The following is a 72,089-nucleotide window of genomic DNA, read 5'->3' as shown; positions in this document are numbered from 1 at the left end:
AGGGTTCTAACGTTTGGAACAATAGGCAGAAAAATTGAGATTGACCCTTGTTGGGGGAGTAGAACGAGACCAGGGAGTACAATTGGTCTTCTAGTATTCCTTTCACCAGGATAAATCTGCCCTCCGTATCTTTGTAAACCAGTGTGGTCTTAAAGTGGCAGGATTTTGCCAACAATATTGCCACCCCTTTTGTTTTATCCTGCCAAGAGAAAAAGGGGATAGTGAGCGTGGAGGAAGGAAGGGTTGTACTGTATTGGAAAATGTGTTTCCTGCAGCAACACCACACCCATTTTCTGGGAGCGGTATTCCTGCAGGATCTTCCTTCTCTTAACCGCCGAGTTTAATCCCTGTACGTTATGAGAGACGATTCTGAGCGATGGTGAGGTTACGGTATTAGGAGGCATGACCTGATGTCAAAAGTGATGTATCGATGTGTATAACACTTACCCCTGGAAGCCTGGATGTAATCAACCTGGGCGATGTTGCAGAAGAAAACCTGGGACCTGGAGCCTCCGGATGGAAGAGAATCAACCGAGTGCTGGCAATCAGAAAGAGGAGGTTAGTCAGGAAAAGAAAAGGAAAGTTAAGAAGAAAAGTAAGAAGGCCAAACAGAGGACTGTAACGAAGAAAGGGGGGGGAACCCCCTCCTACGTTAGTGGGTAACAACTTTGAACAACCCTCCGGAAGGGCTGACTTCCCACCACACAAATACAGAAAAGCCATATTAGGGAGATGGGAGGGTGCGCATGACTGCTGCCCGAGCCTCATTCGACTTTGGACTTTGATACTCAACAAAACTAGCATATATAAAACATAAAACATGTATCAAAATCCAACAGTATAAATGAAATACTATATATGAAACCGGTCCTTCAGGACCTTAAACGCCTAATTCTATGTAATTTATCCCGAAAAATCGGAAGGGGAGGGAGATTGAAAAAAGATAGACTGCAAGTCCAGGATTAAGGGGATGTCCCGGGGTGTGGGACAAAAGGGAGGGGGTGCTAGACTTAATAGACTGCAAGTTGCAAATGTAACATTCTATTCTGAAATGCGACCTCAAAAGAGAAGCCCATGGACATCCCCAGAAAGGATGCCCTGGGCAGATGATGTCCTTAGAGCTCAATCCCCTAGGATCCAATCCTGATCACTATTGTGAGGTGATCCCTTCATTTTCAATAGGATCCAAAGAAATTAAGGTAAACCAAATTCTGCGAATTGTAAACTGTCCAGAACAAAAAAGAGGCTGTAAATGGTATGTATACAGAACCAAACTTCTATCAAAAGAGGTGAAATATTAAAACTCTAGTAGAGATACGAGACTTCAAGGAATGCCATGAGGGTCTCGTAGAGGTCTCCTTTCAGGGTCGCGCCCCGAGGAAAAAGAAAATTAAGAAGAGCGTAAACAATCTTCAGGTGGGCATTTGATCCTTCACTCGCTTGGTCTTGGTCGACTTCCACAATGGGGAGAGAGGACTGGCGGGTGATGGTCTCTTGGAGGAGCCGGCCTGCAGGTTAGATGTATCCATGTCTGACTCCAGAGTAATGAGTTTCAGGGAGAGAAGAACTTGTTCTCCTTCTGTGAAGGTGGAGAAAGAGTGAGATTTACCATTAAAGGTGAATTTAAGGGCGAAAGGAAAGGACCACCAGTATTTTATTTCCTTCTGGGAAAGCACGTGTAGTAATGGTTTTAGTGCTCTGCGTCTTTGAATGGTCATCGGAGATATGTCCTCAAATATCTGAATGTCTTGACCTTGGAAAGAAATGCGAGACTGTTTCCTGGAAATCCTCATGATCTCTTCTTTTACACTGTATAAATCTCGTTTTACTACTATGTCCCTGGGGTTCCTGTCTCTCCTTGGGGGCCCTAGTGACCTGTGTGCCCTGTCCAGTTCCAGTTTGTGTGGCTGTATTGTAGGGATTAGAGAATGTATAAGGTTCTGTATGGCTTTAGGGGCATCTGTAACTGATTCAGGGATACCTCTAACCCTGAAATTGTCTCTCCTGGAGCGATTTTCTAGGTCATCAATACGGTTTAACGCCACATCCAATTGATCCTGTATTACGTGAATATGATCTGTATTTTGATTAGCCCTGGAGACCATGATATCTAGCTTATGTTCTATTGCTTCCATTCTAGAGCCCAAATTCTGGAAGTCTGCTCTGATATCTGTAGTGATCTTATTGGCTGTGATGGCAAGACCGTGTTCCAGCAGTTCAGAAAATTTAAGGAACAGATCCCCTGCGTTTTGGGGAATGTCCTGTATCTGGCTGAAGGCCTGCAACTGGTTACATGAAGGGGGGTTGTCAGCCCCTGGGCCTGGAGTATTATTCAAGGGAGACAGCATGTAATTATCAAATGTCCGTTCCAGCAGAAATTCAGTTGATGCAGGCGAGGAGGTTGTGATCTTATGGCTGCCTGAATTATCTTGGGGAGTGAAGGTTAGAGTGGCTGGGTTAATCACTTGCCTGTACTTCACATGTCCCCCTGCTTGTGAGTCCCGTGGCTGAGATGCGGATGCCATCTTGGAAGCGGACTGTACTCCTTCGGCCGTAAATTGAGGCCCCAGGTCGCGGCGGAACGAGCTGCTGGTCATCCCGGTGTGCTAGGACGGCTCCCCATGCTATCCCCGTTAATTACGGGCTTCCTCAGGTCCGGTTCCTGCGCTAGAGCGGCTTGTTGGCTCGGGCAGAGCGGAGCTCCTGACTTACGCGGCCGTGTTGGGAGACCCGTGCATGCGCACTTTGCAAACACAAATATTTTATGATGCATACATTTAATTTCAGGGGACATTTTTAAATGTTTAAATCTGTGCTAGGGATGAGGTTTGCATTTTCAGCTACCATGGATTGGTGGGAATTTCTGTAAGTTCCAGGTTCACAGACCTGGTGAAATAATGCAGGGATTTGTCAGACTAAATTTTTTGTAACCATAATGCGCTGCCTGGACTTTGAGCTTAGATCAGCTGGCTTAAAAATACCAGGGGTCTACCCCTCACTATAAAAGGGTGATGTCAAAGCAATCATATTGACAACATGCTTAGCTGTGATAGGGGCGAGCATAGGGAGTTACAATTTTAAATAGGGATTGATTACTTTAGTAGCCACTGGTAGGTCACTAGATGTAAACCCTTACTGAATGACTTGTAGGCAGCTAAATGCTGTGTATATTGGGTTAATCTTTGTTATATATCAGCGCTGATGATGTCCTGCAGCTTTTTTGCATCCTTTCCCTGTCCACATGCCTTATGCCCCGTACACACGGTCGGACATTAATCGGACATTCCGACAACAAAATCCTAGGATTTTTTCCGACAGATGTTGGCTCAAACTTGTCTTGCTTACACACGGTCACACAAAGTTGTCGGAAAATCCGATCATTCTGAACGCGGTGACGTAAAACACGTATATCTGGACTATAAATGGGGCAGTAGCCAATAGCTTTCATCTCTTTATTTATTCTGAGCATGCGTGGCACTTTGTGCGTCGGATTTGTGTACACACGATCGGAAATTCTGACAACGGATTTTGTTGTCGAAAATTTTATAGCCTGCTCTCAAACTTTGTGTGTCGGGAGAATCCAATGGAAAATGTGTGATGGAGCCTACACACGGTCGGAATTTCCGACAACAAGGTCCTACCACACATTTTCCGTCGGAAAATCTGACCGTGTGTGCGGGGCATTACAGTGATAACAATAGTTTTTTTTTCACAAGGCCTATTTTCTAATTGCTGTTGGTTGAAATTGTTTCTTACAGGCTTTTTTTGAAAGCAGACCATCCATGAAAATGTAAGGTGCGCTCTGTTAAATAACCTCCAAAGTCAAATCACCTGCAAAGGTGATTTAACTTGATACGAAAAGTCTTGTTTTTTTTAATTAAAAATAACAAACATGTTATATTTACCTCCTCTGTGCAGTTGGTTTTGCACAGGGCAGCCCAGATCCTCCTCTTCTCTGGTCCCTCTTGGGTGCTCCTGGCCCCTCTCTCCTGTTGAGTGCCCCCACAGCAAGCAGCTTGCTATGGGGGCACCCGAGCCAAGCTGCAGCTCCCTGTGTCCATTCAGATATGGAGCCGTGGCCCCGTCCCCTTTCTCTCATCAATGGCGCTTACTGCTGTCTAAGCCAATGAGGAGGGGAGTCCCAGGCAGCCGAGACACTCCTACAACATTGCTGGATATAGATGGGATCAGGTAAGTATTAGGTGCACTGCTGCACACAGAAGGCTTTAAAGTGCTTTAAAATGATACTAAAGTCTCTGGCTTTTTTTGCCTAAAATAAAAAACATGTTATACTTAACTGTTCTGTGCAGTAGTTTTGCACAGAGCAGCCCCGATCCTCCTCTTCTCAGGTCCCTCTTCAGCTCTCCCCTCCCCCCGACGAGTGCCCCCCACAGCAAGCAGCTTGCTATGGGGGCACCTGAGACGCAGCTCCATATGTCCATTCAGACACGGAGCCCTGGCTAGGCTCCACCCCCTATCTCTCCTCATTGGCTCAATGATTTTGATTGACAACAGTGGGAGCCAATGGTGCTCTGCTGCTGTCTCAGCCAATGAGGAGAGTCTCAGGCAGCCGAGTCTTTCCTGCCACATAGCTAGATAAAGATGTATTAAGTAAGTATTAGGGGGCTGAGGGGTCTGCTGTACACAGAAGGTTTTTTTTTTTATCTTAATGCATAGAAAAAACCTTCTGCCTTTACAATCACTTAAAAAAAAAATATTAATGTATACTTACTTCTGCCCCAGCTTTTGATGCTTCTGGGAGGCATGCATGACAAAGGAGTGCTGCATGGCTCTGAAATATTGCACTTTGTCCACTGTGATGTGATCATTCTTTGATAAAACTTTTGGATGGTACTTGATGATCCATGGTGTGTTGGTGAATATTAGGGATGAGCTTCATGTTCGAGTCGAACCCATGTTTGACTCGAACATCGGCTGTTCGATCGTTCGTCGAATTGCGAACAATATGGGCCATTCGCGTCAAATTCGTGTGGAGCGTCACGGCCCATAATTCACTGCGGCATCACAGTGCATTGCTGGCTGATGATTGGCCAAGCATGCACTATGACCCGCATGCTTGGCCAATCACAGCGCCGCCTGAACAGAGAGCCGTAATTGGCCAAAGCCAAGGAGGCTTTGGCCAATTATGGCTCAGGGGATTTAGTACACGCCCCACACTATATAAGGTCGCCTGCACGGCGGCCCTGTGTAGTGTGTGTTCCAGCGTTCATTGGGAGAGAGAGAGAGACAGACAGTGACATTTGATTTGAGTTAGATAGCTTAGGCAGAACAGTCAGTCAGTTAGCTGCACTTACAGTGTATTGTGTATATATATGCATCCCAGGTGTTGCATATATATATATATACACTGTATTCAGTTTAGCTAGATCCGTTCTTGTTATCTTCCTACTGACAGGCAGGCTTGTCTTGTTACAGTATTTACAGCTACCTGAAGAAAATTACTGGTGTTCCTTTGATCCTATTAGTACCACAGTCAGGCAGCTAGACTATTTACAGTTAGTGCAGGGCGTCCTGCTTACAGTGTTCAGCTAGATCCGTTCCTGTTTTCTTCTTACTGACAGGCAGGCTTGTCTTGTTACAGTATATACAGCTACCTGAAGAAAATTACTGGTGTTCTTTTGATCCTATTAGTACCACAGTCAGGCAGCTAGACTATTTACAGTTAGTGCAGTGCGTCCTGCTCACAGTGTTCAGCTAAACCTACAAGTTAGTGTGGTGCGTCCACCTCACAGTGTTCAGCTAGATCCGTTCCTGTTATCTTCTTACTGACAGGCAGGCTTGTCTTGTTACAGTATATACAGCTACCTGAAGAAAATTACTGGTGTTCTTTTGATCCTATTAGTACCACAGTCAGGCAGCTAGACTATTTACAGTTAGTGCAGTGCGTCCTGCTCACAGTGTTCAGCTAAACCTACAAGTTAGTGGGGTGCGTCCTGCTCACAGTGTTCAGCTAAACCTACAAGTTAGTGTGGTGCGTCCACCTCACAGTGTTCAGCTAAACCTACAAGTTAGTGCAGTGCGTCCTGCTCACAGTGTTCAGCTAGATCCGTTCCTGTTATCTTCCTACTGACAGGCAGGCTTGTCTTGTTACAGTATATAAAGCTACCTGAAGAAAATTACTGGTGTTCTTTTGATCCTATTAGTACCACAGTCATGCAGCTAGACTATTTACAGTTAGTGCAGTGCGTCCTGCTCACAGTGTTCAGCTAAACCTACAAAAGTTAGTGGGGTGCGTCCTGCTCAGTGTTCAGCTAAACCTTCAAGTTAGTGCGGTGCGTCCTGCTCACAGTGTTCAGCTAGATCCGTTCCTGTTATCTTCTTACTGACAGGCAGGCTTGTCTTGTTACAGTATATACAGCTACCTGAAGAAAATTACTGGTGTTCTTTTGATCCTATTAGTACCACAGTCAGGCAGCTAGACTATTTACAGTTAATGCAGTGCGTCCTGCTCACAGTGTTCAGCTAAACCTACAAAAGTTAGTGGGGTGCGTCCTGCTCAGTGTTCAGCTAAACCTTCAAGTTAGTGCGGTGCGTCCTGCTCACAGTGTTCAGCTAAACCTACAAGTTAGTGGGGTGTGTCCTGCTCACAGTGTTCAGCTAAACCTACAAGTTAGTGTGGTGCGTCCACCTCACATTGTTCAGCTAAACCTACAAGTTAGTGTAGTGCGTCCTGCTCACAGTGTTCAGCTAGATCCGTTCCTGTTATCTTCTTACTGACAGGCAGGCTTGTCTTGTTACAGTATATACAGCTACCTGAAGAAAATTACTGGTGTTCTTTTGATCCTATTAGTACCACAGTCAGGCAGCTAGACTATTTACAGTTAGTGCAGTGCATCCTGCTCACAGTGTTCAGCTAAACCTACAAGTTAGTGGGGTGCGTCCTGCTCACAGTGTTCAGCTAAACCTACAAGTTAGTGTGGTGCATCCACCTCATAGTGTTCTGCTAGATCCGTTCCTGTTATCTTCTTACTGACAGGCAGGCTTGTCTTGTTACAGTATATACAGCTACCTGAAGAAAATTACTGGTGTTCTTTTGATCCTATTAGTACCACAGTCAAGCAGCTAGACTATTTACAGTTAGTGCAGTGCGTCCTGCTCACAGTGTTCAGCTAAACCTACAAGTTAGTGTGGTGCGTCCACCTCACAGTGTTCAGCTAGATCCGTTCCTGTTATCTTCTTACTGACAGGCAGGCTTGTCTTGTTACAGTATATACAGCTACCTGAAGAAAATTACTGGTGTTCTTTTGATCCTATTAGTACCACAGTCAGGCAGCTAGACTATTTACAGTTAGTGCAGTGCATCCTGCTCACAGTGTTCAGCTAAACCTACAAGTTAGTGGGGTGCGTCCTGCTCACAGTGTTCAGCTAAACCTACAAGTTAGTGTGGTGCATCCACCTCACAGTGTTCAGCTAGATCCATTCCTGTTATCTTCTTACTGACAGGCAGGCTTGTCTTGTTACAGTATATACAGCTACCTGAAGAAAATTACTGGTGTTCTTTTGATCCTATTAGTACCACAGTCAGGCAGCTAGACTATTTACAGTTAGTGCAGTGCGTCCTGCTCACAGTGTTCAGCTAAACCTACAAGTTAGTGTGGTGCGTCCACCTCACAGTGTTCAGCTAGATCCGTTCCTGTTATCTTCTTACTGACAGGCAGGCTTGTCTTGTTACAGTATATACAGCTACCTGAAGAAAATTACTGGTGTTCTTTTGATCCTATTAGTACCACAGTCAGGCAGCTAGACTATTTACAGTTAGTGCAGTGCATCCTGCTCACAGTGTTCAGCTAAACCTACAAGTTAGTGGGGTGCGTCCTGTTCACAGTGTTCAGCTAAACCTACAAGTTAGTGTGGTGCGTCCACCTCACAGTGTTCAGCTAAACCTACAAGTTAGTGTAGTGCGTCCTGCTCACAGTGTTCAGCTAGATCCGTTCCTGTTATCTTCTTACTGACAGGCAGGCTTGTCTTGTTACAGTATATACAGCTACCTGAAGAAAATTACTGGTGTTCTTTTGATCCTATTAGTACCACAGTCAGGCAGCTAGACTATTTACAGTTAGTGCAGTGCGTCCTGCTCACAGTGTTCAGCTAAACCTACAAGTTAGTGTGGTGCGTCCACCTCACAGTGTTCAGCTAGATCCGTTCCTGTTATCTTCTTACTGACAGGCAGGCTTGTCTTGTTACAGTATATACAGCTACCTGAAGAAAATTACTGGTGTTCTTTTGATCCTATTAGTACCACAGTCAGGCAGCTAGACTATTTACAGTTAGTGCAGTGCATCCTGCTCACAGTGTTCAGCTAAACCTACAAGTTAGTGGGGTGCGTCCTGTTCACAGTGTTCAGCTAAACCTACAAGTTAGTGTGGTGCGTCCACCTCACAGTGTTCAGCTAAACCTACAAGTTAGTGTAGTGCGTCCTGCTCACAGTGTTCAGCTAGATCCGTTCCTGTTATCTTCTTACTGACAGGCAGGCTTGTCTTGTTACAGTATATACAGCTACCTGAAGAAAATTACTGGTGTTCTTTTGATCCTATTAGTACCACAGTCAGGCAGCTAGACTATTTACAGTTAGTGCAGTGCATCCTGCTCACAGTGTTCAGCTAAACCTACAAATTAGTGGGGTGCGTCCTGCTCACAGTGTTCAGCTAAACCTACAAGTTAGTGTGGTGCATCCACCTCACAGTGTTCAGCTAGATCCGTTCCTGTTATCTTCTTACTGACAGGCAGGCTTGTCTTGTTACAGTATATACAGCTACCTGAAGAAAATTACTGGTGTTCTTTTGATCCTATTAGTACCACAGTCAGGCAGCTAGACTATTTACAGTTAGTGCAGTGCGTCCTGCTCACAGTGTTCAGCTAAACCTACAAGTTAGTGTGGTGCGTCCACCTCACAGTGTTCAGCTAGATCCGTTCCTGTTATCTTCTTACTGACAGGCAGGCTTGTCTTGTTACAGTATATACAGCTACCTGAAGAAAATTACTGGTGTTCTTTTGATCCTATTAGTACCACAGTCAGGCAGCTAGACTATTTACAGTTAGTGCAGTGCATCCTGCTCACAGTGTTCAGCTAAACCTACAAGTTAGTGGGGTGCGTCCTGTTCACAGTGTTCAGCTAAACCTACAAGTTAGTGTGGTGCGTCCACCTCACAGTGTTCAGCTAAACCTACAAGTTAGTGCAGTGCGTCCTGCTCACAGTGTTCAGCTAGATCCGTTCCTGTTATCTTCCTACTGACAGGCAGGCTTGTCTTGTTACAGTATATACAGCTACCTGAAGAAAATTACTGGTGTTCTTTTGATCCTATTAGTACCACAGTCAGGCAGCTAGACTATTTACAGTTAGTGCAGTGCGTCCTGCTCACAGTGTTCAGCTAAACCTACAAGTTAGTGGGGTGCGTCCTGCTCACAGTGTTCAGCTAAACCTTCAAGTTAGTGTGGTGTGTCCACCTCACAGTGTTCAGCTAAACCTACAAGTTAGTGCAGTGCGTCCTGCTCACAGTGTTCAGCTAGATCCGTTCCTGTTATCTTCTTACTGACAGGCAGGCTTGTCTTGTTACAGTATATACAGCTACCTGAAGAAAATTACTGGTGTTCTTTTGATCCTATTAGTACCACAGTCAGGCAGCTAGACTATTTACAGTTAGTGCAGTGCGTCCTGCTCACAGTGTTCAGCTAAACCTACAAGTTAGTGGGGTGCGTCCTGCTCACAGTGTTCAGCTAAACCTATAAGTTAGTGTGGTGCGTCCACCTCACAGTGTTCAGCTAAACCTACAAGTTAGTGTGGTGCGTCCACCTCACAGTGTTCAGCTAAACCTACAAGTTAGTGGGGTGCGTCCTGCTCACAGTGTTCAGCTAAACCTACAAGTTAGTGGGGTGCGTCCACCTCACAGTGTTCAGCTAAAGCTACCTGTAGAAGGTTGGTGGTGTTCTCATACTACAGGCAGGCAGTTGATTTTGCTAGCTGCAGTATCAGTATATATATATATATATATATATATACATATCCCAGCTTAGTGCAGCTACAGGCCATTAGTATGTCTGGAAGGCCAAGAAGGAGAGGCAGACAGTCACAAGCCAATAAGAGAGGGCAAGCAGGCTCTGTGTCTAGTGCTGGTCATGGAGACGGTGCTTCCTCATCAGCATGTGGCCGTGGGACACGCTTGGGCTTTTTTTCGGCAGCTGGCCGTGTTGAGCCACAACATGCGGAAGACTTGGTCGAGTGGATGACCAAGCCGTCCTCATCCTCCTCATCCTCTTTCACCCATGCCCAGGGTACTTTGTCTGGCAAAGCAGCGGCCTCTTCCCTCGGCTCAATGTCATCAGTGACTCCTTCCCTAACCCCACCATGTCCTCCTGAGGAGTCCCTCGAACTGTTTGACCACAGTGTTGGGCACATGCTCCAGGAGGATGCCCAGCGTTTGGAAGGCTCTGATGATGATACTGAGCTCGATGAAGGCAGTAACATGAGCGCAGACAGAGGGGTGCCCAAGAAGGACAGCAATCTGGCAGTCATGCTCCCCCTGCTGCAGCATACTGCCAGGTTTGCTCCAGTGATGAGGAGGAAGGGGATGATGAGGTCACTGACTCAACATGAGTGCCTGATAGGAGAGAGGAGGAGGAGGAGGAGGCGGCACATCACCAACGAGGCAGGATGCCCTCCAGGGGCCAGCCTAAGGGCAGCACATTGACTGCATCACACCCCAAAGCTCCACATGTGCAGGGCGCTGCAGTCTCTGCGCGTTATTCAAAAAGTTCTTTGGTGTGGGCCTTTTTTGAGACGAGTGCATCAGATCGCACCGCTGCTATTTGCAACATATGTCTCAAGCGTATCTCGCGTGGCCAAAACATCTCCCGCTTGGGTACCACATGCTTGACCAGACATATGTTGACCTGCCATGCAGTTCGTTGGCAAGCGTATCTAAAAGACCCACACCAAAGAACAAAGAGGACCTCTCCTTGCTCCTCATCAGCTGAAATCTCCAACCCCACTATACCTTCAGTCCTCTCTGAGACCTGCACTGAGAGAAATGAAGGTGTAGAATTAGGTGTGTCACAGCCAAGTACTTGTGGGCAATCTGCTTTTGGTACACCGACGTCAGATTGTACCAGGCAAATTTCCCTGCCCCAGCTGCTGCACTGCCGAAAGAAGTTTTCTCCCAGCCATCCACATGCGCAGCGGTTGAATGCTAGCTTGGCAAAATTGCTAGCACTTCAACTGCTGCCTTTTCAGTTGGTAGACTCTGCCCCCTTCCGTGAGTTTGTGGAATGTGCGGGTTCTCAGTGGCAGGTACCTAAACGCCACTTTTTCTCACGGAAGGCGATTCCGGCTCTCTACCGGCATGTGGAAGGCAATGTCCATGCCTCGTTGGACAGGGCGGTCAGCGGTAAGGTGCATATTACCGCTGACTCATGGTCCAGCAGGCATGGACAGGGACGTTACTTAAGTTTCACGGCGCATTGGGTGACTCTGCTGGCAGCTGGGAAGGATGCAGGACAAAGTGCAGTAGTGTTGGAGGTTGTTCCGCCACCACGCCTCCAAAATGCTAATGATTGTGACACACCTCTCTCCTCCACCCCTTCCTCTTCTTCTTCCTCCATGGCCTCTTCCTGTGCTTTGTCCTCGGAACCAGCGGTGCTCCGTAGCCATTCAAGGGGCTACGCAAGTACGCAGGCCAAAAGATGCCATGCGGTGCTTGAGCTGGTGTGCTTGGGGGACCGGAGCCACACTGGGGCAGAGGTTCTGTCAGCTCTGCAGGGGCAGGTTCAGAGGTGGTTGACGCCACGCCAACTTAAGGCAGGAATGGTGGTTTGCGACAATGGCACCAACCTCCTCTCTGCCCTCCGACAGGGACAAATGACCCATGTGCCCTGTTTGGCTCACGTCCTTAACTTGGTGGTGCAGCGGTTCTTGGGCAGGTACCCAGGCTTACAGGATGTCCTGAGGCAGGCCAGGAAAGTCTGTGTACATTTCCGCCGATCATATAATGCCAGTGCTCGGCTGACGGACCTCCAAAAGGAGTTTAACCTGCCCAAGAACCGCCTAATCTGTGACATGCCCACCAGGTGGAACTCAACGTTGGCCATGCTGCAGCGGCTGGCCATCAATGAGTACCTGTGCGACTATGGCACCAGGACAGGGTCAGGGGAGCTTGTTTTTTTTTCCCCACGCCAGTGGGCCATGATCAGGGATGCATGCACTGTCCTGTCACCATTTGAGGAGGCCACGAGGATGGTGAGCAGTGACAGTGCATGCATCAGTAACACTGTCCCCCTTGTCCACCTGTTGGAGCACAAGCTGCGTGGAATAATGGACAGGGCACTTGAGGCAGAACAGAGGCAGGAAGAGGAGGACTTCCTTAGCGCTCAAGGCCCCCTTTATCCAGACATTGTTTCTGCATGCCCGCCGATCACACAGGAAGAGGACGAGGAGGAGGAAGAGGAGGAGGAAGATTGTGTCAGTATGGAGGTAGAGCCTGGCACTCAGCATCAGCAGCAGTCTTTAAGGGATCAGTCCCAAGAAACACATGGATTTGTACGTGGCTGGGAGGAGGTGGCTGCGGACCATGTCGTCCTTAGTGACCCAGAGGACTCCGGACCGAATGCCTCAGCAAACCTACGCTGCATGGCCTCCCTGATCCTGCAAAGCCTGCGTAAGGATCCTCGTATTCGTGGTATCAAGGAGAAGGACCAATACTGGCTGGCAACCCTCCTTGATCCACATTACAAGGGTAAGGTTGCGGACCTTATCTTGCCATCGCAGAGGGAGCAGAGGATGAAACATCTTCGGGAGGCCTTGCAGAAAGGTCTGTGCAACGCGTTCCCAGAGACTGGGAGGTTACAAACTCCTGTTTCTGGACAACGTGTTGCTGAGGCTTCGGTCAGTCAAAGAAGGAGCGGTGGAGAAGGTGGCCGTCTGACCGATGCGTTCAGACAATTTTTTGGTCCGCAGCCCCAAGGTATGATAGGTTCCAGCAACCATCGCCAGCGTCTGTTTTACATGGTGCAGGAATACCTACGGGCAAGATCAGACTTGGACACCTTTCCCACCGAAAATCCTCTGGGTTACTGGGTCTTGAGGATGGATCACTGGCCAGAGCTTGCACAGTATGCAATTGAGCTACTGGCCTGTCCTGCATCCAGCGTTCTTTCGGAACGCACATTCAGTGCTGCTGGAGGCTTTGTAACCGATCACAGGGTGCGTCTGTCCACCGACTCGGTCGATCGACTGACCTTCATAAAAATGAATCAGTCTTGGATCACCACCAGCTACCAAGCACCTGATGCTGATGTAACTGAATACATTTTTTTTTAAATCTCAGATCCCTTCAAAGACTGCCTATGCTGATGCTGAGTGACTATCCCTGAGTAATTATCCTCTTCCTCCTCAATCATCACGCTGATAGCTTGAAAGAACATTTTTGGTTCTGGGCGCCACCACCAATGCCTAAGGCACAATTTTTCAGCCCCTGTTTAACAGGAGCGTGTGATTACAATTTTTGATGCAATACTTTGCAGCAGGGCTTGTTCCTGCGTTCCAACTAGAGTGTCTGTGAGGGGTTGCAGTGTTGTGGCACCAGCACCAGTGCCTAAGGCCCAATTTTTCTGCCCCTGTTTAACAGGGGCGTGTAATTACAATTTTTGATGCAATACTTTGCAGCAGGGCTCGTTCCTGCGTTCCAACTAGAGTGTCTGTGAGGGGTTGCAGTGTTGTAGCACCAGCACCAGTGCCTAAGGCCCAATTTTTCTGCCCCTGTTTAACAGGGGCGTGTAATTACAATTTTTGATGCAATACTTTGCAGCAGGGCTCGTTCCTGCGTTCCAACTAGAGTGTCTGTGAGGGGTTGCAGTGTTGTAGCACCAGCACCAGTGCCTAAGGCCCAATTTTTCTGCCCCTGTTTAACAGGGGCGTGTAATTACAATTTTTGATGCAATACTTTGCAGCAGGGCTCGTTCCTGCGTTCCAACTAGAGTGTCTGTGAGGGGTTGCAGTGTTGTAGCACCAGCACCAGTGCCTAAGGCCCAATTTTTCTGCCCCTGTTCAACAGGGGCGTGTAATTACAATTTTTGATGCAATACTTTGCAGCAGGGCTCGTTCCATCGTTCCAACTAGAGTGTCTGTGAGGGGTCGCAGTGTTGTAGCACCAGCACCAGTGCCTAAGGCCCAATTTTTCTGCCCCTGTTTAACAGGGGCGTGTAATTACAATTTTTGATGCAATACTTTGCAGCAGGGCTCGTTCCTGCGTTCCAACTAGAGTGTCTGTGAGGGGTTGCAGTGTTGTGGCACCAGCACCACCACCACCACCACCACCACCAAAGGCCCAATTTTTCTGCCCCTGTTCAACAGGGGCATGTAATTACAATTCTTGATCTAATATTTCACAGCAGGGCCCATTTCTACACCCACCAAGAGCGAGTGAGGACTTACAGTGTTGTGGCACCAGCACCACCACCACCAAAGGCCCAGTTTTTCTGCCCCTGTTCAACAGGGGCATGTAATTACAATTCTTGATCTAATATTTCACAGCAGGGTCCTGTGAGGGCTTACGTTGTTGTGGCCACAACAACACCTAAGGGCCAAATTTATGCTGAGTATATAGGGCAGGCCCCTACTTTCAAACATCTAACTTACAAACGACTCCTACTTGCAAACGGAAGGAGACAACAGGAAGTGAGATGAAATCTACCCCTAGGAAGGGAAATTCTCTCCTGTAAGAGTTAATATGGGAAAAACATTTCTCCTTTCCACTGATGCTTTTCAATCCTTGTTCCACAAAAAAACCCAAATTTTCAAAAAACATTTGTCATTGGGACAAAAAGTTAGGTGAAATCTTCTAAAGAGGAGGAAAGACAGCAAAACAAATGTCACAGGGGTGATAACCCTTCCCTATGTTTTCCAAAAAGCTTAAAAAAGATTTTTTGGCTGGAGCTAAACATGTTAAAAATGTACCCGTTCAAAATGACAAACAGATTCTACTTAACAACAAACCTACAGTCCCTGTCTTGTTTGCACCGCCTGTATACTGCTGTTCAGAGTATATAGAGCCTTGTGGCCCCCCACCTTTCCTTATTTTAATTTGGGTGCGGGGTTCCCCTTAATATCCATACAAGACCCAAAGGGCCTGGTAATGGACTGGGGGGTACCCATGCCGTTTGTCTCACTGATTTTCATCCATATTGCCAGGACCCGACATTACATTAAACCCGCAAGCAGTTTTAAATGAGATTTTTTCCTTTAAAAATGACATTTGGTGCAGGGACTGTTCTAAACACGGGAAACACGCGCCACTTTACAGGCATACTATAGACACCCCCCAGGTACGATATTTAAAGGAATATTTCACTTTTTTTTTTTACTTTAAGCATCATTAAAATCACTGCTCCCGAAAAAACGGCCGTTTTTAAAAGTTTTTTTTGCATTGATACATGTCCCCTGGGGTAGGACCCGGGTCCCCAAATCCTTTTTAGGACAATACCATGCAAATTAGCCTTTAAAATTAGCACTTTTGATTTCGAACGTTCGAGTCCCATAGACGTCAATGGGGTTCTAACGTTCGTGCGAATTTTCGGTCCGTTCGCAGGTTCTGGTGCGAACCGAACCGGGGGGTGTTCGGCTCATCCCTAGTGAATATGTACACTGGGCTTTAACGTTTCCAGTCTCCATCTGGCTGTTGCTTCAGCACCTGCTACTGTTCAGCCAAAAAAAATAAACCTAAAAAATCTTTATACATGGATGTTAAAAGCATGGATGGGCTTGCATTGGTGTCTGCATTTTGCCCATAGTCATAAAATGTTGCCACTAAGTTAATGGGTATATTTGTATAGTCTGTGTAATATTTTTTTATGGGTCAGAGTTTTCTAAAAAAAAAAAAAAAAAATGGCAAATAAAAAATAACATGGCATATTCAATTGCTACACAAGCTGTGTTGTAATTTATTGTTAAAAATTATCTTTTTATTTCAGTCTGCAGCTGCTGTACTTTTCTGTAAAATTCAATGCAAAATGGCAACTTGGAAGCATGCTGTACACTATAGATGCACTGTCAGTGTCCAGAACACCCCCAGAAACGCAATTTCCTGCTTGTGTGATTGACTCCCTGATTTTCCCAAAAGTCTTCACCAAGGTACAAGGTAAATTTTAGGCACCCTCTGCAATAGAAATTTCAGTTTTGTTGTGATACTTCATAGGGGTTAAAGATTTCCAAAGCAATGTAGACCCTGCAGCATTTCTCTTTAGAACACTGAGAGTGCACCAGCTGATTACAATGAACTAGTCGCTCCCATTCAGAATTATTCTGAAAAAAAGGACATGGTGAATCAAAAAGCTATTACTGCAGAGAAACAAAAAGTAGGAATCTGGTTCAAAGTTTGTTAAGATCCCTGCAATGTACATTGATCACCCAGAGGGGATTGTTTTTTTTATTTTATTTACAAAAGTGAAGTCATTCTTTAAAGCATTATGTGATTTTAATGGAGCCATTTGCTGTGATATGTGATATATATACTGTGAATGAGTGCTCAATGATTTATTAATAAACTTATGATTGTGTCCAGTTTGTGATTCATTGCTCCTATAAATAGTGAATGATTTCAAAGTTCTTTCACATTACTTATCAGAAAAATCATCAATTCATACATAGTGGATATAGAAAAGAATCACCCCCCTTTAAAATAACATTTTGTTGCTTTGCAGCCTTAAATGAAAACAGACACAGTATTATGTTTTATCCAGCTGTATTTTCTCAGTGCAACTTAGAACTAAGGTTGGGCTGAAAACCCCCGGTTTGGTTTGCACCAGAACTTGCGAACAGGCAAAAAATTTGAATGAACCCTGTTAAAGTCTATGGGACACGAACATGAAAAATCAGAAGTGCTCATTTTAAAGGCTTATATGCAAGTTATTGTCAAAAAAAGTGTTTGGGGACCCCCACATGCCCCAGGGGACATGTATCAATGCAAATAAAAGTTTTAAAAACATAAATTTTTTTGGGAGCAGTTATTTTAATAATGCTTAAAGTGAAACAATAAAAATTAAATATTCCTTTAAATATCGTGCCTGGGGGTGTCTATAGTATATCATATAATATTTATCTATAACGTGTCTAATGCATGTGAATCACACGTGAAGAATAAAAAAGTGGCGCTTCCTAACAAATAAATTTCACCCTTAGAATGATTAATTACTCTACTAATAAACACCTATTAGAGTGTACATCATAACAAAAATCACATGTATATAATATATATATAAAAATATGGTGAACATCAAGTGAACAAAATTACAAATTATACCTCAGTGCCAATACTGCAAACAAAATATATAATATGTGTCAGAAAAATATGAAGAAATACAAAATATATATATATATATATATATATAAAAATAAAAATATATATATATATGGGGGATGAAGATGTACAGTTATTGTATATACTTGAGCATATATAACAATTGTGATCCAGTGAAAGTGACAACAGTTCATTAAAATCATGCCAAAAGGTCCTCAAAACACCATGTGCAGAATCTTCTTTCAAAACCTTCCACCACACCCGGGTGTTCTGTGAGCCCACTCCCAATGAAAGACTCACTCACCAGCTCCAATTGCCCCCACTTGTGTGCAAGGCTATAAAGCTTAATGGTTCCAAATCATCAGGAATCAACTAGCAATTTCTACATCCAAGAACACGTGCAAAATATGTTCCATATGTCAAATGAGAAAAAATGCTCCAAATGGTGTGATAACGTAAAACCAGTTTATTAACACACACTTCAAACAAATCTTCAATGGTTAAACTCACACTGTAAAAATATAACACTTGCACAGCAACCTCCACAGCACACTGTATAAGCAGTATACAATACAGCAACTTGTAAAACCTACTGAGGGTATGCGGTCACGGCGGACCCGAGATAAGCAGGCGTCTGTTATGATTCTCTCACCCACTCCTCGCTCGCCCAACTGCTAGACCCGATCACTTCCTAGATAGGTTACACCGCAACGCTCGTCCCTCTGCACGTCACTCATTAGCGATGTCCACCACTGCTCGGCCACACCCCTGTAAAGTCTGTAATGCCTGTAAAGTGGCGCAGTTTTCCCATGTTTAGAACAGTACCACAGGAAAATGACATTTCTAAAGGAAAAAAGTCATTTAAAACTGATTGTGGCTGTAATGAATTATTGGGTCTTGGCAATCTAGATAAAACTCATGGAAAAAATGGGTCCCCCCCAGTCCATTACCAGTCCATTACCAGGCCCTTTGGGTTTGATATGAATATTAAGGGAAACCCTGAACCAAAAATTTTTTAAAAAGTGAGTGAGGATCCCCCCAAAATCCATACCAGGCCCTTATCCGATCGCAACCTGGCAGGCAGAAGAAAAAGAGGGGGGCTAAAGAGCGCCCCCATCCTCCTGAACCATACCAGGCAACATGCCCTCAACATGGGGATGGTGCTTTGGAGTAGCCCCCAAAACACCTTGTCAACAAGGGTCTCATCCCCACAACCTTTGCCTGGTGCTTGTGGGGGTCTGTGGGCGGGGGGGCTTATTGGAATCTGGAAGCCCCCTTTAACAATGGGACCCCCAGATCCCAGCCTAACCCCCCTATGTGGATTGGTAATGGGTACATTGTACCCCTACCATTTCACAAAAAAAGTGTCAAAAATAGTAAAAAAGACAGGAGACTGGACACTTTTATTTTTTTTATAAAGGACTTGTCCCAAAGTGTCTCCTGTCTTTTTTACTATTTTTGACACTTTTTTGTCTTGCATTTAAGAAGGGCCCACAAGTTATCAATAGGGTTTAGGTCAGATGAGGAAGGGGGTTATGTTATTATTCTTTCATTGTTAAGGCCTTTACTGGCTAGCCACACAGTGGAGTACTTTGATGCATGCAATGGCCCATTGTCCTGCATTAATATCATGGTCTTTTTGAAAGATGCAGACTTTTTCCTGCACCACTGCTTGAAGAAAGTGTCTTCTAAAAACTGGCAGTAGGTTGCGGGCGTCTGAGTACAAGTGGAGCTCTGTGCCCGTTAATGGTCTAGCCACAGTCCCATCCATCTGGTCCGTCAAGAGTCAATCTCATCTCATCAGTCCATAAAATCTTTGAAAAATCTGCCCTCAAATATTTCTTGGCCCAGTCTTAACGTTTCACTTTATGTGTCTTGTTCAGTGGTGGTAGGGTTTCAGCCTTCCTCACCTTGGCCATGTCTCTGAGCACTGAACACCTTGTACTTCTGGCCACTCCAGGTAGTTTTCAGTTCTGGAATATGACTGCACTGGATAATAAGGGTTCCTGGTAACTTCACGTTTGATTCTTCTCAAATATTTGGCAGTTAATTTGCGTCTTTTTTTCTCAACACGTTTCTTGCAAACCTGTTAAGGGGATGTCAGAATCTATAAAAATATGGCCTAAATGTCTTCTTATATTTTATTAAGTCCCTAAGGGGATATTGGACTCTCTCCCTATGAGATTTTGTTTGGGAGTGTGTTGCTCACTTGATTATATTTTTTTTTTTTAGCAGCTGAAGGCCTCCACTTCTCACAGAGAATGTTGCTGATCTCTTAAAGTGGTAGTAAAGTCTTTTTAACTACTACTGTACCTACAGGTAAGCCTATGATAGTTTTAGTATAAATCACACAAATAGGAAAAAAAGGGGAATAAAAAGACACTGAATTCAAAAGAGCCAACTTCCCTAAACTACGAGCCCTGCTACAAGATATTGAATGAGATAAAATCCTAGGAACAAAGAACACAGAGGGAAGAAGGGTGTGTTTTAAGGGCATATTAAATAAGCGCATTAGCCAGTGTATCCCATTGGGAAATAAATTTAAAAGAGCTAATAACTGTCCTGGTTGGCTTAACTCCAACGTAAAAATGCACTTAAAAGCAAAGGAGATGGCCTTCAAAAAATACAAGGCTGAGGGATCATCAGCAGCATTCCAACTTTACAAAGAATGCAACAAGAAATGTAAGGGTGAAAGCTAAGATAGAACACGAAAGGCACATAGCGGAGGAGAGTAAAAAAATCCCAAGAAATTCTTTAAGTACATAAATAGTAAGAAAGGGAGGTCATATCATATTGGTCCCATAAAGAATGATGAAGGGAACCTGGTTACTAAGGATGGAGAGATGGCAAAGGTATTGGATTTATTCTTCTCCTCAGTCTTCACAAGGGAATCAGGGGGTTCAGTAACCAAAACTGCAAAGTTTATCCTCATGACATGTCACAGGAAGCACCCTCATGGCTTACAGAAGATAGATCTAGAAATATACTTGAAAATCTTAACATTAATAAGTCACCGGGACCAGATGGCTTGCACCCGAGGGTCCTTAAGGAACTCAGTCAAGTAACTGCCAGACCATTGTTCCTAATTCTTATGAACAGTCTACTTACTGGAATGGTACCAGCTGATTGGAGAAAAGCCATTGTAGCACCAATATTTAAAAGGGGCCAAGATACATCCCTTGGAATTACAGACCAATTAGCCTAACATCAATATGCAAGCTCTTGGAGGGGATGATAAGGGACTATATACAAGATTTTAGTAATGACAACAGTATTATTAGCAGTAACCAGCATGGATTCATGAAGAATCGTTTTTGTCAAACCAATTATTTAACCTTCCATGAGGAGGTGAACTGCCATCTAGCTAAAGGAAGGCCCGTAGACATGGTGTATCTGGATTTTGCAAAAGCATTTGATACAGTTCCCCCATAAACGTCTACTGTACAAAGTAAGCTCTGTTGGCATGGACCATAGGGTGAGTACATGGATTGATGAAAACTGGCTACAAGGGGCGAGTTCAGAGGGTAGTGATACATGGGGAGTACTCAAAATGGTCTGGGGTGGAAAGTGGGGTCCCCCGGGGTTCTGTCCTGGGACCTATCCTATTTAATTTATTCATAAACGACCTGGAGGATGGGATAAACACCTCAATCTCAGTATTTGCAGATGATACAAAGTTAAGCAGGGCAATAACTTCTCTGCAGGATGTGGAAACCTTGCAAGAAGATCTGAACAAATTAATAGGGTGGGCAACTACTGTATATGGCAAATTATGTTTAATGTTATTGGTGTTTTATCCTTATGTTAATTACTATATAGTGACTAAAAAGAAAAAAGGAAAAAAACAGTGGCGCTAAACTAAGACAGCATTGTCCGAATTGGACAACACTGAAAGGTTGAAGATTGGTAATGTTTACAATAAACTGGTTTATACTGTTTTACACTATTGGAGCACCTTTATTATTTTAATGTGGAACGATTTCTGCATACACTATTGAATATCGGTTCATCGATTTAACCCTTTCTGTGTGGTTATAAAAGCGTTTTAGCCTTGCACGCAAGTGTAGGCGTTTGGAGTGCATTTCTTAAGGGAGTGGGATCACTAAACACTTTTTTGTGGTGGAAGAAAATAAGAAGACACAACTAGTCAAGGACTTTGTACATCAATTTATGGACTTTGTTTGATTTATTCACATATGAATTTCACTTGTCACAGGGTGATTTAATTGTTTATTATAATATTCACACGTAATTTTTTTCAGTGTTGTCCAATTCGGACAATTCTGTCTTAGGTTAGCGCCACTGTTTTTTTTCCTTTTTTCTTTTTTAGTCACTAGATAGTTATTAACATAAGGATAAAACACCACTAACATTCCATAATCTCTAAAGTGGCAGCTTTATTTTTGCTAGCATTTTTTGTCCGAGGCGCAGTGGTGGGAATTTAAGTAGGGGCGGTTTGTTTTAACTTGAATACCAACAACTATAAATGATGTTTAATACAGAAAAATGTAAAATAATGCATTTGGGTGGCAAAAAAAATGCAATCTACTCACTAGGGGGAGAACCTCTGGGGGTATCTAAGATGGAAAAGGACTTGGGGGTCCTAGTAGATGACAGGCTCAGCAATGGCATGCAATGCCAAGCTGCTGCAAGCAAAGCAAAGAGAATATTGCCATGCATTAAAAAGGGGATTAACTCCAGAGATAAAACGATAATTCTCCCACACTTCAAGACTCTGATTTGGCCGCAACCTGGAGTATGCTATCCAGTTCTGGCCACCAGTCCTCAGAAGGGATGTGCTGAAACTGGAGAGGGTCCAGAGAAGGGCAACAAAGCTAATGAAGGGACTGGAGGACCTAGTTATGAGGAAAGGTTACGAGCACTGAACTTGTTCTCTCTGGAGAAGAGACGCTTGAGAGAGGATATGATTTCAATGTGCAAATACCGTACTGGTGACCCCACAATAGGGATAAAACATTTCTACAAAAGGGAATTTAGAAAGACATGCAGTCATTCACTAAAATTAGAAGAAAAGCAGTTTTACCTTAAACTGCGTAAAGGTTGGTTATTTACTGTAAGAGCGGTGAGGATGTGGAATTCTCTTCCACAAGCAGTGGTTTCAGCGGGGAGCATCGATAATTTAAAAAAACTATTAGATAGGCACCTGAATGACCACAACATACAGGGATATGCAATGTAATACCGACATAAAATCTCACACATAGGTTGGACTTAATGGACCTGTGTCTTTTTTCAGCCTTGCCTACTATGTAACTATGTAACTATAAGGCTTACCTGTAGGTACAGTGAATATCTCCTAAACTTGCACTGTTTAGGAGATATTCACACTGCATGCAGCCGGTGATGTCACTGGTGCATGCACTCTGAAGGGATGGCATACCTGTGCTGTCCTTTCAGAGCTCCATGCCACGACGGTGACAACCAGGAGTTACTCAAACCTGACTGGAGTACTTGACCCCGGAAGGAAGACCGGGTGAAGATGGAAGCCCTGTCAGCAGTCACAGCGCTCCGCTGGAGGGCTTCGTTCTAAGGTAAGTATTTCATAATGTGCCAGTATGCAATGTATATTACGTCCCTTGTTATAATTAAATTACAATTGTAATTTTAATGTGATACCTACGTAAGCATGTGTATAAATACTTCAATTTGCACCGCAAAAACAGAACAGTTATTTGGAAAGATGAGGAGTGTATCTTTTGTGTCTGTTCCCTACTGCAGTAGATATTATTCATTTGGAACCACTAATAAATATGAGGGTGGGATTTGCCTATCTATAACATTTCCAGAACAGTGGAAATGCTGTTAGGATTAGTTTGATTGGACATTAGTATTTTGATGGTGCCCATGTTATGATTATCAGGGTCTGTATGAATGGAGTGAGGTGTTGTTCAAGATGTGTGTTGTATGGTTTCAAATGTTGTTGGCTGGGTCATGTGAGATTCATGTGTTTTGGACTGTTTGTTGTTGGGGTGTGATGTGGTTTTTGTCATGTAACTTTTGGCCCATCCAGTTGCATGTATGGTTGGTATTAGGGCATGGTCCTGGCTAGTCTATATTCTACCCCCTTCCCTTTATCCACAGATGGTATGAGTACATCTAGTAGAATCAGTTACTCCTATTTCTTGTAGTTGTGGTTGTGTGGCTGGTCATGACCCTTGTTTCCCCTCTTACTGGTTCAGTGCCCGGCATCCCTCCCCCATGCTCTGTTTGGTGGGGGGTTGGTATTCAGGTATTCAGATCCTATGTATGACATCTTTCTCAGAGCTAGTGGTTGATAAACACTTGTCAATTGTTGTGGTAAGCCCAAATGCTCATAATACAATGTAATATGGATTCAAACTGTGGTAATATTTGTACTGTTAAAATGTTCCTTAACTTTCAGATAATCCCATAGTGTCTCTGATGAAGCAGTTGTGGACTGTGAAACACGTCAGCAATAATCAAAGGGATACCGCAGTAATTATTCCTTCTGTGTATTTGTATTGATTTTAATAATATTTTGTGAATTATAACATGTACAATTTATGTGGTAGTTAGGTGGTACTCAACCGCTTATTTTAAGTTTAAATGTTTTTTTATTGAAATTTTTCACAAATAAAGAATTAAGCGACAAGTAAACATAGTAAATAAATAAAAAAAAAACAAACATACATTTGCGAACTTCAGAATATCATGAAGTCCTGAAATAGTTACATGCTATTGTTGACAGAAACTTTTCGGTCAATCAAAACAGTAAGGATAAAACTGAGGATTCGGTGAGGATGAGTGACATTTACAAGCTGGAAACGGGCAAGAATCAACCGAAAAATATTATAAGAAAAAATATTAAAACGTTACCGAACAGTAATTCCAGATATCAGAAATCTGGATCTAGTGTACAGATCAGGATATTCAGAGAGACTTCCCACCGCTTAAGGCAAATGCTAGGTATGAGTAGATTTGTCTTGAAGGAGAACCTGCCAGGATTTGCCATGGCCCGCACACACTACCCCCATGGGATCACACTGTAGGTGTGATACGGGACTTCCCAGCGGTCCTTGCTGTCTCCAATAATGGGAAATCCTAGGGGAAGGACACAGTAGTGGTGTTCACTTCCTCCAGGTTCCTGAGTAGGAGAAATACCAAAGTAACTAGCGGTGGGAATATCCCCCCGACATCCCAAACCCTTTTATCCCATATCACCCATCCGGAGGGATGGAGAGGGATACGTTTTTCAGAAAGAACCTAGGAGGCTAAGAAAAGCCAGAGGGAAGACAGAAAGAGCGCAGGAAAGGAGGGAGCGGAGAAAAGAAGAGTGGAGAGATGAGAGTTGATCAGCTTAGAGTATGAACAGGTCCAACGGCCGTCTCCGTCCCCGGTAACAAGGCTATATTACAGAACTTAGCCCAAGGTTCCCATATTGCATAGAATTTTTCCATTTTGTCATTAAGCTTAGCTACTATTTTTTCCTGAGCCATTATCCAAGACACCTTCCTTTTACAAGGCTGGAGAACCACCTTAGGTTTTTTCCAGGCCTTTGCTATCGTTATTTTTGCTCCTAAAATTACAAAAAATACGAGGATCTGAAGATGTTTAGGTATATCTGGGATGGTGTGGTTGAATAAAGCTATAGAGGAACTGGGTCCAACTGGAATCTTAACTAATTTGCTAATTATATAAAAGATTTTCAGCCAGAAAGGTCTGATGCGAGGGCAGATCCACCAAGTATGTATCATAGAACCGACCAACCCGCAGCCTCTGAAACACAAAGGAGAGGTCCCAGGATATATCAAAGCTAATTTAGAGGGGACATAGTACGATCTGGATATAACCTTTATATTAGCTTCGATAAGGGAGATGTTACAGATACCTTTAAATGAACTAGTCCAGGACCTGAACCAAACCGTCGGCAGCCATGTTTCATCCAAATCCTCCTCCCAGGCTCTTGCGTAGCTCGGTTTCTCCAGTCTTGTTTGTAATGCATTATATATTAGGGAGATGCCCCATTCTGCTCAGCAATGTTGAATGCCCAGCACTCATAGAGGGTGAATGGGGGAGGTTCAGGTCTAGTGATCCAAATATTGTTGAGAAAGTGAGATAATTGTGTGAATCTATGTCTGAGTTGGGCATTTCAAGCTTGTGAATACAGTGTGATAAAGTGAGTGGACCAGTTTGGGAGAAGAAGTGGCCTATCCGGTAGAGGCCTTTATCTGTCCACCAACGGAAGGCCTGAATATTTAATCCTGGGGGAAACCTGGAGTTGTGGAAAATGTGTGATAAGGGCTTTAGGGGAGATATAAGAGAGGCGTTTTTGTATAGCTTAGTGCTTAGGGCGATGGAGTGTGATAGGGTAGGTGCCAGTATAGCCGGCCTTTGCTTGGGGTCACACCATAAAAGGAAATCGATGGTGTTAAGGGGTGTCGCCCACCTTTCCATAGAAAGCCATTCTGGTTTTGGGCCTCTAGAGAAGGCTATCGATATCTGGGATAACTGTGCTGCTTGGTAATATCCCCAGAGGTCCGGTAAACCCAGTCCTCCCTGAGACTTCAGATGTGTAAGTATTCTAGATGGACATCTATACCCCTTGTTACCCCAAACAAAGCGAATTATTTCAGATTGAAGTTTCCCTAAGAAACTCTTCGGGAGGGGGATTGGCAATGAACAAAATAAATATAAGAGACGAGGAAGTAGTGTCATCTTCACGGCATGCACCCTTCCCAGCCAGGACAGACCACATCTTGACCAATATTGAAGATCTCCCTTACACTTTGCGATCAGAGGGGGATAGTTGGCTTTAAATAGATCCTTAATATCCAGTGTTAGATGTATCCCCAAGTATGGTATAGCCCTCCTGGCCCAGGGAAATGTGAAGTTATTAGTGAGCTGTGCAAGTATTTCGGGCGGTAAGGAGACATTTAGGGCCGTGGATTTAGACATATTGACCTTCAATCCCGAAACACTACTAAAAGAGTTCAGCACGGCAAGTAAGACTGGAGTTGAGATTAGCGGGGATGTTATGTAGAGTAGCAGGTCATCCGCGTACAAAGCACATTTGTATATCTTGTCTCCGCAGGTGACCCCTTTAATATCTGGGTTAGATCTAATAGCGATAGCCAGGGTTTCAATGGCTATGGCAAAGAGAAGTGGGGAGAGGGGACAACCCTGTCTAGTCCCCCTACCTATTGTAAATGATTCTGAATATCTACCCAGTAATCTCACCTGAGCAGTGGGTGTGGAATACATGGCGTGAATTAAGTGCATAAAGTGAGGACCCAAGCCCCATCTTCTCAAAATCTCAGACAAATAACCCCAGTCTATAGAGTCAAAAGCCTTGGGTAGGTCAATTGACAGTAAGAATCCATTTTGTGACGGATTCCCATCCCATGTAGACTTAAGGAGGGAAATCACATCAATGGATCGTCTGATCTGGTCGGGACCTTGCCTCCCCGGAATGAATCCCACCTGATCATTGTTTATATAGGAGGGTATGAAATTCGCTAACCTATTCGCCAAGATCTTGGTCATAATTTTGATGTCGTTATTAATTAATGATATAGGTCGATAGTTCCCTACTTCACTTGTGTCCTTTCCCGGCTTAGGAATTACCGATATATACGCAGTGTTTAAATCTGTTCCCAACGGAGCACCTTTCCTGGGAGAGTTAAAGAACTTTGAGAGGTGGGGCGCTAAAGTAGTGCCAAATTTTTTATAATAACCAGTAGAGAACCCGTCCGGACCAGGAGAGGAGCCAGTTTTCAAAGATTTAATCGTGTCTAGGACCTCAGATGGTGAGAACGGGCAGTCCAAAAGGTCCTTATGCTCTGTAATCACTGATGGTAGCTTTAATGAATCAAGAAAACTATTTTTGGATTTCCCAGGTGGGGTGCTATGTGGCTGGTATAGATCCAAATAGAATCGGTAAAACTCCTCTATAATTTTCGTGGGGTTCTGAGATAGATCTCCATTATGCAATCTAAGTTTAGGGAAGGCCAATTGGCGTGGTTTAGGGTTAAGTTTAACCGCCAGTTTCGATCCTATCCTGTCTTTCTGGAGTAAAAACTCGCTTCGGTCCACCTGAGGTGTTTTTCTGCTGCTGTAGTGAGGGACAGATTGAGCTGGGCCCTAGCTTTGTCAAGGTTGGCTAGTGAGACCAGAGTGGGATGAAGTTTGTGTGCTTTCGACAGGGATTGAAAGTCTGCTGTTAGTTTTAGTAAGTCTGCTCTGTGTTCCGCCTTTAGTTGAGCTGCCAATTGAATTAGTTTACCTCTTATCACCGACTTATGCGCCGCCCAAACCATTGCAGGAGATATTTCCAGGGTAGAGTTTAGACTGAAGTATTCCTGAATTGCAACTTCTATATTAGAGGCCAGAATGGGGTCGCTAAAAATTGATTCCTGTAATCGCCAACGTGGTCTATCTCTATGTCCCGCTGCTCTCCGGGCCGACAGAGTGACCATAGAATGGTCCGATATAGGGGTATCCACTATCCGGGATTTTATAAGTAGAGGTATTACTGTGGCGCGCATGAAGATGTGGTCTATCCTGGCATAAGATCCATGGGGAGCCGAGAAGTGTGTGTAGTCTCTAACTCGAGGGTTCAATTCCCTCCAGGTGTCTATCAATCCCACCTTCTGAAGTACTTTCGCTATTCGGAGGCTCTGTTTGGAGGGACGTTTAGGTTTTGACCCCCCCGAACCGAATTTCTCCATAGAAAAGTCAAACGCTATGTTAGAGTCCCCTCCCATAAAGATTGTACCCTTTAGGTGTGGCCCAAGAGTATGGAGTAATGTGTCAAAAAACACCCTCTGTCCTTTGTTAGGCGTGTAGTATGATATAAAAGTGTATAGTTCCCCATCTATATTCCCAGAGACCAACAGAAAACGACCGTGGGGGTCAACTACCGTTGCTACCCCTTTTGTTTTATTGGGTGCCGAGGATAGAAAAAAATGGGGGAAACGTTGGTGAAGAAAAGTGATGTTATAGGAAGCAGGGAAGTGAGTCTCTTGCAAGAGGAGAATGTCCCCATGCATAGACTGGTAGAGTTGAAATAATTTTCTCCTCTTAGTGGGGGAATTCAGTCCCTGTGTGTTATGCGAAATAATTTTCAGGGTGGAGGAAGTTGTGGGTTGTTCAGGCATACCGTGTATAGGGTGTGATCCTATTTGTTAGAGTGTTCTTACCTGAACATTGATAAAGGGAGATTCGAGGGTCCCAGAGACTGGAGAATGCCGAGAGTGTGCGTCCTGGGAGTGGAAGCCATCGACGGAGGTTGTCACTGTACCAACTCATGTGAAGATAAGAAGGAAAGAGGAGAAAAAGAGAGAAAGAGAAAGAAGAAGAGATGTTATTTATTACATTATACAGAGACCTTAAGCATGTCTGCATATAAATAAAACATACGAGAACTACAATAACCCAGGGATCCCCAGATCCCCCCCATACCCCAGGGCCGGCTGGAGATGCCATGCCGTGCCCTAATCCTGAGAGTTTCGGCGTCCGAACAGTAGGACTGCCGATCCAGAAACCGAATGCACTAGTAGTGCACTAGGTTTCCACTTGAGGTGCATTGACAGCACCGCGGCCCCGCCACCTGAAGAAAATACAACTGGGGACTGTAAAGAGTCTAACTAAACAAACTAGAACCGAGCATTCCTGCTATTAGACATAGGCCGAATTAAACCGCCAATAGCTGGGCGCTATTTACTAAATCCTGCTTTCACTCTGGGAGCCCTTCCCCCCTGTAATGGAAATTTGTAAGTTCTGTATATAATTGTATTGTATTTTGTATGTATTGCACTCTGCCCTCACTGTGCACACGGCACTAATAATGTTTTCAGTAAATGTTTACATTCTTTTGAGTCCTGATTAGAATAAGCCTGGCTATGTAACGCCCCTTGTTACCATAAACGTACAATTGTAATATTAATGTGATACCTACGTAATCATGTGCATAAAAACCTTCAATTGCGTCATAATAAAGCAGAACAGTAATTTGGAAAGATGCTGAGGGTATCTTTTGTGTCTGTTCCCTACTGCAGTAGTTATTGTTAATTTGGAACCACTAATCAATATGAGGATAGGAGTTGCCTATCATCAATTCAACCGAGTCAGCATGGCGAGCTTTGCCTTAGGAGGGGATTCCAGGTGACCCTGAGTATCCGAAACGAGGAGCTTGAGACGATCCGGGAATTTCTGATAATCAGCCGGCTGAGGTAAGCCTTTTGCTTACATTTGAGTTATCAGACTTCCTTGATCGGTAAGGCATTTTCGGGACAAAGGGTACCTATTTTACTCCCCTTAATCGAACTGTATTGATTGGTGGTTATATGTTATGTTGTCCCTGTCTATTGTCCATCGGAGTGTTATAGATAAGAAAGGGAAGAATAGTGCTGTTCACAGGTATATGTAGTACATATGCTAGATAAAGTAGTTTAGAGGCAAGAGGGTATAGGCACACGTAGAGAAGAGAGAAGACTGGCCAGTCATTATGGGCATTGAATTAAGTAAGGGAATGAAGGGTAAGAGACCCTCAAAAATGCCCAGCGCAAGAGGAGCGCTACATATGAACCAAAGGTGCGGTTCCGCCTATACTGAGCCCCTAGGTTAATGGTTAGAGTGGACAGGGATCCACAATGGGTAACTGGGTTACCAAGGTCCACAGGGACTAAGAATCATGCAGAGTAAACAGCTAGAGAAACAGCTATCTATGTGAGCAAGATGGATCAAGGGTGACATTAACACTAGACAGAAAGGGACATTTTCATGTTAAGTTGTGGGATGAATTTGGGGTCAGGCACTACAACTAGTAAAAATCAGAAACAGAGAAATGAGAGGTAAAACAGAATACTTTATATGTTGTCAGAGAGGGAAGATGGGATGAGCACTGTGGCTCCCCATCTGATCATAGAATCATAGAAGCTAGATATAAAAGTTATTTAAACAAAATAAGGAAAGCAGAATTTAGGCAGGGAAATATTAAAGAGTTAAAAGAAAGTGAGAGAATGATATGCATGTGTTGTGTACAAATGGGAAAAATGTAAGCGATTTTAGAGAGATATTGGTGTGTGTGCGAATGCTGGGACCTTTAGTTCTATTGCTTGTGTGTGTCATGTACGCAGAAGTGACCCCCTCCTTTGTGCTCTCATGAAAAGAAATGTGGCTGGGATGAGAGGTCAGTGATAAGCTGGAAGGACACCATTGCCAATTTCTGTTTTTTAGACAAAACATTTATAACAAAATGTGCCGGGTTAACGAATCTAATGGTAAACAATGTGATCACAATTATTTTGAATCTGTTTTCCAAACATGGTAAAATGAAGGTTACATTTAACCGTGTATTACACAAATTGAATATCCTTTGATAGTGGAAACAGTGCATTTAAAAAAGGGAAATTAAGTAAAATTAAGTAATAATGAGTATTAATTTCTAATATGAGTTTAACAATTTTATTAATAATATAGATATATTGAAACTGGTTTAGACAACCTTTGGTTGGAAATGAAGTCGAGGTTAATGGGGAAATTTGTAATGAATGAGATTAGTTTAGATTAAGATAACAATTTTGTAATTTTACATTTATTCAATAAGCCCTTATTGAGAGAAAAAAAAGATTAAGATGAGGTTGTTATTTGGAATACAGCTGACATAATATTTAACAAAGCCAAGATGAATGGGATACATAAAAAGTTTTTCTACAAAAATGAAATTTCAAGGTTCTTGATAATAACTTGATGTGCGGTCCATGATGTGAGAGTTGTTATAAATAAAATTTAAATATAACAGACCCATCACATCAAGTCCACACACCCTGTTAGGATAGATGCCACCTGCAGCCAGTTGTTTTATAGTTTTTGATGCTTTCTGGTCCATCATACAGATTGTTGGTCCTTTTGTTTTATTTATTTTTATTTTTGAAATCCAAAGCAGAATGTGTGGATTGTGAAATGATGTGCCCCTTTTTCTTGTAAGTACTGTGGTATAAGCAGAAGAATATTTTGGATTTATGGGCATCTCTCCATGACCGCAGGGTATTGTTATCATTTATTATAATATTGCCAGGAAAAAGTTGTCTTTTGAAACATGAGACTGGAGTTCTTACACAAATAGCGTGATAGAAAACAAGACATTGTAATATATTTATGCAAGCTGGACCCAGTAATGAAGGGTTCACCCCGATATATCAGAGCTGTAGCTTTTATGCAAAGGTGCTATTAGACAAAGTTAGATATTGTTTTGGTCAAACATTTAATTTTTAATGGTCCGCCATTCTGTGCAGCAAATATACAGCTAACTAAATGTTTGTTTAATGAAAGGTTTAAAATATGAGTTTGTTTATGTACAAATCTAACAATGAAAAATGCGTACATTTATTCAAAAGAAAGGAAAAGACGCATGTTTTTAATTGATGACGTAGGAATCAGCTGCTGTGAGTCCAGTGCAGGACACACTCCCTGAAGACCCAGATATTACATTTTTTGTAGATTTGAGTATGCAGTTTATCACCCAGAAGGATACTCTGTATTCAAAGTCATTGGATCCTTTTTCCCCAGCTCAAGAAACAGAGCTCCATGTTTTAGCAAAGCCTGTGAGCTTTAAAAAGAGTGTATATTTATATAGATAGCCAAGATATAGAGAGCTTTTGGTTCCATTTAAAGGGCCAGAAGTTTGTTTTTACTTCGGCAGGTAAACCAACCAAGCATGCCAAGTTAATTTGATCGGCTGTTTTCAGCCTTCCAGCTTCTTGCTGAGGTAGCCATATTAACTTTCACACATGGAAGCAGACCAGGTGACTCTAAGGATGCTGCATTTACAGCCCCGGACACTTGATGGGTCTGTGCAACTCACAGATTCCACCCTAGTTCTGGCCCAGTATAGCTGGGATTAATAATTCAACTTTAAGGACCCCAGAACGAGAAGAACAAGTGGTCCACAGGGGGCAACTTCTTATGAAACAGGACTTTGGAAAAGGTGATCATTTATGTCTGCCAGCCACTCTTTTCCCTTCAGCTTGACACATGGACCGTGTCATGAGTCACAAGCAGTTATGGCTGCCTTAGTAAATGAGCATGGGATAGAGCCAGGGTTCTCCACAGTTGTTTTTATAACATACCACTTCTTGTTTTACCTGTTACCAAAGGTGTTACCAAAAGCTCAACATCCCTTCCAGAGATTACAAAAAGATATATCCAGATGCCCAAGTTAGGATCTTACGAGTATGCATTTTGTCTGTATGGACATGTTTTTTGGATGTCCAGTGGCAAATGCTACTGCAAAGGCCACAGTAAAAAGTGTTATCAGAAGTAGTTTGTAAGTACAGAGTGCAGAAAGTACAGAGAGTAACAGAGGAAATCATTTTTTATAGGAGAGTCCTTACTAGAAGTTTTGAGGTTTTATTTTTACACCCCTTACTGTCTACAATGTATCAGACAAAGTAGAGTAAGAAACTAGAAAACTTTTGCCTGAATGTTTTCTTAAATTTTATCAAGCCCCTAAGGGGATGTTGGACTCTCTCCCTATGAGATTTTGTTTGGGAGTGTGTTACTCACTTGCTTATATTTTGTCTCAGCAGCTGAAGTCCTCCATTCGGATCTCACGGAGAATGTTGATGATCTTTTAAGGTTTTTTACAAACTCATTTATGTGTTTTCTCCCTAATTCCAGATCCTAAAAGTTTGGAAGGATCTAAAACTAAAGCCAGGTGACTTTTGGATTGTTAAGAGACATTTATATATAAGGAAATGTTTGGAGACTCAATACAGCATCTATTTCATGTACAGTTTTTGCAAAACTTGAAGGAAAAGTCACCTGGATCCACACCAGACACTGCAAAAATGACTTAATTAAAGAAATCTCTGTGTTTGATTTGTTTCCCTCTTGTGATCACAGTCTAGGGTACTTTTTGATTCAATTACTTTAATTGTAAGGGATATATATATTTGAAAAATAGTTTAGCCATGTTGAAGTCATATTTGTCTTTTGTACGTCTTCCATTTTATGTAGAATTGTCTGTGTTTACATATGCTGATAAGTCAGCATGCCAACAATTAAGCTAGAAGGCCATTCTGGCCACAGGAGTGTACAGCCAGTACTCTGTAAATATGTCTTATCAATCATTTGTTTTTCACAATGAAAAGTCATTTGGTAATGAAAAAGTTGCTCAGCTATTATTTTCTCCACAATGGAGTTTTTTGCCTCTTTGGCCAGGACTACCTCCACCTAAGTGTGTGGAGGTTCCAGGTTAAAGGTGATAGCAGGTATGGTTAGTGATCAAAATATTGATCAAAAGAGGGGAGACTGTAATGGAAATTTGTAAGTTCTGTATATAATTGTATTGTATTTTGTATGTATTGCACTCTGCCCTCACTGTGCACACGGCACTAATAATGTTTTCAGTAAATGTTTACATTCTTTTGAGTCCTGATTAGAATAAGCCTGGCTATGTAACGCCCCTTGTTACCATAAACGTACAATTGTAATATTAATGTGATACCTACGTAATCATGTGCATAAAAACCTTCAATTGCGTCATAATAAAGCAGAACAGTAATTTGGAAAGATGCTGAGGGTATCTTTTGTGTCTGTTCCCTACTGCAGTAGTTATTATTAATTTGGAACCACTAATCAATATGAGGATAGGAGTTGCCTATCATCAATTCAACCGAGTCACCCCTTACCCCGAGGTCCAGGAATGCATATAAATACGTAACTTTGGGATGAGCCTAACTTAAAGGGTATAAATTCTGCCATCCTATATGAAAAAGTGGTAGGTTACGCTGCATCGCCCGAGCCAGGGTCCTGTAGGGCGGTTCAGTGTAAACCGTGAGCTGTGACAGTAATTTTATACCTTACTTGAAGCTGTTCGGGATAACAAAACATTATTCACATATCATAAGTGTAGGTGGGATTAAATTCAGAACCTTAAAAGCCCCTGGGATGAGAATAGTAGCTTAATCAGACTCTTCAACAAAACCCGGAGGAAACTAGGTTAGATAATCCCCTTCCCTCTACCACAGCTTAGAACAAGTGTGAGCCCTGTATTTCTGTGGCCTATGAGAGCCTGTATAATAACATTCAATTTTGAGGAGATCAAAACATTCAAACCCTTAATGTGGGAGAATTCCAAGATGGGACCAGTGGAGAGCCATGATAGACTCTGCGTTACCAAGAAGGATGAAAAATGAAAAATGTTTAAAACAAAAGTTAAAGAAAAAATTGAAAAGAGAAGTCCGGATCAGGGTCCTGATCCTTGGCTGATGCGAGATGTCATGGGGGAAGATTTTCTTTCGACCGCTTCGAGTTTTGCTTCAGCCAGGTAGGTTGTAACGGACTGGCAGGCGGAGGTTGTTTTGTGGATGAGGTGGTGCTCCTGCTGTTCTGCGAGGGCGATGGTTCGAGGGGGATCAGACCCAGACGTAGTAGGAGGTGTTCTCCCTCCACGAAGGAAGAGAAGCCATAGGATTTGTTTCTGTAGGAGAAATTCAGACGCAGAGGGAAAGACCATCGGTACGTTATTTCCTTCTCCATAAGCAGTTGTAGCAAGGGCTTTAGGGAGCGCCGCTTTTGAACTGTGTATGGTGACAAGTCCGCGAAGATCTGGATCTTATGCCCCAGCAAATTGAGGTTATCAGTTCCTCTGGATCTTCTCATCACTTCCTCTTTCACAGAGTAATAATGGGGTTTAACGATAATGTCTCTCGGGAGTCCATCCATGCGAGGGGGTTGTAGGGCCCTATGAGCTCTGTCTAGTTCCAGTTGGTTCTCTGAAATATCAGGGATGCGATTCCGCAGCAGGGTTTTCACGCAATTGTGTACTTCTTTTTCAGATTCAGGGAGCCCGCGTATGCAAAAGTTATAACGTCTCGACCTATTCTCGAGGTCATCGATTTTTGCAAATGCTGTTTCCAATTGATCCTGCATCTCCTGAATCCTTGCTGAGTTTTGATTTATGCGTGACACAGCCTGATCTGCTTTCTTTTCAATAGTGTCTATTCTTTGCCCTATTTGTTGTAGATCCGCATGGATTGACGCTGTTATTTGGGATGCGTTTAGGGCTAGACTTTTGGAGAGTAGCTGGGAGAATGCTTCCATCATTGAGGGAAAGTCTGTGGGAGCAGGGATGGCTGCTGCTGTCTCAGAGACAGATAATAGGAGTCCCTTGTGTGGGTCTGTCATAGGAGTGGATGGGAGGCCCGGGCCTATCCTGCCTAAGAGGGACTCTGTTGATGAAGGAGATGTGGCCTGAGGCAGGGGTGGAAAGTCCGTACCTGGTGACAGTGGAGGTTGATTGTCCTGGTCGGCAATGGAGACATCTGTGCTGTCTGTGCTGAGCGTGCCTCGTGGGACCGCCGCCATCTTGGCATAGCTGGCCTGGGTGCAGGAGGCCTTCATCTGACCCTCCAGGCAACGCCTAACGTGCGCCGTTATGGTATATGAATGCCTGAGGGTTTCCCCTGCTGATATATCCCATTTTTGCGGTTCCGGGAGTGCTCCGTTCGCTATGGTGTTTAATGCAGGGCCGCAGTGTGACGGAGCTCTAATAGCCGGCGGCCATCTTCGGAGCTGCCGCGCATGCGCCTCCCTCAACCGCTTATTTTAATGGGATTGAATGAACAATATTTTATCTGCTTGTGTTGTCAGTTGTGGTACAATGCCTTAAAAGTCCCTTCATTTTGGAAGGTATTCCTTCTTTTTATCTTCTGCTGCCTTGTTAATATCCAGGATGTGGCATCCTTTGCTCATTCCCTGAGATGTGGTAACTTACTTTGTATTGATGATTGAATAGGATTTGGGGGATAAAAGTGTTTCAAATATTGTTATTGATAATATGTTGCAACTGTTTAGAAGATACCACAAACATTCAGTAGTCAAAACAAAGGATAACCAAATGTGTCAAAATTAATCAACATATATTACATCTATGTGTAAGTGTAGCAACAACTAGTGAGGACTGAAACTAGGCTGCCTCCTCATATTAGGCTTGGGAAACCACAATCTGCAAAACATAATAATGGCAGAGGGGCAAAATGCAGCCACATAGTGGCTTGTATGCACTCGCAAGTAAAAGGGGAGTTCTAAGGCATGTCAAGTTTTCAGGTAGGGGGCGCACACGCCGATATGGTTGTGCTGTCACTGGCTCAGCATGTCCCCACCAATGATTCATAGCTGGGGCCCACCAATTGGTAGAGAAGATGACAAGAGAGAGATCTCTGTTGGTAAACAACACAGGTGTCTCTGCTGACAGCGGGGATGTGCCAGTTTATGTCTCCCTGCAAGGCAGGGAATAAAAACTGTCACATCCCTTAGTAAAAGCATCACATAGTAAACATTTTACACATTACTAAGCACACAGTTAACCCTTTGATTGCCCCAGATGTTAACACCTTCCTACCTAGTGTCATTAGTACAGTGACAGTGCACATTATTAGCACTGATCACTATATTAGTATCACTGGAGATGTCCATGGCAATTAGTCAGTTCCCACTCAGTGTCAGTTAAGCCTCGTACACACGTTCAGATTTTCCAATGGGAAATGTGTGATGACAGGCTGTTGGCGTCTGACCGTTTGTACGCTCCATTGGACAATTGTTGTTGGATTTTCCATGGACAAATGTCTGTTGTTGGATTTTCCTAGCATGTGTACACAAGTCCATCAGACAAAAGTCCAAAGTACAAACACGTATGCTCGGGAGCAAGGATGAGCTGGAAGCGGTCGGTCTTGTAAACTAGCGCTTCGTAATGGAGAAGTAACATTCATGACATGACAAATTATGAAATCTCAAAATGCAGTGCACATTCTCTTCTTCTTTAATGAGATAATAATGAAGCTGCTTTGCTGGTGATACTGATGGAGTTATGGCAAACTAATTTTCAAAGGCTTTTTTTTCTACTGATATCAATAATAATATTATTATCCTTGTTATTTTATTTTTTTTTGGTGCAAGTTACCACAACACCATTATCCCGTAGTTTCTAAGATCAAAGATACAGCTATGTTGGTGTCCCTTGTTAATTTTACATTGTATTTTTTAAAATGTAACTGCCTACTCCCAAACTGTTGTTTGACGTAAAACACATAGCCAAGTATTATTCGCCACAATTCTTTTATTGTGCATTAGAAAAAGAAAACAAATACAATTAGACATTCTATCTGCCAATAGAACTTAACCAAAAAGTGCATTCTATGCATCCAAAAAAATAGAAAATATACCAAATCAAATCATTATTCAACCAAAAAATAAAGTAAAAGCCTCATGCATGTGTCCTGCTTCTTAATATAGGGGATCAACAATGACAAGAGTTGGTGAAAGCAGGGGTCCGTCACCCGGAGATAATTCCGAAAATCATCTGGATTATTCTCATGGAGCTCCCGCAGCAAAGGAATATGACATAATTGATCATGATTAATAAAGCAACCAATTTTTGGTCCAAGAAATCCTCCTCCTCCTGTTCCTGGACTGGACTTGGGTCAAAGCAATAACTCCAAGGCCAATAATAAATAACACATTATCTTCTGTGATTCCGCAACATGGCTGGTTGATGACGTTCAGAAACGAACTGAAAAGCGCAAACTGAAAAGCGCAAACTGAAAAGCGCGACCTGCTGAGTGCCTCAGATCCTAATGCTGAAACGTCCACCACTGAACAGCCAGCATCTCTTTCCGCCACACTCCTTGTCAATGAAATAGAGCTGAGGTTATAGGGACACTACATGCTGGTATGTTGCAGGTTTTGTGACAAGATAAGTGAAGCTACGCAAAGAGAGTTGGAGTCTAAATTAAGTGAAAAAAGGCATGGAAAAAGGAAATGTTTTAAGCACATAAAACAAGTGAAAAACAACATAAACACAGAACACTATTACAAACACCTATGAACATAGTTGAAAAAGACCTAACTAATTAACAAGCTAGCTAAGCAATATAAAATTGCAAACTACCTAACTAACAAACTAAGCACTGTACAAAGCAGGAGGGGGATCAGGTAAAGCAGTGTCCCGCAGGATACAAGGAACTGTAAGTTGGGTTTAGAAATGGGGCCAGGATGAGGGTCAAGAACAGGCAGCAGAATCATACGAATGTAGATCAGGTACACAGGAAGCAGGTACAGGCAGAAGGGTCAGGGAAATGGAGGGGTCAGAAACAAGGAGTACTGGTACAAAGAGCAATGGAACAGTGAGTATGTGCACACAGATAAAATGCTAAAGCACTGTGAGACTCTTTAGGTGGAGCTAAATACCCTCCAAGCTGTCAGCATCAGGAGCAGACAAATTTCTGGGACCTGCTGGCTGCTGGGAGACACCAGCTGGTGTATACTGGAATTACACACTTCAGGTACACTAGGGTTTTTTGTTGTTGTTTAGTTTCAATACTGGATGTGGCACAAAAAAACACAGTAAGCGGCTGTTCTACAACAAATTCACTTCAGGTATGGGGTCCACAGTGCCACCAGCAGGTGCTCCAATTCCCTTCCTCTAAGGAGCAGCCTCAGGATGCTCCAACAAACTCCAGCTGACAAAATTCATATTCCTTCCTGGCACCGCAGCATAGCAAAATCTACATAATGGACAGTTCTTCAAATGTGATTCACAAAAGATGAGTAAATAGCCCATATGCATGTGGCACTAAACAAGTCCATATCTTCATAATAACAGAAGTTGAGAATTTTCACCATGGTCTTTGAACATTTTCACCAAAAGGGTTCCCTTCCTTCTGGGTCACTTACAAATTACCTACCCCACCGCTCGTGTCTGGCAACAAACAATGCCCTGTCTTTGGGGTCTGGTGACAAACAAGGTGCCCCACCTCTGGGGTTTAGAAACAAACAAGATGCCCCAACACCGGGGTCTGGTGACAAATGTTGTGCCTTCCTGCCATGGCCTGTTGATAAACAAGGTGTCCTGCCACCAGGGTCTGGTGAAAGGTTATGTGTCCCTTGACTGTAGACTAGTTACAGGAGTAGTGCAACTATTGTGACCTGTAACAGGAAGATGTGAAGCACTACTATGATATGTGGTTGGGAGTAGGGTGTACTGAATTGCAGCTGTGGTTGCAAATGCCAAATCTTTGAGAGACTGATATATGTGCACTGTGGAGTATGGCGTATCATTCATCTCTGTGGGGTGCCCAAAGGTGCTGAGGTCTAGTACAATCCTAGCAATGGCCCTGATACAAAGTATTTTAGTAAACTAATTGCGATTGATTTAGAGCTTATTTCTGTTTTGAATTGATCACCTTAATAAACAAGGACAATCTGACATTTGTTCTTCACACACTGCTAATATATAAATTATCTACGCCAATTTGTTGCATATACCATGTATGTCCTGAATAAATTACAAGAATATTTTATTAGTGTTAAGTACTGCTATTTTTCCACTTTCTTGATTTTCAATGAACAATATAAATGTCATTGTTTAAAGATCAACCACTCAGACTGGAAATGTCTCCATCCTAATCTTCGTCCACTTTACTGTTCAAACTTGTTACTCTGGCGGAAACTATAGTTGTTAAATTATCATATGAAAGCATATTTTCATTTTACTTGATTAAAACTTGCACTGTCCTCATATTTTCATTTACATATTCATATCTTTTCCCCAACATTTCACTGTAGGGAGTTATTCATTAGATTTTTTAATGTGTTTTCATTGATTAGGCAAAATTGTTAACACGAAGCTGTGCATTCATCCTTAAAATGTTAATTTCAGTATGGGGCTGTCAAAGTGTTTGGAAGGAATTGTAATTTGCATACTATACATAAAGCAATAAGCCCAAAATGTTGCCAAGTAAATGAAAATGGGTGTGAACCTAAATCTAAATATTATGGTGCTTCTGTTAGCCCTAATTATGATGTAAATGTACAAAAGGAAATAGCAATTATTGAACATAGTATATATTTAAAAACTTGGATTTGTCGAAACGCATTGTTTTGATAAGTAGTTCAATGCTGTAAATAAGGAGCAGCAGTATCAAAAGGATTTAACCTGACTGCTTGTCAACTTATCTGCCGAGGCTCAAAAAAAAGATTTCAATTAAGTTCCATGAAACTCAAAGTGGATGATGTGTGATTATGTAAATTAATGTGCCATGAGACAGATATTTCATTTAATATCCAACAAAATATCTTACAGGTTAACAGTTTGTTCAATTGGCAGACACTTAAAATGGAATAAACTGCTATGGCATGTTAAGTATTTAGAAAAAAAAATGGTAAAGGAATATTTTATGGACAATTTTGGTATTCTGTACTTATGTAAAAACTAGCTTTATCATATGTTTATGTGATTACTTTTTCCTGTTACAATGATCTAATAACACCAACTTTTAGAATGTTGTTGGGAAATGTATAATCCAAGCAAATGGAATTCTGAAAGACTGTAGGCATATGTAATTAGGATTTTTTAAGAAAACAAAAACAAAGAAAAGTGCATCGTTCTATACAATAGTAGCCAATTTGAGTTTGTTCTTTATTGACATCGCCATATCTTCTGGTCCATAATTTTTCTTTTACACTGAGAATCCTGGATTAGACTCTTGCTGCACTTTCTACATCTGAAACTATATACTACCATTTCCTCAGTAACATAAAGTAATTTTTTGCATTTTGGACATTTTTGGATTTGTCTAAACTTCTGACCAGACTTTAAGAACTGGTGTTTGCTGTGTCTATTCCTATTGCCCAATTTTTCTCCATTTTCAAGATGCTAGCTCTATGTATGTATCAGCAAGCCATACAAAGGAAATATCACTTATGATAGTTTTTCAAGTTCATCTTTCATTTTGATAACACTATAAGATACATGTAAGAGACATAATTATGTCCTAGGTACCAAATAGCCTGAAATTGAGATTTGTATCAGAGAGTTACCACAATTTATAATAGCACTTGTGTTTTCACTGTTTTACTAAGCTTGAGCAGGCTAATTAAGGTAAACTGTAGACAATGTAAATAGTGATGTGTTACATGTACCTGGGTTCTGTTTGGAGCAGCATCCGTGAACATGGCTTCTTTTTGAGGCCTTTTAATCAGGTGAGTACATACTGTTTACAGAATGTGAAGAAGCAAAGTGGTGGTTTCCAGCAACAACACATTCTGTTTTGACTGGTGCACCTTTACAACAATGCACCATTCTGCTCAAATTTGTTTCTTCTTTGAAATTTTTGAAACTTTATCAGAGGACTTTGTTTTTCACCGTTTCTATGTAATAAATTAGTTTTCATTTAATTATGTGATTGTTAATCAGAAATTTTGTACTCAATATTTTTAGCATATGTCTAAAGGCAATGGTCTACACTTAATGTACTTTGTTTGGTGATACACACATTTAGAAATACAATAAAATAAAAAGCAAATCTGAGGCGATGCAAGCAAAATCTCAGGTGGCAAAATAAATGACAAAACAGGACTAAGACAACAGACACGTCAGTTTGCGAAAATAGGATCTTCTCTTTTCTGTGAAATGTTTTAAATAAAATTAATATGACCTTCTACTTTCACAGAAGGTATTGACTTGACATTTAAGTCTTTAGCCACCAATAAACAGTTTGAAAATTAATCCTACAGTGCAGTGGTACAAACGTATTACAAAGCTTTGTGCATAATTGTTAAAAGCAAATTTCCTCTTAAAACTACAAATGAGTCCTTGTCTGGAATTTTCTGTATAGAAACACAGAGGAGCTCCCCCTTTAAAATACCTATGGTATGCAATATCTGGATCAATAGTTTTCAACAAAAAAAATGGGTGCAAATTTAAAAAAACAGCATGTTTGCTTACACATTATTGGATGATGGAAGCCTGTAAAACTTCCCCTTTTTCACTAAGCTTTGGAGAACATCCTCTTGCAAAAGGCAACTTTCCTTGCAAACTGAATTTATCTTTAGTAAATCAACCCCACTATCTTTCTGTCCCGTTGCCTCTCTCCTTCCCCCCTCCCTCTTCCCTTGCACTTTTCAGCAATTCCTAAAGGTCAAAATAACAGTTGTGTAAATCTGGAAGCTGCTGCTGTCAACAACCAGCTGTCTGACACAGTGTTTAGAGATAGAGAGATACAAAGTAACATTGTTATTTTTTTATGTACAGTACTCTGTTTCATTCATCTGCAGATCAAGGGGATAAACTTCAATACTTCAATCTGCATATGATGTTAATTAAAGCAACCTGACAAAAAAATAAAAATTATCCCATTTAACACCTTAAGGCGGAAGTAAACCACAGCTTTAATAAAAAAACAAAGGGAATGTCATAATGTGCTAGTATGCATAACATACTAGTTTATTATACAAGACTTACCTTAAAACAAAGCCCTCCAGCGGTGCGCTTTCACTGCTGATAGAGCTTCCATCTTTACCCGGTCTTCCTTCTGGGTTTGCGGCCTCCAGCTACATGAGTACCCAGAGCCACAAATCACTCCTGTGTATGCGTGTGGGAGCCCTTGTTTATGGCATGAGATCTGAAGGTCTGGCACAGTAGGCAGGACCTTCAGAGCGCATGTGCCGGTGACAAAACCAGCTGCATGCAGTGTGAGAATCTCCTAAACAGTGCTAATTTAGGAGATATTCACTGTACATACAGGTAAGCCTTATTATAGGCTTTCCTGTAGGTACAAGTCAAAAAAGTGAGTTCACTTCCCCTTAACTAATCTTCCCCTTAACTAACCTTAGTTCACCATAACTAGTTACAATTAACTTCTTCGTCCCCTTTTGATCTTAAGTAATATTTTCCTGCTGATTTTTTTGTTTTTCTTGTACAAAGGGTTTTATTAGACATATAAATCCACAGAATAATACATAAAGACAATGAAGGACACAACATGTTTACGTGTTTGCGTAGACTAGAAATTTCAAAAATAATAATCTAATGCTGCGTAAACACGGTTGGACTTTTCAGCTACAAAAGTCCAACAGCCCGTCCGACAGACTTTCGACAGACTTTCGACGGACTTTTGGCGGACTTTCAACGGACTTTCTAAAGACCGGACTTGCCTACACATGATCACACCAAAGTCTAATGGATTTGTACATGATGACGTACACCGGACTAAAATAAGGAAGTTGATAGCCAGTAGCCAATAGCTGCCCTAGCGTTGGTTTTTGTCCGTCGGACTAGCATACAGACGAGCGGATTTCTGGGTCCGGCGGAGTTACGACATAAAGATTTGAAGCATGTTCCACATCTAAAGTCCATCAGATTTGTGACTGGAAAAGTCAGCTGAAGGTCCAGTGAAGCCCACACACGATCGGATTGTTCGGCGGAGTTGGTCCATCGGCGTCCGTCAGACAAGTCCGGTCGCAAAGTCCGACCGTGTGTACACGGCATTAGACACTAGGATTTGCACAAGATCCTAAAAGTTCAGTGGCACTCTTATGAGATCAACAAATACTAATGATATGGTGAAACGCTAAGTTCAACTAGTTGCAAAACTTTATATAACATTTGCGGTGAGAAAAAAAAAGAAAAAGAACTTTTTGTTATGGAAATAAAGTACGGCAATATATGTTCGTATGCTGTTTCTCATTATGTGCCCGAGCACGGCAGGACCTAGCCTGGTAGGTGTGTGGGATAGAGAAGGAGAGGAATAAACAGGTAAAGAAGAGTGAGAAGAGAGGGGAGCCCACGGGTTGGGAGGGGTGGAGACTAGGGATGAGCTTCGAATTCGAGTCAAACTCATGTTCGACTCGAACATTGGCTGTTCACAAGTTCGCCGAACAGCGAACAATTTAAGAGAAGAAAAGAAGAAGAGAAGAAGATGAAGAAGATGAAGAGAAGAGCGGGAGCCTCCCCCCATGCCATGGGTGCGGAGCGGCCCGAGGAGAAGAAGATAGAAGACGCTGCGGAGGAGATGCTGGATGAGAACGCCGGAGGAAGAACCAGAAGAGCCAGAAGAACCAGAAGAACCAGAAGATGAAGGAAGATAGAAGAAAGAAGAAGTATTTAAATAAAGGAATTGTCAAAAACTGTCTCTTGTCATTTTTAACATTTTTGACAGTTTTTTAGTGAAATGGTAGGGGTACTTTTGTACCCCCTTACCATTTCACACGGGGGGGCGGGATCTGGGGGTCCCCTTGTTAAAGGGGGCTTCCAGATTCCGATAAGCCCCCCGCCCGCAGACCCCCACAACCACCGGCCAGGGTTGTGGGGATGAGGCCCTTGTCCTCATCAACATGGGGACAAGGTGTTTTGGGGGGCTACCCCAAAGCACCCTCCCAATGTTGAGGGCATGTGGCCTGGTACGGTTCAGGAGGGGGGGGCCGCACTCTCGTCCCCCCTCTTTTCCTGCGGCCTGCCAGGTTGCGTGCTCGGATAAGGGTCTGGTATGGATTTTTGGGGGGACCCCACGCCGTTTTTTTTTTTTTTTTGGCGCGGGGTTCCCCTTAAAATCCATACCAGACCTGAAGGGTCTGGTATGGAATTTAGGGGGAACCCCACGTCATTTTTTTTTTTTAATTTTGGCCGGGGTTCCCCTTAATATCCATACCAGACCTGAAGGGCCTGGTATGGAATTTAGGGGGACTCCCACGTCATTTTTTTTTTTTAATTTTGGTTCGGGGTTCCCCTTTGGGGAATTCCCATGCCATTTTTATCAATGAACTTCTATGTGTATTGTCGGCAATGCAATAGCCGCCGGTAGTTTTAAATGAGTTTTTTCCTTCAAAATGTCATTTTGCTGTCAGACTGTTCTAAACACAGGAAACATGCGCCCCTTTACAGGCATACTATAGACACCCCCCAGGTACGAAATTTAAAGGGATATTACACTTTAATTGTTTGACTTTAAGCATTATTAAAATCACTGCTCCTGAAAAAACGGCCGTTTTTAAAACTTTTTTTTGCATTGATCCATGTCCCCTGGGGCAGGACCCAGGTCCCCAAACACTTTTTATGACAATAACTTGCATATTAGCCTTTAAAATTAGCACTTTTGATTATTCGTGTTCGTGTCCCATAGACTTTAACGGTGTTCGCGTGTTCGAACAAACTTTTTTCCTGTTCGCATGTTCTGGTGCAAACCGAACAGGGGGGTGTTCGGCTCATCCCTAGTGGAGACATGCTAGAGAGAGAGTAGTGCTGAATCGAAACGGGAAGGGTGGGTGTATGCCACCCACGGTTGCCATGTCCAAAGACATTTATCATGCATATCTGATAACACGGCTGCCAGCTTCTCATTAACCATAATATCGCTTATGCAGTTTTTAACTGCTTCGAAAATGAGAGCCAGAGTTTTCCAAGCCTTTGCTATGGTTAATTTAGTTGCAGTAAATATAGGAGATGCCAATTGGTGTTTTGGTCTTAGTAATTCTGTGATCGGTTTCCCCAGAATAGCTTCAAAGGGGTCCCTCTTTATATTAGTGTTGAAGAGATTACGAAGAAGTGCGTAGACCAGTGGCGTCACTAGGGTTGGTGTCACCTGGTGCGGTAAAACATAGTGTCACCCCCCATCGTCTAAAGAACTAAAGGGGCAGAGTGCCCCTCACCCCCATATACCCCCTCCTGGCATAATTCCTCTTTTTCCTTCCCTCATCCCCCCTCTCATCACAAATCCCCCCCAATATTCCCCCCTTAACAAAAATCCTCATCCCCATATACCCCCATTCAGCACAAATCCCCCCTCTCAGCACAAGTCATCACCCTCATATACCCCCTTTCAGCACAAATCCCCCTTCTCAGCACAAAATTCCCCCCATATCACTCTTCCCAGTATAAATCCCCCCCAAACCCCTCCTTCTTATACAAATTCTTTTACCTCCCAAATCCCCCCCTCTCAGCACAAATCATACCCCCATCTCCCCCCTCCTTGCACAGATCCCCCCCTTCTCAGCACAAATCCCTCCTTTTAGCATAAATCCCCCCCAAACCCCTCCTTCTTACACAAATGATCTTATGAAACCCCCTCTGATCACAAATCCCCACCCCCATATACCCCTTTCAGTATTCGGTAAATCCCTCTTCTCGCACAAATTCTCTTATTCCCCCACCCAAGCCCCCCTCAGCACAAATCCTCTTATTTAATCCCTCCCTGCCAATCCCCCCTACAAGCACAACCCCACCCCAATACAAAGGCACTCCAGAATTTCCCATTAAAAAAAACTCTTAATCCCTCGCAGCATAAATTCTTCCTCTTATTGCACAAATCCTCAGATCCCTGCCCCCAGCACAGACTTACCGTTTATCAGTTACTGGGACCTCAGCACCGGGAGATCTCCTTCCCAGGCTCCTCCTCCTATCCTGTCAGAAAACACGCCAAAAGCAGAGGAGGAACCTGCAGGAAACTTCCCTCGGCGCTCTGACACTGCTAACATGCAGCTGGCTGGGACAGATACCAGCTGCTAAAGTGTCGGCAATCACTGCGCTGGAGACACGGGGACACCCCGCAGGAAATGTTGGCAAATGCTCCGTGCTAGTGATCTCCGACACTGTAGCAGCCCACTGGCACCCCCTTCGATGCTAGCACACTGCGCCCGAGACTGGAGACCCTCCCGCCCTCATCTAATTCCGGCCCCTGGTGTCACCCCTCTGGCGGGTATCACCCGGGTGCAGACAGCACCCCCCGCACCCCCATAGCAACGCCACTGGCGTAGACTCTGATCCACAGTCTGCATACCCTGGGGCACTGCCACCAAATGTGTGCCATTGTACCCTCCTGAGAACACCCATGAAAACATAGGGGAGAATATGTTGGGATAAAACTCGCTAATCTGGCCGGGGTGTAATACCATCTATAAAGCACTTTATAGGCATTTTCCAAGAAAAGAACATTCTTGGAGCACTTGGACAGTGCGATAGTCATGACCTGCCAATCCTCTGGGTCCAGTCGCTTCCCCAATTCAGCCTCCCACTGGAGATGGTATGGTCTCAAGGATGTTTTTTGGAGCTTATTATAGCTGTATATATTAAAGAAATCAAACCCGAGGATTGGGGTCGTGATTTACAAAGGCTTTCGAAGGGAGTTAAAGTATAGGGGGTTGGTTGAGATTTTGTAAGGGTTTGGAGGAAATGTGTTGTATATACCTATAGTGCTTCCTAAGGGGGATGTCATGAGAGTAACGTAAGGCTGCAAATGGGATGATCCTAGTGGGGGTAAACATAGAGTGAACATCCACAAAGCCATTTTCTGTCCACCACGCGAACTGCAGTGGGTTATCGCATCCAGGTGGGAATAGTGGACACTGAAGAAGGTGAAGTAGGGGGAGATGGGGAGAGATTAAGCCCGCCGAGTATTTGACCATGTCCCATAACCGGAGAGAGTGGGCCAAACATGGACCAATAGTGCTTGGGCGATGGGCTCGAGGGAGCCAAGGGAGGGAGGCTAATGGTATCGGGTGCGAGTCCATCAGATCAATAGTGGCACATAACGGCATTTGTTGTTTCTCATGGAGGTGAGATAGTGGGGCGATAGCTGCTGCAGTATAGTAAGCATGTAGGTTGGGAACCGAGAGGCCACCATTGATTCTGCCGCTTGATCCTGGGTCTTGTAGAGCCCCATATAAATTGCATAATTTTGCGTTGATGTATGCATAGAACATAGGAAGGGACCTGGACCGGTAAGACCCGAAAATAGTAGAGCAACTTTGGGAGATAGGTCATACGGACGGTTGCAATCCTTCTGAACCAGAACTATGGAAGGGTGGACCAGGAGGAGAGCATAGTCGCCAGCTTCTGAAACAGTAAGGGAAAGTTGGCTTGATATAGGCCTGTGTCTCTTGGGGTGAGCCGGATCCCAAGGTAGGGTAATGATTTTAGCCATTGGAAGGAGAATGCAGACTGCAGGGCTCCTAACTCAGAGGGTGAGAGGTTGATCGACATTGTTTTGGATTTGGCGGGGTTGACTGATAGGCCCGAGAAGGTGGTAAAGGTATCCAAAAGTGAAAGCAGATTCTGGAGGGAGATTCTAGGTTTGGTGATGGTCAGCAGGATGTCGTCCGCGAATAATGATAACTTATGTGGAGTACCCGCTATGTCTACCCCCGCTATATCCGGATGGCCTCCACCAAGGGTTCCAGTGCCAGGGTAAATAAAAGTGGAGAGAGTGGGCAACCTTGGCGGGTACCTCTTTTAATAGGGAAGGTAGTTGACTCAAACCCATAGTATTTCACTTTGGCCTGGGGGAATCATAGATCGCCGAAACCCAGCGCGTAAAGGAGGAGCCAGATCCATAGTGCTTAAGTACTTGTGTCAAGTAGGGCCATGACAATGTGTCAAAAGCCTTGTTGATATCTAATGACAAAAACATTGTTTCTAGGGACCTATTATGGACAATGTGCTGTATTTGAAGGAGACGTCTTATAGCGTCATCAGCCTGTTTTCTTGGGACAAAGCCCACCTGGTCCTTCTTTATCAAAGTGGAAGAAAGGAGTTGAGGCGATTGGCCAAGATCTTTGTTAAGATTTTCATGTCGATATTAATTAATGAGATCGGCCTGAAATTGGCCCAAGAGGAATGATCCCTGTCAGGTTTAGGGATCATAACGACTTTGGCAGTCAGCAGGTTGGTCGTAAAGAGGTGACCTTCCTTAACTGAATTAAACATATTTGTTAGGTGAGGAGCAATAACATCTGCTAATTTCCAATAGTAAAGTGCCGTGAAGCCATCTGGGCCGGGTCTTTTGCCCACCTTCAGCTCCTTAATACACTGGAGGACTTCCGAGACTTATATGTCTCGGTCCATCAGGGACGCAGGGAAATTTGTCAAAAAGGCATCAAGGCCGTGGGTGGAAGAGTGATCAGGTGCAGAATACAGTTTAGTGAGGCGATACCAGAATTCTTCCAGAACTCGCTGAGGATTGCCGGTAAGAGTATTGTGGCGGGTGCGTAGAGCAATGGGAGAAATTTTTGGGGCAAAGGTGCGCAGTCTGTTAGCTAGCATTGCGTTTGGTTTATTGGCTTTAACGTACCATTTTTTCCAGGCCCAGCATTGGGTGCGTTCCGCCTCGTCCGTCAAACATAAATCTACCTCTGTGCGGGCCTTATCTCGGAGTTTGCGGTTAGCGGGGATGAGGGATTGCTTGAAGGCCATTGATAAGACCTCCAATTTTGACTCCATATCGGGATGTGCCTGTGCTCTCTCCCTTTTGCGCTTGGATGGTAGGTGAATAATGTGGCCTCGAAGAACTGTTTTGTACGCTTCCCACAGTGTGACGGAAGACGAAACTGACCCTGAGTTAAAGCTAAAATATTCCACAGAAGCTTTGTGAATGTCATTAAGAATCGCTTTGTAAGACAAAAGAGAGTCGTTCATCACCCAGGGGGAGTGTTTCGGTTTGCTAAGCAAAGAGTGACAAACCGTCAGGATGGGGTCATGGCCTGACCATGGGGCAGCAAGGATAGAAGTTGATTCTATTAAGGGGAGGTGTTTGCGAAGAACAAACATATGATCAATCCTGCAGTGAGAGTGGTGAGTGTGGGAGTAATGGGTGTAGTCCCTACCCAGGGGATGAAGCTCCCGCCAAATGTCTATTAAGTTATGATTTTGCAGTGAATATGAAAATGTTTCAGCTGCAGGGGAAGGGAGTTTGTGATCCGATGGGTAATTGTCAAGGGAGGGGTTCAATGTCACGTTAGAGTCACCCTCCAAAAGGAGGGTAATAAGTCATAATCGTCACCTCGGTATCTTGAATAGTACCTTGTAAAATTAGGTACCTGCCATTTGGATCTGCTATTTGTTTACTGCAAATAAATGGGACCGATTTGCATATGGCGATCAGGACACCCCTCTATTTAGTGGGGGCGTTAGCCAAGAAAACATGGGGGTAATCTGCCGCAAAATATTTGGGAGAGGAGAAGGAAGAGAAATGGGTTTCCTGCAGGCATGCAATATCTATTTTTTGTTGTTTGATGTATTTAAAAACCTTGACCCGCTTCTGAGGGGAGTTCATGCCCTGAACATTCAGGGACAACCAATTGAGGGTCATAGAAGCGGAGGGGTACTCCTATGCAGTATTCCAGCCGGACACCCGTGGACTGGGAGGGAGGGACAAGAGGATGGGGAGGAAAAGAGACAAGAAGAGGGAAGGAGAGAAAGGACAAGACATAAAAGATAAGTAAATTGAGGAGAACTCGGAGTAGAGTAAGCCTTGAGAATTTGTATGCATCTTTTTGTGGGTTGTAGGACCCACAGTAGGGTGGGACGTTAGTCAAGACAGCCATCTTAGCCAAGTGCCAACTCATGAGGGGGAGCAGTGGTCCGCCAGAACCACAGCCTATTGCATAATAATACAGTCAACTGAAATATATTTAACACAGAGTGTAAGACGTTTCTAATGAGACAATTATCTAGAACCAGCTAAAACAGTGAAAATTAAGTGCATATAAAACATATGAATCGGGATCGGAGGCTTGATGAAATGGAGGCTAAACTAATTAATAGACGATATCCTGAAGCATTAGTTAAAAAAGAACGGTCCAATATGAATCTAGTTAGGACCTCTAAAAAGATATAAAGATAATTCCTTTTATTATGCAATATCACCCCTTTTCTTATAAAATTTCCAAGATTATTAAAAAACATTGGAATCTTTTGAGAACTAGTTACCCTATGGTACAAGAATTTTGGAGTCCTCCTATGCCATCTTATAGGAAAGGTAGAACAATACGCGACCGATTGATAAAATCAGATCAGTTCTCAGCAGTAGCACCTAAACTAACATTTCTGGGGCCAAAAAATCTGGGTTCATACCCCTGTTTGTCATGCATACAGTGTAATTCTATGATTAAAGGCAAATACTTTACACATCCCCATAGGGGTTTCAATTTCCCTATACGGGGATATTATACCTGTCAGTCATCATATGTTATATATGCCATTAAGTGCCCATGCGGGTTGGTTTATATTGGAGAAAGTACACAAAAAGTGAAAGACAGGATAGCAAGACATAAGTACTCCATCAGAGACAAATTAACACAATTACCACTTGTCCGACACTTTTTTGAATTTGGACACAATGTATCACAATTAAAGTATATGGTCCTGGAGGGAATTGATAAAAATAGGAGAGGAGGGGATCGGGAAATGACCCTCAGAAAAAGAGAGGTATATTGGATACATTTTCTAAATACTATTGCTCCGTATGGTTTAAATGTAGACTTGGATTTGTATTTATTTGTCTGAGCATGTGGATATGCATATAGGTATTCATCTGCTCAGGCAGTTTATTACATTTATTTACTGGAGATTAACATGTGTATGTGTGCTTATTATATACATATGCATATATCTCTTTCAGATTTCTGGATATATTTGAAGAAGATAAGTGAGAGGATGAATTTATCAGCTGCTACTAGCCATGTTCTGTGTTTATGGCAGATTATTTGTGTATACAAACATCAATTGAATTAAGGCTATAACTAATTAACCATATTGCTTCCACGTGTGAGGATACCTGTGAATACTTATTTAAACAAATATGTGCGGGGAAAACCTCAGATGTGCTTTGATGGATCTTAGGAAGGGCATAAGCTAAGTAGCCCCAAAATGTAAGCCATACATATCTGTATTACTTTGTCTGGAATGATTATGCCTGCTTTGTAATCCTCCTTCAAGATTTGATGAAATAAAGCAACAAAGATTTTTTAAGTGCAGCAACCTTTCGGATTTTCTTCTTTATAAAACATATGAAGGTATAACTATTCGGGGCCCCCGGGCACCTGGAGACGATGGCCAGATGGCCCCCACTTCCAGGCAACCAGGGGGACCGGCCCAACCTCACCACACCACCAACTCCGCCAAACCCTCAAACAGAGGTGGAGAACTGTTGTGCGGAAACAGCCACAACCAGGTTAATAAACCGATAAAAGTTACCCCTGCAAGGAATACATTACCCCCCACACCATAACAGTCCTAAAAAAAAAAAAAAAGAGTCAGTATTCAGACATAGGTTGTCATTTGTGTGGAGAGGGGTCAAGAAGTCCTACCAGTGTCCATGCCTCTGCACTGATCATAAGGGTAATGGTCAACACCCTCCACCACCATCTCACAGGTGAGGCAGCCTATAGTAGGGTGCTTACTTGTATCTCCAGGACAGAGGACCTAGGACAAAGCAGGGTGCAAATAAGTCAGGGGGGTGTTCCAAAATGCTCCCGGTTGTTCTGGGTATTAAGCTAACGGGTAAACAGAAATCCTTGATTGTGGCAGATGGTCAGGTAGCAAAAGAGATTGGGTTTCACATAGGTGTAAACAGAGTACCTTCAACCATTGTTGGACTTATAGAAACGTTAAGCCTGTAGGTCCCGCAGCGCTTGGGATCTGGGTTGAGAATGTTGAGAGGATTGCCGAGGTGGCCTGGAGGGTCCTGGCCTGGAAGAGGAGGACGATGCGTCCATTGGAGATGAGGGGAGGTCCAGCTTCAGATCTTGGAAATAACGTTTCAAATCAGATGGGGAAGTAGCATGGAACTGACGGCCCAGGTGGGAGAAAGATAGGGGAACCCCCATCTATATTTGATCCCCTGGGTTTGTAGAACTTGGAGGTAGGGTTTGAGGCCTCGCTGTCTGGCTATGGTGACCGTTGATAGGTCAGCAAACAGCTGGAGAGAATTACCTTGAAAAGAGAGGTTTTGCTGGTCTCTTGCCACCTGCAAAAGTTTCTCTTTGGTACGGTAATAGTGAAATTTAATAATGACATCCCTTGGGGGGTCATCTGAGGGTTTAGGTGACAGGGACCTGTGGATATGGTAGAACTCGAGCCTCTCCACTGGGATATCGGGGGCCAGTTCCTGGAGAAAGCGGTGACTGTACCCTGTAGGTCAGTAATAACCTCTGGGATACCGCGTATGCATAGATTGTCCCTGCGGGCCCTGTTCTCTGCGTCCTCCAATTTATCTTTTAGGGTCTCAAGCTCGGCTGTCATTTTATCAACCTCCTCCTTGTGGCCCTCCAGCACCGTGATAGCCAGATCCATGCATTGCTCTAATTGATTGGTGCGGTGGCCTCTTTAAGGCCTAGCATCAGGTCTGAAGAGAGCTTGCGGGAGGCTGTGGTAATTTCATCCCTCATCATGCTGCAGAACTTATCCAGCAAGTTATCAGGGTCCATAGGGAGAGGGCTCACCAGGTTCGTGGGGAATTGGTGCAGGCTGTCTGCAGGAGACACTGGATCCTCAGCAGAGAGCTGGGTGGCGTCATCTGACTCCGGAGGCTCAGGCGACATCTTGGTTTTCCCTTTGCTAGGGGCTGAGGAGAGTTTATGGGGCTGCCGGTTTTTTGGCTTTGTTTTAACTGAGCGGTACATTACCAGCCACTTCCAGAGGTGATCCGGAGCCCGGGGAGGTATGTGAGCTGCGTCCCCACTCACTCTGTGTGCTGTAAGGCCGCTTCATTGGTTCTGTCGGCGTGGAGCGGAGGAATCAAGCGGCCATCTCAGTCGCTCGTGCTCATGCGCCCCTCGATTTTTTTGTTTTTTGAACCCTTAATATTTCAACTTTTAATTTTTTTTTAGTTGTATTCGTAATTTTTTAGTGCCTAAAAAAGGCTTTTTTTATTTGTAAAAAATATTTGCATCTCTGTGTACCAGAATCATACCTTTAGTGTCATTTTAAGTGGAAGATAGACTGGAATAAAATGTATACTGTTTTATAGAGTAAGACCTTTTTTTTCAAAGTATTTTTTTTTTGTTACACATTTGTTATTTGTTACCATTTGTATTACTTTGTTCTCTTAAGTAATTAGAATGTTATTGCCAGATCAAGGCCAATAGCAGAAATGTAAAAATGTCTGGTCCATTAAGGTGTGTGCAAGTGTGAGAGCTGAAGTAGTTAATTTTATGTGAATCTTAAATAACATTTGAGTGAGTCTTAGGTAAAACCATTTATAAATAGACCCAAGTGAGTAGCTACAAGTGTAGCATGTGTAGTACACCCAGTGTCCACAGTTGGTAAAATTAAAATAGGGGTTAATTTTGAGTAAAAGTTGAGTAAATGGGGGAGATTTACTAAAACTGGAGCACTCATAATCTGGTGTAGCTGTGCATGGCAGCCAAGCAACTTCTAACTTCAGCTTGTTCAATTAAGCTTTAAAATAAGACCTGGTTCACACTGATGCAACAATTGTTCTGACTTTGGAGCACTTGTAGAATCAACAATCGGACCCCAGTCAGACCCCATTCTATGCAATGGAACCATTCTAATCATTGCGACTTGAGTCGCTCTGACTTAGAAAAGAGTTCCTGCACTACTTTTGGTCCGACTTGCACTGACTTCTGTTAAAAAAGTTGCATTACAGTACTCTGTTTCATTCATCTGCAGATCAAGGCGATAAACTTCAATACTTCAATCTGCATATGATATTAATTAAATCAACCTGACAAAAAAATAAAAATGATCCCATTTAACACCTTAAGGCGGAAGTAAACCACAGCTTAAATAAAAAAAAAACAAAGGGAATGTCATAATATGCTAGTATGCATTACATACCGAAGTCACGCTGGGGTCTGATTTCAGAATTGCGCAGAAGTCACGTGACTTTGAAAACACAGGCAGTGTGAACCCGGGCTACAACTTGGAAGCTGATTGGTTCCTACACACAACTGCACCAGATTTTGCACGCTTCAGTTTTTGTAAATCTCCCCTTATATAATTATTAGCAGTAATAGTAATAGTACAATCTTTGCTATGCTCTTTTGTAGGGTCTTGTTATAGTCACATGACTGATGGCTTCAGCATAATTAAAAGAGAAAAACTGCTTAGAATAGCAATAAGCCAGTCACATGACCAGGATATCATGTTTCTGGGAGAGTTCTGTATAACAAGAATATATATAATACAACCTTTCACGCCCTACCCCAAAGAAATCGATGTTTGAATAATTTGCCAGTTCTAGAAAATCAGAGATTTCTTCAGATTGAACCAGAAAGGTAATTGTATAGCAAATTAAATGTAAACCATAATGGTTTATCATAATAATATTTTACTTACCTTTTTTCATCCTTTGGTTCACCTTAATGTTGTTTATCTCCTGCAGCCACTTGCTGTCTACATGTACTTTCTGCAGCAATAGCAACATGTAATTTCTCAGGGAGGGTTTCTAGATAGTGACAACAGTGGAAAGTGATCATACCAGCATGGTGAACCATGCCTACTTAATGGGTGTTGTAATAACCACTTGTAGTCTTCTTTGGAAGCCCGTGTGACAGTGTGTTAATGCAGGAGCAAAATTGGCAAATAGGCACAGGGCATTGTCACCCTATTGCAGGAAGTGTCTGAACAAGGACCTTCATAATGGAATTGCCAGGTATTATTACAATGAAAGGTGCAGATTTAAAAATATTGAAAACCATTTTTGAAACTACATTAAGCCCTGGTTCACACCAGTGCAACTAGTCATGCGATTTGACAGTTCCAAACAAGTTGCACCCCATTGCCGGCAATGGAACCATTCACATTGCCGCGACTCATGTCACAGCGATTAAGAAAAAGGTTTCTGCACTACTTTTTGCCAATTTCATTGCGACTTGCATAGACTTATGTTAAATAAAGTCGTAATCCGCAATGAAATTGGCAGTGCAAATCCCACTGGAATGCAGCTTTGAAACCACGCTGAAGTAGCCGCATCTGCGTGAACCAGGGCTAACATGTTAATGGAGTGTACACCCACTTTAACACTAAATAACAAAAATATTTTTGTGGCAAATGCATACATATTTATAGTTTAACAAATAAAAAGTCACTGTTAACAGGCAATTGCTTAATATATTTAGCTTGCTTATTTTGCTTCTATTGGTCTTATTGCATATGTTTGATCTTTGCATGTTCTGCTGTTTTTTTTGTTTGTTTTTAAATAAAGAATGGCCTCTAGAGAAATGCATCTATCTGAGTCTAGTTGTGTGACTGAATCAAACTGCAACTTCTGACAAAGTAAACACAAATACAGATGGCAATAGGAAAATGATGCCAGGAATACCCAGGGGAAGAGAAGAGGCAACACAAAAAAGCAAGTATAAAAGAATTGCAAGTATAGACCAAAAACATAGCTGAGTTCTATGGACAAACTGTAAAAGCGTTGGGAGAAGCAGCTCGCGAAACAACTAAAATTTGAAAGAATAGTCATTATTAATACTAAAGACAGCATAAATTCAAATGATTGAATGAAAGGCAGCAGGGCCATCTTGGAGATACTTTAACCGCTTGCCGACCATATAACTTAGATATATATGGCAGCAAGGTGGCTCTCCTGTGCAGGATCACGTACCTAGTATGTGATCCTTCTCTTACGGGTCTGGAGCGCACATGCACACTGGTGGCGACCCGTTCCCGCTGTGATTATACATAGTGGGAGCTGATCTGTGGGTACCACTGACTCTATGTCCACCAGCACCCACTGATCATTAGGCAGAGAGCCAGAACGGCAGTCTGCCTATGTAAGCAAGGCAGATCACTGTTCTGTGAGGAGGGAAGGCATGGGTTCTGTATTCCTGCAAAGTAGGAACATGGATACATGCCTTCTTCTACTAAAAGCACCTCCCACACAGTACACAAGCACTGGTTAGGCACACAGTTACCCCTTTGATCGCTCCTGATGTTAACCCCTTCCCAGCCAGTGTCATTAGTACAGTGACAGTGTATATTTTTATCACTGACCACTGTATTAGTGTCACTGGTCCCCAAAAAGTGTCAGTTAGTGTCCGATTTGTCTGTTGTAACATCACAGTCCCAGGAAGTTAAGCCATTACATGTTGATTTGAATAAAGTGTTTAAAGTTGGGCCTGTGGTGTCAGGTGACAGAAGAGAGAGGCCTGACATAAAGAGGGTCCGTCCTCTGCTCTCCTCCTGCCTGGACTCATAGAGCCGACCTGGGTAAAGGTAACCAATCTGATACAGATTGCCATATTGTGATTTATTGTTATTGAAGTGTTTGCCTCTGCTCTTGAGGTTATTCTCTGGTTTTGAATCCCCTGAAAGCAGCCTGAATATGGTATTGAGCTACTGTATATCGCTCTTAATCTCAGTTATTGCTCCCCAATTGTATTACTTGAATATATATGGTTACTGTTTGTTACTCTTTTTCACAGAAATATTGCAGTAAAGACAATTTCAGTGTTTTATCATAACGTGTGTGTTTCTCATTGGTCCTTGCACCTACACTATTACCAGGTGTGCCAGAGGGGCTGAGACTGTTCTTAGGGTTGAGAGGCAGAGTACGGAACCAAACATACTTAAGCGGCTCCTGCAGGGGTAGCGTTACATATGTTTTATAGCAGGAAGTAAAAAAAAAATGTTTTTCAAAATTGTTTATAGCACAAAATATAAAAAATGCAGAGGTGATTATGGTGATTAAATACCACTAAAACAAATCTCTATTTGTGGGAAAAAAAAGAACATACATTTTATTTGGGTACAGTGTCGCATAGTCGATGAACAAGACAATGCCTGTAAGTTTACCCAACCCAGCCCCTGTTGTCTCCTGTCACACAGTCATTATGTCAAGACTAAAAAAGACTTTTCCCTGAGTGCTGTTAATTCCAGTTTTCTATCTGCAACTGACAAATGTCTTCAAGCAGTTTTACATGAAGGCAGCAATTGCTATAGACAAGAAAACTATGAGGTGACAGTGGCACACTTTGCAATAGTGGTTGAGCTGTAATATTTAACATTCACTTTCGGAGATGCAGAAGTGATCTCTAGGAATATGCACTCTACTAATCATCTCCTTTATTCCACACAGTAGCATGCCAGTGACTAATACTTCAGTTTTAGGTTGATGCCAGCTGCTAGAAACACTAGCAATTCATTAAATCTGTCAACCAGTTTGGTGACAGGAGGAGAAAGGGTGACGGGCTCATCAGTCTGTTGCTTCTTCTAAACTGTCCCAATAAAGCGGTATTAAACCCAAAACCAAAAATGGAATATATTGCAGCTTACCAATCCCTAGATGTGGTGGCTGCACCAGTTTTCTTTTCTTAAGCTTTTTCCACTGTTTTCACTTGGTGATCTGGCCAGTAACACACCTCCTGTATTAGAGTGCCCCCACTCTGGATGAAGGAGAACTGGGGTACCTTTGGACAGGAGCGTTGACAGTCTGGGGGGATGGGGAGTATTAGGGAGTATTAGATGTAACCAATTCCCACCCAGCTATAGTCAAATGACGGCTGGGCGGGACATTTGTCGATCCAGGTGGACGTCCTGGATCGGGCCGTTATTATGGTAACACTGTATTGCTCTGGTCACAGTGTGAAAAAAAATCATATATATATATATATATATATATATATATATATATATATATATATATATATTTTTTTTTTAATGCAATAAAAAAGAAAAAAAAAGAAAAAAAATGATTACATTTGTTTTTTGTTTTATTACATACTGTCACCAGTCGGTGTCACTGATCACTGCCACACCCATTATATGATAACAGCATACTGCACTGGTGACAGTATGTAAAAAAAAATGATTTTTTCTTTTTTGTGACAAAGTGAAAAAAAATTGCAACTTCAAAAAACTTGCCATGCCTCTTACGAAATACCTTGGACTGCCTACTTTCCAAAAAGGGATGTTTGGGGGTTATTTTTATTGTCCTGGTGTTTTCAGGCCTCCTCAAGAAATGAGATCGGCCATCAGAACATCAGGATTGATTTTCAGATATATACTATAGTCTGTGGACTCTATAACTTTCCTACAGACTAAATAATATACTCTGGTTTGGAGGGGCTTACCAAAAAAATGTAGCAGAATTCATTTTTTGCCTACATTTTTAAAGAAATATTATTTATTTGCAAAATGTTTATAACAGAATATATATATATATATATATATATATATATATATATATATATATATATATATATATATATATATATATATATATATATTAAAAAAACCCAGTGGTGATTAAATACCACCAAAAGAAAGCTATATTTGTGTGAAAAAAAAGATAATGACATGAAGTGTCGATCAAAGTGTGATAGGCTGAAAGTTGAAAATTGGCCTGTGCAGGAAAAGGGTAAAAGTGCCTGATATTGAAGTAGTTAAATAACTAACAAATTGAAGCCAAGCTGCAGCTCACACTTTAAAAGCAGTTACAGCAAACAGGTTTTTCCTTTTGGGATAAAGGTTTTACATAAATAAATAAAAGCTAATAATCATAAGCACCCGTGTTAATGTTAAATGATTTGTCTCATCTCTGTAAATTATATATTCTGCTGGAGAGCTTGTTCTTTTGAAAAACAACAGACGTGTTGGCCAGATACCCATGTGAAAATAGCAGAAAGAAAGCCTTAAAAAGAAAATGAATGCAGCCATCATGTTTAAGAATTGTTAAGCAGCAAAATAATACATGTTTGCTTTTGGGTTTAATACCACTTTAAGGTTGAGACAGTGACAAGACCTAGCTGCAGTCCAGTCTTCAGGTTAGCAGGGCTGTGTAAATCTCAGATGTCCATGTGAATAGGACCTTAGAGATGTAATAAGCTGCTGGTGACAGTGATGCAGTAAATTTTTAATACATAGGCCACCAGAAAGTGTGTGCAGGTGTTTCTAGTGTCAGTGCTTGGTAAATTGAAAATTGATCAAAAATGTCCCTCTGTGAGATTCTCTTTGAGAGTTCTGGGTCTCATAGTGGCCTTCTTTAAGGCTGTTCCATTAACCCAGTTTCATCCAAGATTTCTCCAACACAACATCTTGTTGCCATGGAATCAGCATGCTCCTTCTCTCAACCTACCCATTCTCTTCTCCAGCCACGTAGGGAGTTTCCTAGCCTGGCGGATCAGATTCAGAGACCGGTGTAAAAATTTGGTCCTTCTTTGAGGCAAGGAAGCCTCATCAGTATGAGAATGAGTGTTGTGAAAATGTTTGCCTGAGATTTTGCCATGGCTCTCTTTTGCCTGGTTACCTGCCATTGGTAAAAGTGAGGGTAATTAGGGTGCATAAATGGAGTAAGTGTGTCTAAGGAGTGCATGGTAACTCAAGTACAGACTGTCCTGTAGCAAAGTCCTCATGGCAAATGGATGGGAAGAAGAGCCTGAGTACTACAGTTAAAGTGGTTGGAAACGTAAACCCAGTGAAGTGAATAGCCTCAGATGATACACAGAGATTAAACAAATCCTCCTACATAAGTTTTACTAGTATATCTGCTATCTTCCCGTTTCTACACTCTTTGGAAAGTGCACATCCTGTTAGAAAATTTTCTTCCTCTTTCAGCAGGGAGTGGGGAGTCTGGGTGTACACTGCGTGAGAGCTGAGTGGAGGAAAGACACACAACCCCCTACACTCAGGCAGAGGAACGAAGGAACATGCAGAGCTGCATTCTGAATAGACCAGCTCCCTGCTAATCTCCCTCTAAGCTCCCTCCCCAACACAAATTTTCAGCTGCTGTTATCTCATGTGTCAGAGAACTTGTCAGCAGTGACTCTGCTGATAACAGAGGAACAGAGCACCAGAGAGAAACGGCACTTAGAGCTTTGGAGAGCGATAAGTAAACACTACACTACCTAAGCACTACATGTGCTTAGGTCAAATTTAATAAATGGGGTTTATAACTACTTTAAGTAAAAAAGTATTTGCCCCTTCCATATTTCTTTTTTATATTTGTCACACTTAAATGATTCAGATAATCAAACAAATTTCAATATTACACAAAGATTACTGTGTAAATACAAAAGCAGTTTGTAAATGATAATTTCATTTATTAAGGGAAAAAAAGCTCTCCAAGTTATAGATCAAGGCTTACATCAAAAGAGGGGAATGGCTTGTTTGGGCATACTTCTCTTCTGAATCACAGGAGTGCACTTATTTTTGCACTCCTGTGACCCCGAGTTGGCTGACGTCACAAAATCACTCCAGTTCCTAAGAGGATCCAAACAATAATCTAAAGATCAACCCAGATAGCTTCTCAGTGTGCTGCTGAGAGCCTGAGCCAGCTGATCTCATTCCCTCAACAGCCTGGTGCTCCAGTGAGCTCTGGAGGGATATAGCAAAGAGCAGTTATTGACTGTCACTGCTCCCTGCTTAAAGTGGACTGAGAACTGAGTGATCAAAGGTCACATGATTGCTTAGTTCTCAGGCTTAGAGGCAGCGGGGGACAGCTACAATATTGCGTAATGATGCTGCAGCAGGTAGGTAAATATGTATGTTTATTTTTTTCAATCCTGGATTTCACTTTTGAAGTCAAGGTTTTTATGGACAGGACCAGTATACGTTGACTTATTTTCTGTAATGAATTATACAGTAACTGTTACTGACGAATTGTTTTGTTTCTTGGAATAAATCGAATAAACGTACTAATTGCAGAAGGTTATGAGGTGTTTTTGGAGTTGAGGAACTTACAGTAAAATAGGGGATCTGCAGATGAATGCACTCTGTATTGCCACTATATATACAGTGGATGGAAAGTATTCAGACCCCCTTAAATTTTTCACCCTTTGTTATATTTCAGCCATTTTTTTCCTCATTAATGTACACGCAGCACCCCATATTGACAGAAAAACACAGAATTGTTGACATTTTTTCAGATTTATTAAAAAAGAAAAACTGAACTATCACATGGTCCTAAGTATTCAGACCCTTTGCTCAGTATTTAGTAGAAGCACCATTTTGATTCAATACAGCCATTAATCTTTTTGGGAAAGATTCAACAAGTTTTTTACACCTGGATTTGGGGATCCTCTGCCATTCCTCCTTGCAGATCCTCTCCAGTTCTGTCAGGTTGGATGGTAAACGTTGGTGGACAGCTATTTTTAGGTCTCTCCAGAGATGCTCAACTGGGTTTAAGTCAGGGTGTGGTGTCAGCAGTTTCACTTGTAGCACCCTCTACCAAAAGGTAGGTGCCACTAAGGTATTTTTACTAGGTTATTCCAGCACAGGCAAATTTAGGCAGGCCTATGTTGCATGCTAGGCCTGTATGTTTTGATCTGGGGGCTGGGAGTGGTCAGAGTAGCTGTGGGCATTACCACCTGTGCTCTGGCTCTCAGGCGCCTCCCCCTGTTCCAGGGAGAAGGTTCTGGAAAGGGGACTGGGCCTGGAACTGGAGTGGCAGGCAGCTTGTGTGTGAGCCCTGACCAATCCCCATCGAGATTGGCAGGGGCCAGGCCTCATATAAAAGCTGAGGTGATTCTCCACAGGGGAGAAGAGTTGGCTGAGTGAAGTGAGGAATGGCATGTTAGTCAGTCACAGGAGGCATCCCCATCTGGGGGGGTGCACCGATCGCAGGACAGGCCCGGGGAGAGCAGTGAGGGAACATTGCCTCTACACGGTCATTGGCAATGTCTCTGCCACCACACGGTCAGATGGCAGGGAACTCCTGGAGTGGAGGGGCAGGTGAAACTGGCAGTACGCATGGTCCAGTCAAAGTTCCTCATCAAGGACTCAGCACTGTTGGAAGGTCGGTGAGTGTTACCACAGTGGGGCTGGAGGTGCCAAGGGCTGAAGTGCCAAGGAGTCTGTGAGGGAACTTTGCTAGTACACGGTCACTAGTGGAGTCTTCATCAATACACACGGTGGATGATGGGGAGTCCTGGATCAGAAAAGAAACTGTGGGGATCTGTGTCATGTCGATGTTGCCTGCGGCCACATGATTTGCAAGTTGGGCTTATAAAATATATAATAATAAATACTAATAAAAATATATATACTTACATCATATAATATATACGTTTGAAAGCATAGAACCTTGCTCAGATTTCAGTGTGACAAATTCTTTCATAATTTTCAACATACCTATGAAATTCACAGTTATTTGTGCATTGAACAATATATTTAGTTTACTCTGCTATAATCTGGTTGTTAAAAAACTAGAGGTGTTTTCAAGAGAAGTGCAGAGAAAGATCCTGACCTTCTGGCCCCCTCCAGTGCAATAAATCACCCTGGCCAGTGTAGCATTAAATAAAAAAAGAACAATTTGCTCTTTATGTCTGTGGAACTCTGTAACTGATAGTGAGAATATCTAAAACTGATAACTAAAATGGTTATTTGCTGTTTTATTAAATTATTTTTCAAACACATGGGTTAAAAAATGTATGTTTTTTCTAGTCTGTAAATATTTGCAATTGCATATTGACTCAAAATGAAATAGCTGGTGGCACTTTAAAATATATTAAGGCTGACTTAAGTAAAACAAAATAACGAGAGCCGGGATAAATCATTAAATGTATGCTATCTGATATGATGTTATAGGAGATAAGGGAACATAAGTATATGTATTTATCAATGAAACCTCTAGTCAAAGCAAAAGCGTATTGATATGTCTGTGGAAAGGAAAGCTTCTTTGGCATGCTCTCACGGACTACAGCTCAGAAGAGCCCCTAACCATCAGTCAGACTGTGGCTGGGCCCTTAGGTGTAGGTGAAGAAAGTGTGAAGAAAGGGTTTCTTGGGTGAAGTCAGAGGATAGTGGCAATGAGCTGGTGGACATCAATATTTCTAGGTTACAACTTTTTTGTAAGGAATGAGGCTACTGAAGCTACTATGTACCCCAAACGTATTCACGCATTCCGATAAGCAAGGCAGTGGACTGGGAGGGTGCAAAAGTTAGGGCTGCAGCTGTGGAAGAGAGCTGCAGACCTTAGCTGTTGGTTGAATTGCAGAGATAAGCTGTGTAAGAAGGATGTAGAGGTGCAGAAGTGAGCTGTGGTATGGCCAGGAGTGCAGAGATGAGCTGTGTAAGAGAAGAAGTATGCACAGGTGATCTGTGGTCAGGGAGAACAGAGGTGAGCTGTGGAAGAGGGGGTGTAGAGGTGAGTTGCAAAAGGGTGGGGGGTGCAGAGGTGAGATGCAGACAAGGATATAGAAGTGAGTTGTGGAGGGGGGTTCAGAGGTGAGTTGTGAACAAGGGAGGGGTGAAGAGGTTTGCTGTAGGTGAGTCATGGACAGGGTTGCAGAGAGGATCAGCATTCATTTGTGGACAGGGGTGCAAAGTGAGCTACAGACAGGGGTACAGAGGTGAATTATGGACAAGGGTGCAGAGGTGGGAAGGGGCCAAATGTGAAGAGGTAAGCTGTAATCAGGGAATTCAAATGTAAGCTGTGGATTTGGGTACAGTTGTTAGTTGCAGACAGGGGATGCATAAATGAAATGTGGGGTGCCGAGTTGAGCTGCAGACAGTGGTGAACAGGGGTGCAAGGGTTGAGCTGTGGATAGCTGTGGGTGGAGGTGCAGAAATAAGTTGTTGTGGGCAATGGAGTGAAAAGGTTAACAATCCCCTTTAAGACCTGCCCACTGGTCAAAGGGAAGAAGCAGAGCCACAAGTGGGTAGAACAGGTCTTTGAGCTTTTACAAAGATAAGAAAGGAGTGGGTTGGAGGAGGTGCAAAGGTTATGGCTGCAGCTGTGGTAGAGAGTTGCAGACCTTAGCTGTTGGTTAAGTCACAGCGATAAACTGTGGAAGAAGGATGTAGAGGTGCAGAGGGGAGCTGTGGTATGGCCAGGAGTTCAGAGATAAGCTGTGTAAGTGAAGAAGTATGGACAGGTGATCTGTGGTCAGGGAAATCAGAGGTGAGCTGTGGTAGAGGGGGTGTAGAGGTGAGTTGTGGATGTTTGGGGGGTTAGAGGTAAGTTGTGAATGAAGGAGGGGTGCAGAGGTGTGCTGTAGGTGAGTTGTAGACAGGGTTGCAGAGAGGATTCGCAGACATTTTTGGACAGGGGTGCAAAAGTGAGCTGCAGACAGGGGTACAGTGGTGAATTATGGACAAGGGTGCAGAGGTAGGAAGGGGCCAAATGTGCAGAGGTAAGCAGTAATCAGGGAATGCAAAGGTGAGCTGTGGATGGGGGAACAGATGTTAGTTGCAGACAGGGGATGCATAAACGAGATGTGGATGCGGGTGCTGTCAGAAACCATGAAATCAGACCAAGACAGAAGTACAGTTAAATTAAACTTGTTTAATTATAAAAGTGAAATATAACAAATGTTGTCAAAACATAGCCAATGTTCGGTACCAGGAGGCATGGGAGGTGAGGAAGGCATGTGTGGGACTGCAAAGCTTGGAGACAAACATACAGGAGGGTTCCGCAAGCACTCCTTAAAAGAGAGTCTTTCTCTGAGTCTGGAGGCAATAAGGATGGCAAACGTGATCTACTTCTCCACTCAGTGGGTATATCTCAGGCTGCTATCTTGTCCTAGATGGTACCCCCTCCTCAACGACCCCTCCCTTCAGAGGACCACCAGGCTTGAGGGCAAAATGTCTGTGGAAATCACAGAGGAGGACAGGGGCATGTACGTCCAAGCATGAGACCCAAGAGCGTTCCTGCGGACCATACCTTTTCCAATGCACCAGGTACTGTATGCGCCCAAGGAATCTACGGGAGTCAACAATGGACTGTACTTCATACTCCACATGGTTCTCAACCTGTACAGGGTGAGGACGTGGCACTGAGGTGGTAAAGCGGTTGCAGACCAAAGGTTTTAAAAAGGAGACATGAAATACATTTGAAACACGCATATTAGAAGGAACGTCTAATGCGTAAGCCACTGGGTTAATCCTGCAAAGAATATGGAAAGGCCCAATAAACCGAGGTTCGAACTTCAGTGAAGCAACACGATGTCGGAGGTTGTGAGAAGACAGCCAGACTCTGTCCCCAACCTGGTAGAAAGGCGCAGGCAGGCGTCTGCGGTCAGAATGGAGTCTGTACCTATCATTAGCAAGTTGCAAAGCCTCCTGGACTTGTGCCCAAGTGGAACGAAGACCACAGAGATGCTCCTCTAATGCAGGAATACTCTGTGGAACAAATGTGTCAGGCGACATGGAAGGTTGGAAACTATAATTTGTCATAAACGGGGACAATCTGGAAGCAGAATTTAAGGCATTGTTGTGAGCAAACTCTGCCCACGGTAATAGGTCTGGCCAGTTGTTTTAATGGTCAGAAATATAGCACCGTAGGAATTGCTCCAAAGACTGATTGGCTCATTCTGTGGCCTCATTAGACTGCAGGTGATACACAGAGGAGAAAGCAAGCTGAATTCCCAAATGTGCACAAAAGGCTCGCCAGAACTGGGACACAAACTGTCTACCCCTGTCCGAGGCAATCACGTTGGGTAGCCCATGTAAGCGAAAGATCTCCCGAGCAAAAATGGAAGCCAGTTCCTTAGAAGTGGGCAATTTCTTAAGTGGAGTACAATTACACATTTTTGAGAACTGGTCAACCACCATAAGAATAACTGTGTTGCCCTGGGAGTTGGGTAACTCCACAATGAAATCCATAGATTGGCCTCTCTCCATTGGGTATGGCTTGTAGGAGGCCCAATGGAAGGTGTCGTGGAGTCTGTGCACACACAGAACAGGCAGCTACGAAGGCGGTTACCAGAATTGTTGGGAAATGGCCCAAAAGAGTTGATTCTTCCCAGGGTGGCCAGCAGCCTTGGGAGAATGGTAAATCTGGAGCACGGCAGTACAGAGACTCTCTGGGACAAAGCAGCGGTCACAAGGTTTCTCAGGAGGAGTATGGACCTGAGCAGCAAGAATTTTGTCACCCAAAGGAGAAGGGAGACTGATGCGAACCGTAGCCAGAATACGATCAGGAGGAATCACAGGAACCGGAACCGACTGCATCTTGGAAGTGGAGGAAAATTGTCATGACAAAGCGTCAGCCCTTTCTTTCTCACATTCTTAGTACCAGGTAAGAATGAGAAAATGTAATTGAAACTTGACAAGAAAAGAGCCCATCCCTTCTGGGAGAGAGGCATTTAGCCTCAGACAAGAATGTGAGATATTTATGGTCAGTAAGAATGAGAACCGGCACAGTGGTACCTTCGAGGAGATGCCTCCATTCTTTCAGGGTTAAAATGATCGCCAACAGCTCTTTGTCACCAATCTCGAAATTGCACTCCGCAGGTGACAATTTCTTGGAAAAGTAGCCACAAGTATGCATAATGCTCTCAGAGGTAGGATGTTGAGACAAAAGGGCGCCAACACCAGTCTCAGAAGCATCAACCTCTAGAATAAAAGGTAACATAGGATCAGGATGTATAAAAGGGGATTTTGCGAACAACAATGTCATATTGCCTCAAATGTGGAAATCACCTAGCTGCCCGCGCAGAACACATTTCATATGTCATCCCCCTGATGAAGACACGTGACCCTGTGTCGAACACACGTAGGGGAGGGGCCAGGACGGAGCACGGAGCCTTTCACTCCACTGAGATGCGATGCACAGCTTATCCCTCCTGACAGGCAAACTTTGAGGCAAACTTTGGAGACTGTTATCAGATTGGTGCACTCACGCACCTTGCAAATGTGAGTACCCTAATGTAGGTAGCTTTTACCCTAATAAATATTTATAAACGATAACACACTATCCAGTTTTTCTTTTCCTTTATTCCTAACTGTGGAGTTGCTGCTGAAAACTGTGTATCTGGATTCCATCACTGAGCCGTGGGATGGCTCATAAGCATGTTTAGACTCAGTCTCACAGCTGATTTGCACGCTCTCAGGTGAACGGCTGTCCCCGGGGTGTCACTGGATGGCACTTTGCTCCCTTGAGGCTGTCAAATAACTCCGTAATCAACGGAATTGGATAGGCATTCTTAATCGTGAACCGATTGAGACTCCTATAATCAATATGAGCTTTCAGGTTACCACTCTTCTTCTTCACAAAGAAGAAACCAGCATCAGCAGGAGACGAGGATTTACAGATGAAACCTTGAGAAAGTGCATCTGCAACATATTCCTCCATGGCCTTATCCTCCAAGAATGGCAAAGGGTAAACCCGGCCACAAGTGGGTCTGGCACCAAGTTGAAGGTCAATTGCGCAATCATACGGCCGGTGTGGAGGCAAACTACCAGCTTGACCTTTGTCAATGACATTGTTAAAATTGCGGTGCTCCTCCGGGCAAGAAGGAGAGTGAAGAGGTGCACAGGACCTTGGCTACCTTCTGGAAGCATGTCTTACTGCATTGTGGTGACCAGGAGAGAACCTCAGCACGGAGCCAATCAAAAGAGGGGTTTGCCTCTGTAACCAAGGATAACCAATAACCAGCAGAAACTTAGCTGATGAAATAACTTGGAATTGGATTATCTCATGGTGAAGAGCCCCTATGGCCATGGACAATGGAACAGTCTCATGAGTCACATGGGCAGCCTGTAGAGGCCTCCCGTCAAGAGCCTCAATGGCAAGTGGAGTGTCATGCAGCTGCAGCAGAATCGAGTACTTTGATAGAAAAGGCAGCATCAATAAACAGGCCTGCAGCCCCAGAGTCAATAAGACCCTGTATCTCGACGGTCGACTCAGCCCAAGAAAGGGTGACCGAAACCAGGGGCTTATCCTTCTGAATAACTGGGGACAAAAAAACAACACCTAAGGTCTATCCATGACAGGACCTGAAGGTTCGGGCGTTCCCTGGATGGGTAGGACAAGACTTCAAAAAGTGACCTGCCTTGCCACAATAAAGGCAAAATCTCTCCCTCCTCCTATAGGTTTTCTCATCCGCAGAGAGACGCATGAAACCTAAGTGCATGGGTTCACCTTCACTGACTGACTCGGTACCAGAAGGCATGGGAGGTAAGGGAGGCACAGGTGGGACTGCAAAGCTCGGAAACAAACGTACGGGAGGCTTCTGCAAGCACTCCTTAAGAGAGAGTCTTTCTCTGAGTCTGGAGTCAATAAGAATAGCAAACGTGATCAATTTCTCCAGCTCAGTGGGTATATCTCTGACTGCTATCTCATCTCATGATGGTATTGGAGAGACCATAAGAAAAAGCAGCCACAAGGGCCTCATTGTTCCAAGCAACCTCTGCTGCCAGAGTACAGAATTCAATGGCGTAATCGGCAACAGTTCTCGTACTCTGTTTGATGGACATGAGGCACTTGGCAGCAGAAGCGGAGCATGCGGGAACATCAAATACACTTTTAAAGGAAGCCACAAACTCAGGGTAACTCAAGACAACAGGTTTTTGCGTCTCCCATAGAGGGTTTGCCCAGGCCAAGGCTCTTTTAGAAAGCAAAGATATCACAAAACCTAAGCCTCCTGGGGCAGTATATTTCAACCTGATTGAGAAACCCTCAGCTTTGGACTGGATCGCCCCCAAATTGCTGGGGAAGTGGAGCAGAACCAGACATCCTTCTTATAGAGGTAATACTCGAGGTGGGTGCCTGCACAGAGATTGGAGCAGCAGCAGGGACAGCCTGCAACACAGGTTGTACTGGATCGGCCACAGTGGGAGATTCCAGGTGAGCTGTGCGACTCAAGAGCATTTGCCATGGCAAACTGATCCATACGGTGATCTTGCTCATCCAGTCTGGAAAAAATTTTACTAACAAGTGGATTGACTGTACCTTCTGAATTCATGGCCTTCGCCTACTGTCAGAAATCATGAAATCAGACCAAGTTCAAAAGAACAGTTAAATCACACTTGTTTAATAATAAAAGTAAAATAGAACAAATATAGTCAAAACATAGCCAAAGTTCAGTAATCAGAAAGGATAGTCAGCCAAGCCAGAAGCTCAGGAATCAGTGTAGTGGAACAGCAAGCAGGATCTGGAGCCAGAAGGGAAGTCAGCCAAGCAAGTCTTTAAACAGGAATGCAGGAGATAGTCTCTGTGATGTTGACCAAGGCGAAGGTAGAGATCCTCTGGGCTGGACAGCTTAAGTAGGCAAGACTGATGAGCAGGAAATTATCAGCAGCTAACTGTGAAGAGATAGGAGCTGGCATTAGCAGACAGCTGAGCGGTCAGCTCAGAGAAGGAAGGGCTGAGCCCAGCCCTGACAGGTGCAGAGTTGAGCTGCAGACAGTGTTGGACAGGGGTGCAGAGGTGAGTTGTGGCCAGATGTGGATGGAGATGCAGAAAGGAGTTGTGGACAATGAAGTGAAGAGGTTAACAATCCCCTTTAAGACCTGCCCACCGTTGGCCACCCCAACTCTATAACATGGTGCACACAATGCACCATATCGCTACTCTTCCCCCGGGGGTTGTCTGCACCTATTCCCTGATGAAAAAACCTTGTATATAAGTAGCTGCTCTTCTAACTCACTGTACGTACAGTGGGATTGTGAACCAGTGGAATAAAATAAATGTAATTAAAATTACAAGAGTTTAAAGAAAAAGCAGTATGCAACCTGTAATTAACTTTTTTAATTTCCTGTATGTAATATAACCTTTGTAACTAAGATAATGAGTGCTAGCAAGGTTGAAGGTTTTGCTCAGTGCACAGTGTGTCACATGTACTGTATATACAAATGAAGGAACAGCTCTAGGGTGAATAACTATATAACAGATGTTTGTAGATTGCTGTCCTGGAAGATCATATTAAAGACCTGGAGGATCAAAGTGCAACACTGAGGAGACTTCACAACTTTGAAAGGAATCATCTGCTCAATAAGCAGGCAGTTAATGAGGTTGATGTGGAGGGTGAAGAGGTTTGTCAGGGTGACCAAGCAGAAGCTGAGTTAGAGGGAGTGGCAGGGGATAACAGATAAGGAAGTAAAATCCTGTGTTTCAGCACAAATTTGTTAAGTTAATTGAAGATGTGCAGGTGAAAAACCCAAGAGTGACAGCCCTAGATTCCACTGCTACCCCTAACACAAACAGCCAATCAAAGACACAAAACGACTTATCCACAAACCACCAATGCAGCAACAAAGCAGACCAAACCCCTAAAAACACCAAGAGCACATTCACCCACCCACCAAGAGCACATTCACCCATTAAATACATTCTAAAGTGAAACTGTGTAACAGATGAGACATGCACCCAACATAGAATACCTATGTAGTAGACACCTCCAGCAATAGCTTCTGGTGCAGCCAGTGCCTCCACTGCAGCCCAAGACACACACCCCATATACTCCCATTGGGTGAGACAGCAATCAGTGGCGGATGACATAATGGCAGACATGGGCACCCAATACTAAGCATGCACTTGCGGTCACCCAATCGCTTTGGAACACCATACATCCACTCTAAGGTACCAATTGGCTTCGTCCAACCACTTAATCAATAGAAGGAGAACGAGGCAGATGGAAGAAACCCCATGCTCAGAGATGGAGGAGGAAGAATCCAGGAAGGGGACAAAAAAGGCCCAACTCCTGCCTGGGTTGTCAAACCTAAGGCGGCAAGAACTCACACACTCTTCTCAATGGGACCACACATTTGCAACTAAGAGCACACAATGCAAGTGGGAGTGTTTTAATGATTCATTTAAAAATTGCATTAGTCATTATATTCTATTGAATAACAAGCACAAAAGAGCAAAATTAAAACCTAGGGGCTAAATTCTAGTGTGAGGGCTATGGCTGGTGATAAGGAGATTCCCATATCACTAACAAACACTGGCAATTAATGTACTATTTTTACTACAACAGAAGCGCAAAATGTAACAATGGATATGTTTTTGTGTTTGTTTACCAACTCCAGAAGTCCACAGGGGTAAAATAGAAGAGTTGGAAGCTTTTGTGCATGAAGCACACTAATTTAATTGGTGTTGTTGAATCTTGGCTTCATCATTTGCATGATTGGGCTATTAAAGCAATATTAAACCCAAAAGCAAACATTTATTATATAGCAGCTTACCAATTCTTAGTTTCTAAGTTGACAAACTTATAGACAGGTTGGGAACTGCCAAATATCTAACTTTGGGTATGACAAATGGCTACTGGCAAGTACCTCTTACCAAAAGCACTAAATCCTAGATGGGTCTTTCCAGTATAAAGTGTAGCCTTTTGGCTTAAATTAGGCCTCAGTCTCATTCCAGTGAATTATGGATGAGGTATTATGACCAGTGCCAATATACAGCAGCCTATCTAGCTGATATAGTCATTCACAGCTGTGACAGGGAGACGCATCTGTCACAAGTCAAAGCAGTAGTTGACTCTATCAGTGGGGATGATGGAAAATCCCAAAGATTACTCCGTAGGTTTCAAATAAGAATACCTGGCTTAAGTAATTGG

Source organism: Aquarana catesbeiana, linkage group LG04, assembly GCF_042186555.1.
Source record: "Aquarana catesbeiana isolate 2022-GZ linkage group LG04, ASM4218655v1, whole genome shotgun sequence".
NCBI lineage: Eukaryota > Metazoa > Chordata > Amphibia > Anura > Ranidae > Aquarana > Aquarana catesbeiana.
The sequence above is the reverse complement of the archived record's forward strand: the minus strand, read 5'-3'. Positions refer to the sequence as shown.